This window comes from Sus scrofa, chromosome 5, assembly GCF_054392235.1.
Source record: "Sus scrofa isolate SSC_HxYL_T2T_F1_AM1 chromosome 5, Sscrofa_HxYL_maternal_Yorkshire_Landrace_v2.0, whole genome shotgun sequence".
NCBI classification, from domain to species: Eukaryota; Metazoa; Chordata; class Mammalia; order Artiodactyla; family Suidae; genus Sus; species Sus scrofa.
Genome location: NC_139387.1, coordinates 85,424,921 through 85,495,421, shown reverse-complemented (window position 1 = coordinate 85,495,421; position 70,501 = coordinate 85,424,921). Strand labels below are relative to the sequence as shown.

General features: G+C 49.2%; 1 protein-coding gene and 1 long non-coding RNA gene across 6 annotated transcripts; one reads left to right on the top strand and one right to left on the bottom strand.

Annotated features, from left to right (window-relative positions):
* Window positions 1–10,000: 10,000 nt before the first annotated feature.
* COL2A1 (collagen type II alpha 1 chain) lies at window positions 10,001–40,727 on the top strand. Of its 5 annotated transcripts, none has more exons than XM_021092611.2 (54): window positions 10,001–10,417; window positions 14,540–14,746; window positions 16,122–16,138; window positions 16,340–16,372; window positions 16,481–16,513; window positions 16,612–16,665; window positions 16,828–16,929; window positions 17,947–18,024; window positions 18,656–18,700; window positions 18,806–18,859; window positions 19,510–19,563; window positions 20,273–20,326; window positions 20,700–20,753; window positions 20,881–20,934; window positions 21,219–21,263; window positions 21,813–21,866; window positions 24,586–24,630; window positions 25,107–25,160; window positions 26,605–26,703; window positions 27,018–27,062; window positions 27,155–27,253; window positions 27,427–27,480; window positions 27,863–27,970; window positions 28,343–28,396; window positions 28,481–28,579; window positions 28,724–28,777; window positions 29,204–29,302; window positions 29,670–29,723; window positions 30,102–30,155; window positions 30,462–30,515; window positions 30,709–30,762; window positions 30,978–31,022; window positions 31,208–31,306; window positions 31,494–31,601; window positions 31,830–31,883; window positions 32,148–32,201; window positions 32,571–32,624; window positions 32,922–32,975; window positions 33,230–33,337; window positions 33,880–33,933; window positions 34,428–34,481; window positions 35,094–35,255; window positions 35,493–35,600; window positions 35,798–35,905; window positions 36,208–36,261; window positions 36,416–36,523; window positions 36,705–36,758; window positions 36,880–36,987; window positions 37,243–37,296; window positions 37,729–37,836; window positions 38,189–38,477; window positions 38,961–39,148; window positions 39,473–39,715; window positions 40,145–40,727. In XM_021092611.2, exons 1-54 carry the CDS (start codon window positions 10,333–10,335, stop codon window positions 40,289–40,291), a joined length of 4,464 nt encoding a protein of 1,487 aa, XP_020948270.2. In that variant the 5' UTR covers window positions 10,001–10,332; the 3' UTR covers window positions 40,292–40,727. The 5 variants fall into 5 exon arrangements, with proteins under 5 accessions (XP_020948270.2, XP_084881352.1, XP_084881354.1 ...); XM_085025226.1 differs by having other exon boundaries at window positions 14,540–14,749; XM_085025228.1 differs by having other exon boundaries at window positions 14,540–15,677.
* LOC110260776 (uncharacterized) lies at window positions 25,295–27,030 on the bottom strand. The gene is made up of 3 exons (XR_014845492.1): window positions 26,905–27,030; window positions 26,473–26,774; window positions 25,295–26,366 (listed from the first exon to the last, which is right to left on the bottom strand). It is a non-coding gene; the product is annotated as an uncharacterized LOC110260776 (long non-coding RNA).
* Window positions 40,728–70,501: the final 29,774 nt, after the last annotated feature.

Sequence of the window (70,501 nt, the reverse complement as noted above, 5' to 3'; positions counted from 1 at the left end):
CTAAAGGTTTGTCTCTAGTATGTAATATAAGGTAGGTGTTCTTTAAATGTTTGCTAGTAAGGATGATAATGAAATCGCTTTTTTCTTTGTCTTCTCACTCCCAGCCTCCACATCCTACTGCTGGATTCACCTTGTGCATATCGCTTCTAGGATAACTAAACTTCCCCCCTCCTCAAGCATATGTCAGTAATAAAACAGCACTTTTTTTTTTATGGCTGTACCCATGGTATATGGAAGTTTCCAAGCCAGGGATTGAATCTGAGCTGCAGCTTAGAGCCACATCACAGCTACAGCACAATGGATTTTTTAACCCAATGCACTGGGCTGGGGATCAATTGAACCCGCACCTCCACAAAGACCAAAGCCACTGCAGTCAGATTCTTAACCTACTGTGCCCCTGTGCCAGTGTGTTTAGGAGAAGGAACTCCTAAAACAGCATCTTTAGTGAGTAAAACCCTATGCATAAAGAAAGGTGAGGTGATGAGACCATTACCACAGGAAATATTTCAAAGATGGTAAAGAAATTTCAGATACGGCACCCTCTACATTTACAAGCCATGCAGCCCAGGGCACCAAAGTGGTAAAAAGTCTGCTCTTGATAAATGCATGAACTTATATCAGCCAACATTTCTCAAAATCTCTCTACCTCCTCCCAACCCCAGCCCTGATCATATTACTCACCAGTTCTCAAGTTAGAAAACTATGCCAGAGTTATCATTATTCAGTGTTATCGCCATTGAGAATCAGTGAAGACAAAGTAATAGCTATCTTTTAATGTCAAGGACAAACATATCAAAGTGGAAAGACACACATTATTTTAGGGAAAACTAACATTTCCTAAGTACAAGCATTTAATCAAAATCAGTAGGTGCAATCTCACCAAGAGTTAGCATATTAAGTAAATTCCCAAGTAGAATATAAGTATTTACAACCCATCTAGAAAAGGGAGGGGTGTGCTGTGCCATTAGCATGCATTTGCTAAATCCCTGCTCTTCAGGAGGTTGGCTTCTGTGCACTTTGCCTGCAATTGTGACCTTCTGCCACCAGGTGGCTGCTGTCCTATTGATAATCTAGAACAATAACTTTTCTATTTAGTTAGTTTCTGGGTGTGCCCATGTCATGTGGAAGTTCCTGGGCCAGGGAATGAACCTGTGCCATAGCAGCAACCCAAGCTGCTACAGTGATGCCAGATCCTTAACCTGCTGTGCCACGGGAGGACTGCAGAAGGTTTGTTTGTTTGTTTGTTCTTTTTAGGGCCGAACCTCCAGAAGTTTTCTATTAAAAACTTCTTCTTTGATGAACTAGAACCCTTTATTAACCCAATTAAATATAAAGATCACAGAGGACCAGTCATTTATAAATGAAGTTACACAACTCCAAGCAAGCTGTAAAGAGACAGAAATGCCTATAAACAACCAGGTATCTTTTTCACTCCTTCTGAACTGTTCTCCCTGGCTGGGAAATATAGTTAACCTTTGAACATCGGTGGGTCTGGACCACACAGGTCCACTTAGGCATGGATTTTTCTAACACTGTATACTACTACACAATCCGTCGCTGTAGAGGAGCTGCAGATGAAGAACTGAATGTATGGAGTTCCCATTGTGGTTCAGTGGGTTAAGAACCCAACTACTATCCATGAGGATGCGGGTTCGATCCCTGGCCTCTCTCACTGAGTTAAGGATCTGGCATTGCCATGAACTGTGGTATGAGTCGCAGATATGGCTCGGATCTGGCATAGCTGTGGCTGTGGCATAGGCCAGCAGTTGTGGCTCCAATTTGACCCCTAGCCTGGGAATTTCAATATGCTGTAGGTGTCCTAAAAAAACAAAAAACAAACAAAAAAACACCCGAAGAACTCAATGTGTGGAGAAATCGCAGATGCGAAGGATCAGCTGTAAATCATACATAATTATATTTTTAGCTGCCAGAGGGTTGGTGCTCCTGACGTCTCTCCCCTTCAGCTGGAGAGCGTTGGTGCTACTGTAACCGGAGAAGAACGAGGTTTGCTCTCATGTCCTTGAGTGAGATCCTCTGGGGCATCTCATCAAACTGGATCAAAAAGACCTGCAGGTAATTTCTCCCCAAATCTTGGTCTTCCCACAGTTATGTCAAATGTCTTTTTGTTTAAACTGATAGTTATTTGAGAAGGTTAATCACTATCCTAGTCTTCCTAGTTTTCATGATAACCTTAGACGCTCCTGTTCTCCTTCTCCGGGAGAAGCTGTGCCCAACTATTGGGTCCACGTATCCCCAAGTTTCCCTTTCAGGTAAGAGTAAAAGTTTGTGAATCTCGAGTTTGTGTTACTTCAAAACAATGAAAACACCGTCAATTCTATACTTCATCCATCAACTAAATTAAAAACAGAGAAATGAGATTATTTCTTAATGGTATGGAAGGCAGGTGGAGCACATGTCAATAAATCGGTGGAGACCACAGAAAGCAGGGCTGAAGATAATGAACGTGACCCTGAGCCTCCTCTGCAGAGCCAGCTGCCGAGGCTCCACATCTGCACTTCATTCACCCTCTCGATGAGCCCAAGAGCCAATTGCTGGTATCCCTGTTGTGTGGATGAAGTAACTCACCCAGGGGGACAGAGCTGGGAAGTGCAGTTGCCATGTCTAACCCGGGCAAGTTAGGGTTAGTAACGGCAACAGTAAGCATATGTGTGTTTGTTTCTAGGAATTTTCAGGATGAAGTTAGACAGGCACCTTGACGGGCTGGCATAGGAGGGAAGCCGGGTGCAGCAGGAGTCTTCACTCTTGTTCCCATGAGGATGGAGCTCTTGAACCACAGGCAGGGTCTCCATGTGAACAAAGCCATTGGGGGGGCCTCGCTGGCATCTTAAGCTGCCAGAGGAAGAACCTTACAATTGGGGATAGAGAGTGGGTAATAGCAGACTCTGGAGAGTCTAACGACTAGTTACACTGGGCCTAGATGTGACCAAGCCACCGTCACCAGCCAAAGCTGCGTGAAGAGCTATTCTCCGTTAAATGCCAGACAGAGTGCTTCGGTTTGTGGTGTTGCACTGCGCTGGTGCGATACGTTGTATTGCAACTTGTTCACCTCGGAGTCTGGCTCTTTCTGTGTCTCTCTCTTCCCTGAGGTGGCATCTCCTTAAGGGTAGGGTCCATGTCAAATAGATCTTTCGATGTTGGTGCTCAGCATGGGCAATGGAAGGAATGCTGGCCAAGGCAGCAGAGGGGGAGGGGCACAGAGTGAGGGGAGACAAAGAGGAGGCCCTGGCTTTGAGCCCAGGAGCCTGGGGGTAGGTGTCAGGGGCGGTGAGTGGGTGTTGGGCAGAGGGCCTGGCCTGCAGACTGGAGCCGGGAGCGGGCGTGCAGAGCGGCGTGGTGCCCTGTCTGGCCCTGGACAGGTGCCTGGCTCAGCAGGGCAGATGAGGTGCCTTCACTGGGTTTGCGGATAGGGAAGGGCGCACACATGTCCGTCTGCTCCCTCCTGAGGTTGTTTTTGGCAGAGGAACCCACTAGAAGCTTACCACATGTTCCCTGGAGCTTTTCAAGGACTTCCTGGAGGGCAGGTCCACCCCACCCACCAGGGTAGGATAAACTTGGTTTCCAGGCAGCTGACTTTCTCGAGGTGGGGCTGCGGGGTTATGTACCCTGTTAAGCCCAGGGGCATCCAGTCCAGCTCCTTACTTTCTGTGATGCTTCTCACCCAGGAAAAGTTCACAAGTCATGAGTCCCTGAGAGACGAGAGACAGGGCTGGTGAGAAAGAGTCTCCACCCCAGTTCCCCCAGCACTCTCCAAGGGGTTTGGAACTCAGGTGCTAGAGGGGGTCCATCTCTTCCTAGCCTGACCCCACTTCCCATCAGAGAAATGGAACATAAGGAAAGTGACCTCCCACCTCCTGCAGGAGGAAATGGCCTTTGAGACGTCACACACACACCCCCCAGCAGCAGATTTTCCAAAGTCCTGCATCTGTCACCTCCTTGGCAACCCTCTGTCTACCCTTCTCCTTCATCTCACTTCTCCTTTCTGCTACCTCTTAACTGGAGCCCCTTCCCTGCCATGCCTGCAGTGCATGCAGGATCCCAGCTGTCTGGAACTGCAGATAACACCTGCTCTATTAGCCAGGGCCACAAAAACTATCCTTAAACAAATATTTAGACTAGCACTTCTTCAGCCCTAATGGGCACATGAGTTATCTGGATATCTGGTAATGCTAATGCTTTTTTTTTTTTTTTTTTTTTTTTTTTTTTTTTTTTTTGCTGCTCCTGTGGCAAGTGGAAGTTCCTGGGCCAGGGATTGAACCTATGCCACAGCAGCAACCTAAGCCACTGTAATGACAATACTGGATCCTTAAACTGTTGGACCACCAGGGAAGTCCCTAACATGCCAACCCTGACTGAGTGGATTACATGGGCCACTCTCCCAGTAGCAAAAATTTAGACCGCTTACTCCATGACAGCACTCTGCTAGGTAGACTTGGGTGCTTAAGACTGGAAATGTGAAAATAGAGCCCCTGTTCTCAAGGAGGTGTGCAAATACACGCACAGAGGCTTTTTCCACATGGTTGTGGGATAGATGGACGAATGAATGATTGAGGGCATAACCCCATGGTACAGGCCATGTGTTAGTGCAAAGAGTTTAAGGGAGGGACCTATATGGGAGATAGAAGCCACTCACTTTCGTACATCTGACAGGTGGTTGACCCCTCAAAGCGTTTCCCCTGAAGCCACTTGCCTGAAGAGTGCCCAGAGCAAATGCTCCCTGGCTCTTGGGGACAGCTGTGGCTGGACAACCATGATTGCTTCACATATGACCTCTGTCGGGGGTGTTCTGATATGTGTGCGTTGAGGCACTGATGTTTTCCCCTTCACCCTAGAACCATCAAGAGCCGATGAGAGACACACATGTTCCTTAAAGCCAGAAAACCTCGTGCTTAAAGAAAATACCAAGAGTTTGCCTGAAAGGGTTTGGTTGGTTGGTTTGTTTAAAAAAAGTGAAATGGGAAGGCCATTTCTGTATAAAAGTACAGCTATTTCTTCAAAAAGTAAGCCTTTAGAAAATGCAGACATGTTTTTCTTTTGTCCCAAAGGCCTATCTAGTAGGAGATAAGTAGAAAAGGGAAAAATGAGAAGAAAGGCAAGTCTGAGTCAGACCCAGGGACAACTAATGACATTCGTGGAGTCCTCTGAGTCTGGCCTAATTCTCACCTCTAGTGCTATGTCTTATTCCCACCGGACCCATGGCTGACCCCACACTGTTTGGGGGCCCCTGCCACATCTTCTGGTTCATCTGTCCTTCTTTGCTTTCTTATAGGTGCCATCCTGTCCTCTTAGTTACCTCCACATTTCAAAGCTCTGCTCATCCTTGGAGACCTAGTTCTCCTGTGAAAACTCTGGAAGCTCTATGGCTTCCAGAATGCTGTTCTTTCTCGTTTTAATTTGTCCTGTGTTATTTCATTTTATTTTATTTTTTAGGAGGGTACCTGGCTTGCAGCATTTTTCACAGTCTTTTTTTTTTTTTTTCTTTTTTTTCTCCTTCAGAGTCAAAGACAGTCTTTTAATCCTCCCTGAATCCCCATTTCATACAGAAGTGGGCGTTCAGTATGAGTGCTCAACTGAATTCGTATGGTGCTGGGACAAGCCTGAAGAGACAGGGTTGGATTCTAAATGCTGTTCGTGTTGAGAATGCATAGTGACACGTTTGTGCTCTTGTGTTGGAACAGGCACCATAAATCTAGAAACCCTATCCTGGACAGTCCTGATCCTGTTCCTCTGCCCCAAAAACGCCAAAGGAAAACATAAACACATCTTGAAAGGATGTCTGACCTGAGCTCAACCACCAACAGAAGCTGAATGACATTGAGTGAGCTGGCCTGGCTCTCCCTCCACCTTGGCCATCTGTGTCAAGTGTGTGCATTCACCACCTGCCATATTTGGGGCAGGCTTACCTCTTTGGAATGTGACTCCTTCCTCACTTTATCACTATTTTTAAATGGGATTTGTGTAGAGGGAGAGAAAGAGATATTTTCTTTACGGTCTACCTACAAATATCTTTCCCAATAAGGCTGGGTCTACACGACATCTAAATTTACTATCCCCATAGAAAAGAGAAAAACAGTGAAATACTTACTTTGTCCATGCAACACGACTAGTTTAATCCACCTGTCTCACTGAGTTGGTCTGATTTGGGGTAGATACACTGATTGTGTCTGTTTAATTTCTTTCTTTTTCTTTTTGTTTTTTTTTGTTTGTTTGTTTGTTTGGTTTTTTTTTTTGGTCTTTCTAGGGCTGCACCCGCAGCATATGGAGGCTCCCAGGCTAGGGGTCGAATCCGAGCTACAGCCAATGGCTTACACCACAGCCACAGAAACATGGGATCCGAGCCATGTCTGCAACCTACACCACAGCTCATGGCTCATGGCAATGCCAGATTCTTTAACCCACTGAGTGAGGCCAGGGATTGAACCCCAGGCCTCACGGATGCTAGTCAGGTTTAACCGCTGAGCCACGACAAGAACTCCAGTGTCTGTTTAATTTCTAACTGTTCTACCTGCTGTGAGGCCTGCTGTGCTTAAAGGCCTGCTGTACTCCTGTAAGTGAATGAGGAAGGCCATGTGGGACCTTCATCCTTAGCCACTGGTGTCCTTCTACTAAGTGGGGGAAAACAGCAGCTCCTTGTTTCCAGGTCTAGAGAGTTCTAGACATTGCGGTTCTTCCTCATCTATTTAACACTGCTAGGATATAAGATTTTTCACATTAAATGAATGAACATTTATTTTCATTATGTTTAGTGGAGATCTTTCTAAAATGGAATACAGATTTCCCTGTCTCCCCGAAGAGACCATATTAAACTTGAGTTAGCAATTTATTGGGCATTTAAGTTCATCATTATGGACCACAGGGATGGCAGCCGATGCTATAAACCAGGATACACCCTGGCACTACTGAGGACTGTCGGGCTCTTGATCCCTATCCTATTGCCCCTGGGTTATCCTGTTTTTTTTTGTGTGTTTTTTTTTTTTTTTACTTTTCTGTCTCCTCTCTTATTGTCCTTTCCTGCTGTTCCTACTGTGTTTCATCAACTGCTCTCCTATCTGACCTCAATGTTTCTGCATCTAATTGGTGAGATCAGATGACTACCTGTTAATACAAGCTCTAAACTACGAATTGATAGACACAGGGTAAGAAGGACACTCCTACACATGAAAATACATAAGCTTCAGTACATAACGCAAATTCTGGCTGCTCAGAATTCCGAGTGTTGCTTCTCCCTCAGCTCACAGGTTTATTTCTCCTTCTTCCATTTCTTGGCTATGTGCTGGCTCATAAGATTGCCGGGTAAGCAAGCCCCAAATCAGTGATTTTTTTTTTAAAATTATTGAACCCACATATAGTTTCAAACCCAGTCTGAGTCACAGATTAGAGGTTTTGAAATTGTAGTTTTTGGATTCATGGGTGGCTAAAATACTAATATTGGTGTTTAGTTGACTCTAGAATTTAAATAATTTCTATCATTTATTTTGGCTTTGCCAATTTCAACTTTAAATTTTATTTTGCTTTTGTCAGTTCTTATCTCTGATGAAAAAACTTTTTTCCATGGGGAGTGGAGAACTAAATTTTGTATTCACAAACAAACCATGATTATTGGAAAGACTCTAGAGCTCTTACATGTAGATGTAGTTCACTGAAAAGATGAATCACAGAGTTTGAGGATGAAATCAAGAGCAACTTAGCAACAGATGTATCATTTTGTTGCCCACTGGAGTAGATCACTTTGAAACAGGATTCAGTTTTTTTCACATATTTTAGTGTTTTCATCAAAGCTCTTTTTTTGGTTGAATTTTTAGGGCCACTTCATTTTTCTTTTTTCTTTTTTTTTTCTTCCACACCCATGGCACGCAGAAGTTCCCTGGCTGGGTATCAAACCTGCAAAACAGCAGTGACAATGCCAGGTCCTTAACCCGCTAAGCCACCAGACAATTTCATGGCCACTTGTATTTGAGGTCATTTGTATAAATGTCTAGCTTTATAGCTGCATATATATTGCTTGTATCATAAAATAAATTTTATTTTGCATCTAAATGCATTAGTCCACAGGGGTTTACCTAAATCCTCCTTTGTGCTAAAATTGTGCCAGGCATTGTTCTTGTCCCCAAGGAGATTCTAGGCTCATTGGTAAGATAAGACAAATGAATATGGGGTAGAGGGGAATCAAAACAGCACACACAAATATATGGCTTAGAGTATAGTTGTGGATACAGTCTATAAATGCCAGGGGGATTCAGAAAGGCAGGGAGACACTGTATCCTAGAAATATTAGAGAAAGCTCTCAGAGTAGCTTTAATGCATGGGTCTTAAGCAACGTGTGAGATTTGGTCAATCCACCTTCCAGGTGGGGAAAACAGAACCTGTGGCTTCAATGAGGGCATAGGACACTGTGTGAGTGAGGCTTGTTTTCTCCTGGCAGAGACCAGGGCTGGGGAAAAGTTCAGAGCTTAATGCAAAGCCTTGAGCAGGAGGATGGGGAAAGAGTGAAGGAAGGAATCGTAGGTAGAAGAGAATTTGGAACCAGTGCTTAAATCCTTCACCAGCCTCCATCCAGACCAGACAAAGCATAGAGGGATTTCTTTTTAAAAAATGAATGTTCCTTCACTTTCCAGGCAGCACACTTGCACAGTAGTTAAATTTTGCACACTTGGAATTTGGGGATCTACTCTGAGAAGCTTCGACTCAGGGGCGGGTGGAGAGAGGGAGGAGAAGCCTAGAGCCCCCAGTGAAGCTTGGGTGGAAGCAGCAGCTTCTTAGTGCTTTCAGCTTCAAGGAGCAAAGCTCTGCAGGAGCCCTACTGCTGGAGAGGGGAGTTCTGGTTAAGTCAAACTCCGAAGTCTGAGTTTCATGAAAGTTTGCGTTTTGCCAAAATTCTTTGGGGGGAATGTTACAATCCTCAGGGACAGAGAAGCATTTACTCAAGAGGAAGAGGTTCTCTTCAGGGGCTTTTCCTTCCTGGCATTAACGGAGACACCTGGAGCCAAGAGAGGAGGACAGCTGGGCCAAGGTACCAGAAGGCGCTTGCTGGGGAAGGTGAGATGAGGTGGGAAGGGATGCCTGGGGGCCAACTAGGAAATTCTGGCTTCTTCTCTGGCTCACAGAACTTGGTCCTGCTGGAGTGGCCTCCTCCCTCCCTATGGTCCCTGGCCAGAGCTGCTGGAGCCCAGAAGGCAGCACCCATTCCCCCCACCCCACCCCGAGTCCCCATCGACCGGGGCCACGAAGAGCAGACACGGTGTCTGAGCCTGGAACTAGACCGTCCCCCACATCTGTAGCGCGCATGGTTTCGTCTGGCCTCTCTCCGTCCTCAGTGTCTCCTGAAGCCTCTTCCCCCGGGTCTGCCCCCGCCCCCCACACCTTCGCACAGGTCTCCCTCTGTGGTGGGACACTCAGGCCCCTTTCCTGGCTCGGCTCCTGCTGAGGTTCCAGAGGAGGCTCATTCATTGCATAGCTGGATGGGGGAGGAGGCGGGGGTGGGGTGGGGGCTGTCGTTCTGAGCATCCAGGTGGGCGCCCTGGGGCCAGGTGCTCCGAGAAGGGGCTCGAAGACAGGTCAGGACGACTCCACCCCCTCAAGCTTGGCCCAGCTGGCCAGCCTCCAAGATTTAGAGCTCTAGGTACTTCGTGGGCTCCCCCGGCTCTTTTCCTCGCCCCCCTCGCCCCCGCCCAAGGTCCCAAGGTGCTGCCCCTCTCTCCCTCCCCCGCTGCTCCTTTCTACCGCTTCCCCTCCTCCTTCCCAAGTCTTTTCCGTCCACCGTCTAGGGCTCGCGGCCTGCGCCTCTGCAAACACCCCCCGCCCCTCCAATCCGGGCAGAACTCCGAGGGGAGGGGCCGGAGGCCCCCCTTCCCGCCTGCGGTCGGAGAGGGCAGCGCCGCAGTCCTGAGTTCGGGTTGTGGGGGGAGCATAGGGGCCGCCTCTGCGCCCCGCCCGATCAGGCCACTCGGCACACTAGGGGTAGGGGGCGGGCGGCAGGGCTAGCGGAGAAGGGGGGTCCAGCCCGGGCAGGTGCGGGCTCTGGCTGGGCCCCGGCGGGCTCCAGGGGCGGGGTCTCAGGTTACAACCCCGCGGGGGGCCTGGGGCGGCCCGCGGTTTGGGCGAGTTCGCCAGCCTCGAGAGGGGCCGGGCGCATATAACGGCGCCGCGGCGGAGAGAAGACGCAGAGCGCTGCTGGGCTGCCGGGTCTCCTGCCTCCTCCTCCTGCTCCACGGGCTTCCTGCATGAGGGCGCGGTAGAGACCCGGACCCACGCCGTGCTCCTGCCGCCTCGCTGCGCTCCGCCCGGGCCCGGCTCCGCCAGGCCCCGCGGTGAGCCATGATCCGCCTCGGGGCTCCCCAGACGCTGGTGCTGCTGACGCTGCTCGTCGCCGCTGTCCTTCGGTGTCACGGCCAGGATGTCCGTAAGTCGCCCACCGCCCCTGCCTGCCACCCTTCTGTGCCTTCCCTCCGCATCCTCTTCCCAGGCCCTCTCCCCCTCTGGAGCCCGCAAGTCAGTGTTAGAGAGGTTTCCTGGGCCGAGGCGCGCCGAGACGGGCGCAGGATGCCCAAGGGCTCGCCGCGCGGATTTCTGCAAGTCAGGGGCTCTGTTCCAGCGTCCTCCGCTCCAGTCGCGGTTGGAGGCATTTGCAGGTCCCTACGTTGCGCAGGAATATTAAGCAAGCAAAGTATTGGGTCCGAGTTTTGCGCACAGATTTAAGCGAGCTTTTTTCCCATCAGCTTTGATAACTAAGCGCACACGCACCCAGCTTGCGTCTTCGAAGCACTCAGAGTTCAGCAAAACTTGTTGTGGCCCATCAATCAGGAGAAGTAGAGCGAAAGGCACGAGCGAAGGAGCCAGCAAGGGCCAAAGGGTTGCCTTGGCAGTCGTGTCCAGGAGTTACTGTCTGGGGGTTCAAAGGGGAGTTAGACAAAGGAGATGCTCTGAAACTAGTGGCTTGAAATTCGAGGCCACAAAGAAAGGCTTCAGAAAGACGCTCTGAGACCTCAGCGCCTCTCGCGGGTTCCCTCCCCCTCACGGCTGGCCCAGGAGCCAGGTGCAGCCCTGTTCATCTCGGCTTTCCCCTTGCCTCTAAAGGGTACAGAAACTTACTGTAGGAGAGGCCATCTGAAAGGCGATAACATTCCAACCAGACTGTGCTTTTCAAATGCCCCGGAAAATAGCGCCCCCTCCCAGCAGTCTTCCCCCAACCCCAACCCCCACCCCGGGCCAGGTACTACAATGAGTTACTTTTCTAAAAGTTTCTGGAACTAACAGAGGCTCTGCAAGAGGGGTGTGTGTGTGTGTGTGTGTGTGTGTGTGTAGCAGAGGAGGGGGACATGGTCGGTGGATTACTTTAACAGTTTCAACCGAATATCGTTAGAGATGGCAGTTTTACAGTCCAGGCCAAAGGCTATTCGAACCGTACCTTTCCATCCCTTTCCATCGCCTCCTTTGGTAAAGTCCCACTGTCTGGGATTATATTTAGGACAAATGAAGCCTGGAAAGTGTATTAGGTAGAGAAGATTTTTTTTTTTTCCATGTGTTTGGGCACGTTTCCGACGGCTGGGATTCCAGCCCTGTCTTTGTATGTTACAGATTGTAAATCAATCGCAGGGGAAGCTTTTTTTGAGGGGGTCAGTGTATGGGAATTTCAGTCCCTCTGCCGCTGGAGGCTCCATGCAGTCTCGCTTGCCACCAGGCTATCTCCAGAGACAGTTTAGAAGGCTGCGGGCCCAGAAGACTTTCCGTTCATTAGAGTGGCTGACTGGGGCAGGGGCAGGACTGGAGCGGGTGGCACAGCGCAAAGAGCCGGAACAAGGGCGGGGGCCGGTGGCCCGGAGTGTCGGATGGTGCGCTAAGCTGGAGGCGCGCTCCCGGGCACTTGTTGGACTACGGTGTGTCTGTAAGCGGCTCCAGCTCGGACTGACTGTATATTTGTCCTAAATTTGCATGTACACACTTCCAAATCTGTCTTCTTTGCTGACCACTGCCTTAGTGCCCAATGGAATTAGCTAGGTGACTCTAAAATAACTTCCAAATTCTCCATCTGGTATTAGAGGTGCTCACTTAAGTGGCAGAGCGTTCTCCGTGCCGCAGCTTTCCTGGGAGGGAATGAATTCCGCAGTTTCTTGGGCCCAAATCTTACAGTCACTCCTCCTTCCCCCAAGGGGAGAGTCTTGGAGCGGCTGACTTTGCCCCCTGGCGCATCCCAGCTCTGTAACCCTCTCCCCTGGGTCAGCGGACCCAAAGACGTGACGTGGGGGAAACGCAGCCTGCGTGGACGTCAGGAATGTCAGAAACCTAGGGCTAGGGCGCGCCCCTCCTCCACATCTTTCCACGAGTTTGAGAAACATTGGCGGCGGAATCTTTGACCCACATCTGCATTTCACAGTCCTCGCCTCCGAAAGTGCCCCTCAGCTCGGAGGAGAGACCTCAATCCTCCTTTGTGAGGCTTGTTTGCGTTGGGAGATTGGCAGCGATGGCTTCCAGATGGGGCTGAAACGCTGCCCGTATTTATTTAAACTGGTTCCTTACGGAGACCTGTGAATCGGGCTCTGTGTGCGCTCGAGAAAAGCCCCATTCATGAGAGGCGAGGTCCGGTGGGTTCCCCTGGACTCCCCGACCCCCTCTCCCACAATGCCCCCCTGTGCCTGCCCGCCGCCACCTCCCGGGCTCCAACCCTGAGCAAGGAGGCTGAGAAGCAAAACAGTTCCCCGAAAGAGGTAACTTTTTAATTGGCCTGCTACAAAGAATCACTTATACTGCGCTGCGGTAATGAAGGGAACCCGATCAGGCGCGCGGGGATGCTATCGGCAGCCGTTTTTCCAACAGCAATTATGGTGGCGCTGGGCTCTTCCATCCACACCTAGGAGATCCGGTTACCGGGCTGGCTCCTTTCTGGGGCAGTCATTTAATCCCACTTTTCACCCTCCCGGTGTCTGTGGGCAAGCCGTGGCCAGAATCAAAGCCACAAAGAGTCACCAAACGGCTCTCACACCCAGCACTGCCGGGCCGGCCCATACGCCCCGCCTGCGCATCCAGGGGCGGCCCTTCGGAGGGAAATCCGATCCACATTCGGGGCGTACCCCCTTCTCCCAGCACTTTGCTCTCCTCCCCCTCGCCCCTTCCTCTAGAGTGAGGGTGGATTCTTAGTCGGGACTGGTGACCAATAACCTCTCCTCCCTCCCCATCGCTTGCTTTCTACAGCTCCACCCATTTTAACGGTGGGTGTGTCCCAGCAACATCTGTATAGACCCTCGGACCCCCCTACCCTCCCGTGATTATCTCGCCTAAAGGCTGAGTGGGATTTTTCTAGTGGAAAAGGAAAAGAGAAAGGTTTAGCTTTCAGCGCCTCTTTAAAGAGCAGGGGACAGGCGGCTTTCTTTCTCCGCCCACCTGGTTTGTGGCCCTTTCCTATTCTTCATCCCCTGCCGCCGCCAGTGCTTTGGGGATTTTGATGAGAAAAACAGCACTGGGCGCTCCCTAGCACGTGGTGCGGGCTCTGCAGTGCTTGGCGCTCTCCTGAGCGCTCTTGTCAGCACAGGCTTCGTTTGCAGGGTGAATTCCAGACGGCAGGGCACTCGTGGAGAGGGACTCGTCCATGCCATTCTTGGTCTGCGTTCTTGGAGGAGGCCAGGCACGGACTGGCTAATTTTAGCCGGCACCAGACAGTCAAAGCCCTCTTCTGTCCCCTGGACACGACCCCGCCCCCCCAAATTGGGCTTTGGTTTTTAGGTGGAAGCGAGGTCTCTCCTTTCAGAAAGGGCTACAGCTGGAGGTCAAGGCAGGCAGACGGGAGGGGTTCTTTGGCCCTCCTTGCCTCCTAGGGCATTTTATTAGCATCCTTGGGTCCAAAGCGGTGTTATTTGAATGGGCCTCTCCCCCTTCCCCAACTGGTTCTAATCTGCTGATTTAAAGCATGGGACAAGATCCTGATTCTAATAGCTCCTCCTTCCACCCCCACTCCCACCCCCATATGTGCATATCCTCTTTTGGAGCCTGGCTGTTTGATTTATAGAGTCTAATTTTTGTGAGGAGAATTTTCCACATGCCTTCTGAATTTTAGCTGTCAGTTGTACGTAGCAAATCCCTTAATTCCTAGAGGATGGCAGAAAAAAGCCGGCCCCTGTTCCTGTGCTGGGGGAGAAGGGGTGTCTCCCCCTTTCCCCCCCTTCCTCTATCTTGACAGTCCCCGAGTTCGCATTCAGAGGCTCATCTCAACCCAATCTAACTTGCCCCCGACCCCCACATCCTGGGGCACAGTCGGCCTGCTCACCTTCCCTGCTGGGTCAGGACGTTCGCTGGTGAATAGACAGCAGAGGGCAAGGCGCACAGCACATAGCCGTTGACTACACGGAAGCATGGGTGATGTCTCAAGGGGAACAGCGCTGGAGTTCTCTCTATTCCAGCGGCCCCAGTCCCCATTCTTCAGCCTTTGAATGATGTCAAGTTGACGTGCATCCTCTTTCTCTTTTTCTCTTCTGGCTCCTCACCCCCGCCTTCCCTTGGCTCTCTGCTTCCCCCGCCCCCACCCCTGGTGCAGAGAAGGCTGGCAGCTGCGTGCAGGATGGGCAGAGGTATAATGATAAGGATGTGTGGAAGCCCGAGCCCTGCCGGATCTGTGTCTGTGACACTGGGACTGTCCTCTGCGACGACATAATCTGTGAAGACCTGAAAGACTGCCTCAGCCCCGAGACCCCCTTCGGAGAGTGCTGCCCCATCTGCTCCACCGACCTCGCCACTGCCAGTGGTTGTAATTTATTTATTTCCTATTCCACATAAATAAATTACTTGCCAGGGCAGCAAATGCCCTGCCATGGATGCCGGTCACCTCCGTGAAGCCGAGGCCCTGGTTATCCATGGCACCCCAGCAGCTGAGGCTGAAAGGAAAGGCCGCTTCTCGCTTGCAGGTTGAGACTAAGGGAGCCTGATGCGCTTAGAGGGGTCCCTCCTCCCCTAAGACCTCCAAAAAATAGGCTTCCAAGAGCTGGAGCATCCTGTCTGGAACCACCTCTGCAAATGACCAGAGCCACCGTGTCATTCTGGCCAAACCAGCTCTATTCTCCTCTGTTACCCACACCCGTAGGGGGCCTCCAGGTCCAGGGCCTTCAGAGCGGAGAAGCCTCTGCTGGTTTGAAACCTTTGAAATACAGAACATGGGGCGGCGGCGGTGGCGGCGGAGGTGGGGGGGCAAGTTTCCTTTTGTTTTGGCCTCTGTTGGAGGCAAGTTACTAGGAGGAGGAGGCATGGAGGAAAAGGGTGGAGATGGGGCCACCTCCGCTCTGCTGGGTTGTTGTTAACTCCCAGCTGGCATAGGGGCTGGCAGCACTCCAGCATGGACCCTGTCCCCCTGTAGTGTGGGTGGTGACACATGTCTAAGCCTCTTGGGGACCCTCACTGTTCCCTTCCTGCTCAAAGAGAGAAGACAGTTGAAAGGGAAGCGAGCAGTGGCCTTTCCTTCAGCCCCCCGCTCCCCCCACTACAAAGCTGCTTGGGGAAGCTGCCTTTATGGGCCAGATTCCCCAGCTGGTTTCTGGGGGGGCCGAGTTGACAGCCTTTACTCCTCCGCTGCTACAAAGGGGGAGGGGGTTCTGACGGGGGTGGCACTGGCCCCCACACTCTCTGTAACTCCTGTGCTCTGCTGTTTTTCTGTGCTTGCTTCTCGGAGACCCAGCTTGAATGTAAGACCTTCCTAACTACCTACCTCTTTTTCTGGGGTGGAGAAGGGGAGGAGGTGGGGAGCTTGGGCTCTGGGAAGGGCTTCTTCCCCTGTGGGGAAGAGGAGAGACTGACTCTCTCAGGTTCAAGTGCTTTCTTTCTTGGTGGCTGATTAGATCTTGAGTTCTTCATTTTCTCTTTGTAGCCCCGCCCCCCATTATTTTGCATGCTGACAGCTTTTTGAATAACAAAGTCTGGGTCATCTCTGTTCCTCACGGGACCTCAGCGACTCCAGGACCCTAACACCCTCAACAGAGGGGTTCAGCGGAGTAACAGGAAGCTGCCTCCTTCCCCGGTTGTGTCCCTTTCTTTGTTTGAGCCCTTGAAGTGTGCTTGAGTGACAAGAAGTTGTACTCACCCATCTCACAAATCTTACCTTCTCCTTCTCTGTTTTTTCCCATTTGCAGGGCAACTGGGACCAAAGGTGAGGATTCTTGTTGTTGTTTGCTTTTTCTTTTGCCTTTATATTTCCTTCTTCAGAAGCAATACTATGCTCATCTAGTCTGTGGTTTTCGACATCAACGCAGATCAAGGCCACCTCGATGCAGGGGCTGCTGAGCAGGGTTTTGTGCTTGGGGCTTGGTGGGCTTACTTGGTTCAGTCCTGACAGTGTTTCATATTTCAGGGACAGAAAGGAGAACCTGGAGACATCAAAGATGTAAGTCCGAATTATATACCCGTGGAGCATCTGTTACTCTCCCTGGGTCTTTTCCTTGTGGTCCCCTCTAACTTGCCACCCTGGGGGGGGGGTGTGTCTCTTTTACAGATTGTAGGACCCAAAGGACCTCCTGGGCCTCAGGTAAGAGCAGGAGACGTTTCTTCCACCATGCCTTCCTTGAGTTACTGATCTGCAGGCCCATGGTCTTGCTGTCATCTCAACATTTTCTTCATGTTCAGGGACCTGCAGGTGAACAAGGACCCAGAGGTGATCGTGGTGACAAAGGTGAAAAAGTAAGTAGAGAATGTAAGAATGCTCCCTGACCCTGGTGGACACCCAGGCTCTCCAAGCCCCCTCCCCCAGATGCCCAACCACCTCCTCAAGGGCAGCCTATGGACAGATGGGTCTTGCCCAAACACTGCTTCACATTGGGGCCTCTTTCTCTTTCTTCCAAGGGTGCTCCTGGACCTCGTGGCAGAGATGGAGAGCCTGGGACCCCTGGAAATCCTGGGCCCCCTGGTCCTCCTGGTCCCCCTGGTCCCCCTGGCCTTGGTGGAGTAAGTATCCTTGTGTCCCCCCTTCCTTCAGGCTGTCCCCCCCAGAAGCGTGGCTTCTAAATTACTACTCACACTTACCTGGCTGGCTCCCAGGGCCGCCAGCCGTGTGAGCACAGCCTGTCCTTGGGCTTCTCCCCCAGGCCTATAATTTGGTAGAAACACAAGTAGGCATGAGACTGGGGCGCTAAGGGACTTTTTTCACTCACTGGGGTTCTGCAAAGAAAGTCTTCAGTTACCTGGCTTCCTGGCATCTCTACTGTGTGGCTGATTCTTGGGAGTGGGTGTGGGGTTAGGGGAAGGATGACTAGGCACTTAGAGTTCCCTGGAAGAAGAGTGACCACTGTCCTTGGAAAACACTGAGTTTTCATCTTTGCCAAGTACATTCCAAGCCACTCTTTATTCTCATGAAAGAGCCCCTGTGAGTGGAGGTGTGTGGCTAAAGTCATTTTTGGAATCAAACCAAACAACAAATTATATTATTGCCCAGTTTTTGCAGGTTTGCCATCTTGATGTTTGCTATGATGTAAATTTTTAAACTCAAATGGCCCCAGATGCCTTATTTCATCCCCTGCTAAAATACTTCAGGACTGTTGATTTTAGTCTTTTTGCAGGGCAGTAAAGTCTTAGAAAAGAAAAAAAAAAAACAACCTTTAAAAGTGATATTTTTTAGTTAGGTTTCTCAATTTATATTAAATAATGTACCTCGTATTTTAGAATTTAGGAAAAACCTTACAGAGTTAAATGCAAGCAGTGGGTACTCTTCCCAATAACACTTCATCTCCCAGGGAAGTGATTATGCCACTGTCATCTAATAACCCATTTCCCAAACTATTTTTCAGGAATCATTAGTAATTTTGCTCAATGCTAGGTTAGTTTCCAACAATTAGAGTTTATCTAAATAGAGTTGGGGGTTTTTTTTTGTTTGTTTGTTTGTTTCTATCCAGATATGGCTTACCTAGTCGAGTAGGAGAAACATAGGGCCTCTCAAGCTTTTCATGTGGTTGGGTTTATTTGCAGAACTTCGCTGCCCAGATGGCTGGAGGATTCGATGAGAAGGCTGGTGGCGCCCAGATGGGAGTCATGCAGGGACCAATGGTAAGAAGAGACGCCAGTTCTTTGCAGCCAAAATGGCAGGAGGTGGCCCTGAGCAGAGCCAGAGACTCTGACAATCTCACTTGATAGATAATTGCTGAGAGCAGCTCGTCCCCATCAGTTACATAACCTCCCATTTAGCTAGCCCAAAGCATTTGGTTTTTAATGGTGACGGATGCCAGTTTTAATGATGCGCTGGAGTGACTAAGAAGAATGAGGGTGGAGAGAAGCATATAGGCTGATCTGTTAGAAGGCCAGTTGCTATTGCTCTTGGAATGAGAACTGAAGAATGCAGACAGCAGCCACTGTTCTCCAGCATCCACAAGACTTCCAGCAGGAAATCTCAGCCCTGCAGCTCCCACTTGGCACATGCTAAATGAAACTCAGACTTTAGTAAACATGGCTGCTGTCCAGGAGAAAGCCAGGCCAGCTTCTCCATCCAAATGGTACCTATCAATAAAAATAGATTGTTGCGCGGGGAGCGGGAAATGAGAGGGAGCAGCGGTGGCAGGCCCCCTGCCCAGAGAGTCACTCCTTGTCCATTGTCTGGGCTGTGAGCTGGGAGGAGGTGGCACCCTGGAGGCGGAGGGGGAGGCATTTCCAGTAAATGCCCTCATTTTCTGTCCCAATGCAGGGCCCCATGGGACCTCGGGGACCTCCAGGCCCTGCTGGTGCTCCCGTAAGTACTGGGTCTTTGCTCTCGGGAGCTGGAGACAACAGATGCTTTCAAGCGCCCTGATATAGCTTGTGGGGGTCAACTGGGTGTCCTCACTTCACTTTTTAGGGACCTCAAGGATTTCAAGGCAACCCTGGAGAGCCTGGAGAGCCTGGCGTGTCGGTGAGTACCAGCCGGGGCCCTGCCCTCCTCCACGGGGGCTTCCCGCATGTACCGCTCAGACGCCAGTCCTTTCACCTCCCTGGCTCTGCCTGGCTCTTTCCCACAGTGGAGGGCCCAGAGGAAACCCAGACGTCCCCTCTTAGCTCTGGGAGAGCTCTGACAGAGACCCAAATGTGACAAGGACCACCCGGAACTCTATCACCTCCGTCCTCTTTCTGGGTCACCCCTGGCCCGTGCTGTCCGCGGCCTCCCTCTGTGATCCGCTCTGTACCTCTGCTCTCTCTCGGCACAAAGTGGGTTCTTTCATCTTTTATTCCTTAGAAGATAACTCGCTTCCAAAAGCAACAGTCCCAAAGTTTTGTCCATTGATTGATGTTTTCCCTCTCCAACACTCTCTTTTTAAAAAAGTTTTTTTAAATTAAAATATAATTGATTTATAATGTTGCCCCAATTCTTTTTCTTCTTCTTCTTCTCTTTTTTTTTTTTTTTTTTTTTTTTTTTGGCCATGCCTGTGGCATGTGGAAGTTCCCAGGCTAGGGATCGAACCATTGCCACAGCAGTGACCTGAGCCACAGCAGTGACAGTGCCAGATCCTTAACCGCTTGGCCACTAGGAAACTCCTTGCTTAAACTCTCTTCTTTTGTTTGTAGGGTCCCATGGGTCCCCGAGGTCCTCCTGGCCCCCCTGGAAAACCTGGTGATGATGTGAGTACACCTGAGAAGTCCAACACGTGGCCGCCGCACTTGAAGGGCCCTGGAGAGGGGGTGCTGGGCAGTGATGCAGAGGCACCCTTGGGGCGGCCCGGGGTGCAGGCATCCTAGGGGTGCAGACTCGGACTCTGCCTACTGTCCACATTGCCACCAGCAACTTAGCTTGCAAGTGCCCTGGGGAGGGCTTTGGACCCACTGGGAAGGGACCTCATTAAAACATCATTAGCTCCAGGAAGGGAAAGTGAGACATGAGAGAAGGGAGAGGGAAACACAAGGGGAAAGATGTAGAGAAGGAAAAACAAACCCTCAGGCGGCCCAACGTTATCTTAATTGTAAATGCGTTAGGAAAAGCTCAGCCCAAAGTCAGGATGTCTGCAAGGGATGCAAACGAAGGGAAGCGACAAGAGTTGGCACTTGAGCTATTGTGAGTCATGAGACAGTGGACGTGTCTCCAGGTTAGGGAGCAGAAGGCGGGTCAGCAGCGCCTCCGAGAGGAGGGAGGGAGCCCACCAGCAAAGGCTGGAGGCCATGGGGACGGAGGCAGCTGACCCAGGAAAGGCACTGGGGGGGTCAGGGATCTGAGGGAGGTGGGGCAGCTGAGGAAGCAGGCGTGAAAAGGCATGGCAGGTGGAAGAGGAGAGACGCCCCTCTGCTGTGCTAACGTGTCTTCTGGGGAAGCTGAGGTATGTCTCTCTCCCTGCAGGGTGAAGCTGGAAAGCCTGGAAAATCTGGCGAGAGAGGCCCTCCTGGCCCTCAGGTAAAGCTCCGCCTTTCCCAGCCTCAGACTCCTTCCCAGGGGCTCCCTCTTTGTAGCCACAGCTGTGGTCTCCTACCAGCTCTCCCTTCGCTCCCTCCTCAAATTCCAACAGTCCCCACTCCCTCCTGCCTTCATGCTGATGACCAGGTCTCCTAGTGCAGGCCCTGGGAGGCTGGCAGCTGTTTATAGAGCTACTTTGCTCAAGATGGGGCGAGGCACAGGGAGGGCGATTCTGGGATGAACTGATGGTCCCAGTGCAGGGCTTCCACTGCTCCCGGGCAGCCTAGGGACCTGGCTCCCAAAGCTCTCCAGCAGCCCAGGGTAGCTTTGACTCGGGTCTGCTCGGTGCCCTGAACATCTCTTTGGATTGCAGGGTGCTCGCGGCTTCCCAGGAACCCCAGGCCTTCCTGGTGTCAAAGGTCACAGAGTAAGTATCCCGGGCGAGGGTGTTGGAAGGAGGGGAATGACCAAGGGGGAGAAAGGCTTTTGGGGACCTGAATCTTCCTCTTCGGCATCCCCGGAAGTGTGACTGGATGTCTTCTCTTGTCCCGTAGGGTTACCCAGGTCTAGATGGTGCTAAGGGAGAAGCTGGTGCTCCAGGCGTGAAGGTAAGGGCCAGAAAGCCTATGGGGATGGGGGACGAATGACGAGGAAATGCCCTTGAACTGGTGGCGTGAGGACGTCCAAAGAGTTTGGGTTAGGAATGACCAGCGCTGCATCCTAATGGATAAACAGCCAGTCTGGAAGGCTCTGGAAATTGTCCCTCACAGAACTATAGCCTGGGGGCATCAGTGCTAGCTGAAATAACCAGAGCTTTCAGCTTCTTCCACGGGAGTTGTCTGGGGCTTGGCCGCGGGGCCCTAGTCACTGACCCTCGGCATCTCTTTTCCAGGGTGAGAGTGGTTCCCCAGGAGAGAATGGTTCTCCAGGCCCAATGGTGAGTATGAGCATCCCCCCAGGGGGTGGTGGTGGGGCTCCAGACATTCTTCAGGCACCTTCTAAAACCTGGCAGATGGTGCCACTGTAAATGCCACTGCTCCCTTTGTGCAAAGTAGATATTCAATTTTGTAGGTTGATCTGATGATGAGCAAAAAGCCAAATGTGTCAACTAGATGATTTGCTCAAGGTTCCCCAACACTTCCTCGAAAGAGTCCTGTTAACACTCTTAAGGCGATGCTTCAATGTATACAACTATTTTCAACATTTAGGGGGGTTCATCTATCACAAGAAGCAAGATGGGCCTATACAAGGCTCCTGATAGGTAACAACAGGAGCATGTGTTGTGCCCTGGGGCAGAAAGACCTTTGGGGTGATGCAAGGCCTCCTGATGAGTGAGGAAGGTGGGATCAGGGGCATCCACACCTTTGCCTCCTGGGCATGCATGCCCCCTCCCCTCCGGTGTCTGGGAAGGGCCCGCAGGTTAAGTGATGGCTGCAGAGTGTTGTTGAACCAGCTCATGCCTGTGTCGTTCTGGGGTGTGTTCCAGGGTCCCCGCGGCCTGCCTGGTGAGAGAGGACGGACTGGCCCTGCTGGCGCTGCGGTGAGTAATTGACAAGACCCAGAGCCAGGACTTTTGAGTTTACAAGGCACTTGTATTTGGCTTATTTCGCCCGACCCTCAAAACAACCCTGAGAGGCGAAGACTGTGTCATCTTTCCACGAGGATTCGCTCTCGGCACGCTGGCCACAAATTCCCGGGCTGGGTCTGCTCTAGTCCGAGGACTGGGAGCGGGCTGTGGGAGGGCTGGCTGGTGAGGGCCGGAGTCTCCTTAACCAGTCTGATGATTCAGATAACCCCCTCGGCAGCTCCACCCACATCCCAGTCAATCCCATTTGAACTGATGCTCTTTTTTATTCTTTCTGGCTGCTCAGATGCTGCTCTAGAAAAGTAGAAGAGTTAGCGTCCACTTTGTGTCCTTGACATTGCTGCTTCGCTGGTGACTCTGACACACCAGTGGCTGCCGCTTTAAGGGCACGTCCTCTGTTTAATAACTAAGGTGCTTTGTCTCATCTAATCTTCCCTCACATCCTCTGAGATTCTCTGGTTCTCCCCATCTGAGAGAAGAAGCTGAGGCACGGAAAGGTTGAGTAGCTTAAGAAACAATGCGTTGTAGCCTCGGACTCTGGTGGCTGCTTGTTAATGGGGGAAGTCAAGAGTGGGATTTGCAGGGATGGGGATGCAGGCGTTTAGCTCTCATCCCTTAGCAAGAAAGAGCCCTTGGGGGGGGTGGCGCCTGGCCAGGCGAGTGATATGATGAAAGCTGCGTTGAAGAAAGATTAACTCGCTGTTGATTTTGTGCCCCACCCACCCACCCAGGCTCTGAGGCCCCTCCTCACGGGTCCTTGAGGGCCAGCCAAAGTAAATCAATGTCACTCCGTGGCACTGCTTTCCAGATAATGTATCTGTTTTGGCAGAAATTTCCCTCAAAAGCAGATCAGTGGAATAACAAGCAGCCTCGACCCCCGTTTGTCAGCCAGAGCTGCTGAAGTGTCCCAGGGTCCCTTTGTGTGAGGGGATTAGGGGGCTCTGGGCCTGCCAAGAAACACTGTGATTTCTGCAGATCCTCAAGACCTGGCTTGTGGCTTTTGGGCCAGGCTTGGAGCCATGGTGGCCACACCCCGTGAGGGGTACAGATGGGCTGCACCTCTGTTCCCCTACTTTCCTGGGCACAGGAGACCTTGCTTCTTGCTTCTCCTTGCTGGTTCTATCCCCACGGTAGTCAGGCTGGCAGGGCGGGCACAGGATTGGCAGGAGCACACTGAAAATGTCACGTAGTTCCAAGTGCAGGCCTGGTGTCAAGGCTGGACCTGGGATGGGGGCTGGGTGGGCCTCTGCCTGCAGTGGTCATGTGCCACCCCCCTTCTTGGGCCAGATGGTGCCCACTCCCCAGCCTTGCTGCCAGGGGAGCCCTGGATGCCAGCCAGCCCGCATAGCCAGCCTGGGCCTCTCCTCTGGCCAACCCCTGGAGGGAGGGTACTTCTCGAAGTGGCCAGGCTGGTCTAGAAGGGGCTCTGGCCAATGCTTTATGTTCCCTCTGACATTTTGTTCTGTTAAGTCTTCTCCTGCTTCCCTGTTTAACGCCAACCTGGAGAGTCTCAGTCAGGGGAAACGGACCACTGCCAGGAGGAAGATCTGACTCTTATTTAAAACAGGAGCTCCCCCTAAAGCATCCTTCTTCAGCCTCCGAGGAGAGGCAGAGGCAGGCAGGCGGGGCTCAGCTCAGGAAGAGTCACCCCCTGGCCTGCTCCGTCCCCTCCAAAGACCTGGTACCTTGGTGCCTTGGTGCCAGGCCCAGCTTTACCTAGCTGAACGGTGCCCTGGGCCCTGGGGGGCCTTGAGAGAGAGACTGGAGGTGCTCACCACAAACCCCGGATGGGGTGGGGGGAGCCCTCAAAGAGCAAATCCTACATAGGAAGAGCCGGCAGCCTTGGTGTCCTGGGGGCCCAAGCTCAGATGTGGTCCTGGGGCTAATCCCGGTGCCCTGTCCCCATCACACAGCTTCTTTCCGGGATGGGGGCAGACATCCTGCTGCTTCTCTGTTTTCCTTTGGAGCAGGTTGTCTTGTGGGTTGAGAGTGGGATTCGGGGTGCAGATGCTGGAGTTAACCAAGCCTTAACCAAGGAGGTTAATGAGCCCTGAAAGTGCTTTCCTCTGTGACAGGCAGGAAGAACCAAGTCGGGATTGCTGGTTGGCTACTTCATTTCCCTCTGGCCCATTTCACTGAGTCCTTAAATGCTAATTTGGCCTTGAAGTTGGAGATATTTGGGGTCTAAATGGGAGTTTAAGAAACAATGGAACCGGAGTTCCTACTGTGGCGCCATGGATTAAGAATCCTACTGCAGTGGTTCGGGTCACTGCAGAAGCTCAGGTTCCATCCCTGGCCTGGCTCAGTGGGTTAAAGGACCTAGTGTTGCCGCAGCTGTGGCATAGGTAGCAGCTATGCTCAGATTCAATCCCTGGCCTGGGAAATTCCATATACCACGGGGGCGACGGTAAAAATTTTAAAAAAAAGAAAAAAGAAAAAGGAAGAAAGAAACAATGCACTGGATGGGAAACGACCCAAGCTGTGTTACGGGGAGAACAGGCCCATTGCTTGCTTGGTTCTCAAAGCCCCCACGGAGGGTCCTGGGGCTGCTTCCTCCCGCAGCTCACACCTCTCCAGCCTCCTGCTCAGCCCAGGGCCCCGTGTGGATAGGCCGGGCAGGGAGGGACTGGACCGGAGGACACGTCTCACCAGGCTGCTTCCTTCTCGCTCACAGGGTGCCCGGGGCAACGACGGTCAACCAGGCCCTGCAGGGCCTCCGGTAAGTTCACTTTGTCGTGGGGCGTTTTACCTGAGTCCCCGTCAGCAGCCCCGTGAAGCTGCAGCATTTGCTCAGTACCCACGCGGTGCTCTGGCTCCTCCTGGGAAGGGGAAGGAATAATTTGTCGCTACTCTGAGAACATGCTGATGTCGAGCCTCGAAGCAATGCTTCCTTTTTCTTGGCCACCCTCTCGGCAGATTTTTTTTTTTTTTTTTTTTTTTTTTGAGGAGAGATGTAGAGGGAGGTGAAAGAGTCACCCGCTTCTCACTGTGGACATAGTCAGAAACATGCTTTGCCTTATGAAGCCAGGCTTGGAGACACGGGCAGTGGGGATAGTTTTCATCCAGGGATGTTCAGTTACAATGGAGGTAGCACAAGATCCAGCACAAAGGTGGGAAGGCATGTGTGGTGTGGGGGTGGCTCACTTTAGAGGCTGGAGAGAGGCATTCACCTCTCCACCCGCATCTTTCTTCCAGGGTCCCGTGGGTCCTGCTGGCGGTCCTGGCTTCCCTGGTGCTCCCGGTGCCAAGGTGCGTGTCCTGCCCTCTCCCTATAACCCTGGCTGCTGGCCCCTACCCCACGATGCCCCTCCCCTTCCGAGGTGTGCCCCGCTCCCCCTGCTGCTGCTCTTCACGGAGGCAAAGAACAAGCTAGGCATTTCATGGAGTCACCAGCTAGAAGGGAAAGGAAGGTGGAATGATAAAAAAAAGCTGGAGGTGCACTTACAGCTTCAGAGTGGGGAACAGCCAAAGATGGGGAGACAGCCAAGCCCTGAGAGGGAGCAGAAGACCAGGAGCTGAAGGACAGAAGGCAAAAGCTCAGCTGACTTTAGACCCGGCAGGGAGTTGGAGGGAAGCAGGCTTGGAGATGGTTCCAGGCTTCCTCTCACCCCTGCTTCATTTGGGAGGCCTGGCTCTTCCATGCCGTGTTAATAGAGTTCTTCCGAGGATTAAGAGAGGCCAGCGGGAGGTCAGCCAGTTCAGGGAAAGGCCCCTGTGCCTGTGGCCCAGGAGGGATTCCAACGCGGTGTGTCCCTGGGAATTCTCTCCCGGTGCCGCCAGGACATGAATAAGGAGCCTCCATGTGGTCACTGGCATCAGGTTGCTTTTCCCCTCCGGGGAGGGGGGGTGGGTTCCCATGGCAACCAGACAGTGTCTGAGGCCCCAGGAGCCGGGTGAAGGAGACCCATTGTGAAGAGGGATGGCGGAAGGTGAGGGGGCCTGACCCCTAGAAAATAATAATTACAAAAGTGAAGCAAGAATGTTCTGAAAAGAAACCTGAGGAGCCTCTGCCCTCCCTCCAGGTCAGCAGTCCTCCCCGGGGACTTCACCGTCCAGAGAGCCCACATCGCAGCCAGTTGTAACTTTCAGGAAAAAATGAAAGGAAAAGCAGAGGCCATTTTGGGAAAAGCAGAGGCGGGGCGCTGGTCCCGGCTTGCTTTTGCCTGGCTTTCTGGCGTCCTTCAGGCAGGCTTGGGCCAGAGCCTGGTTCACACATCAGCCAGATAAAAGCCAAGTGGTGCCCTGAGCTGAGATGTTTGAGGGCCTCAGTGAAAGAGGAAATAGGTGGGGAAGGGGAGGTAGAGATGCCTGCCCATCTCAGCCAGCCATTCTTTATCCCGTGATGTTGGGCTGGCAGGATCACCCAGCTCCAGCTTTTCTGATGGGTGTCGATGGGCCCAGCATGACGCCCGGGCTGTGGCAGGAAACCGTGTATTCACTGGTCATGGTCACAGTCTGGCGGGAAGATGGAGAGTAGAGTGGGTGAGGCAGGAAGTCACCAGAGCTGCAGGCTCAGCCAGGCGGCCCACGTGGGAACACGGGTGGGACCCCGAGTGCTCACATGCCAGGGGCACAGGTGCAGGACCAGGCTTTGTGGTGCATGCGTATAGCTTGTCCTGAACTGTTGCTGGCCCTTGAGAGATCTCTGTCACCGTGACCTGTCCTCACTCCATTCCTCCCTGTCTCTTCTCAGGGTGAAGCTGGCCCCACTGGTGCTCGAGGTCCTGAAGGCGCCCAAGGTCCTCGAGGTGAACCTGGAAATCCTGGGTCCCCTGGGCCAGCTGGTGCCTCTGTAAGTGTAGTTTTTCTTTGGCCTGAAGGGTCTGGGGTCTGAGGCCTTGGCACACTTGACCCTGTGCCTAGCTAGGAGGAAAACAGCGCCCCAATCATCAAACCTTCTTTCCAGCTCAATGCCTGCCACCCCCACCCCTGTCTCTAGAGACATCGCCCTCCATCACCCGGCCTCCCCTTGAAATGTCCAGCGGGGCCATACCTGGAATGGGCTGCTGCTGGCCTACCCCTGAACCTGCGGCCTGGGACGGCTGGAAGGTGGCTGGTGTTTATTCTTTGCTGCTTGTTTTATAATGACACTGTCTCCTTTTTCAGGGTAACCCTGGAACTGATGGAATTCCTGGAGCTAAAGGATCTGCTGTGAGTTCTGCCCTCGGACTTGGCTCCTCCCGGTGGGGTCAGTCCCTCCTCAACCTCTTTCCTGATGCCCCTCTTTCTGCTCATGCCGACAGGGTGCTCCTGGCATTGCTGGTGCTCCTGGCTTCCCCGGGCCCCGTGGTCCACCCGGCCCTCAAGGTGCAACTGGTCCTCTGGGCCCGAAAGGTCAAACGGTAAGACCCAGAGGGAACCCCAAGGCCTACCAACGGCCCTGGAATCATACCTGCATCTCCCCTTCCTGAGCGCACACCGTGTCCTTCAGTGGATGCCTTCAAGGGTCTTGGGAGGTGGGGGCAGGGCCACGGAAAGAAGAGAATGTGAGAACCTGCCTTTCTCCTTTGTCAAGGGTGAGCCTGGAATTGCTGGCTTCAAAGGCGAACAAGGCCCCAAGGGAGAACCGGTGCGTATCTGCCCACCAGCTCTTGTCTTTCCAAGTCACTGCTCTGTGGCCGCCCCTGGCCCACTGCCCACCTCTGCAGTAGCCCCCATCCCCTCATCTGGGCCCTCACAGGCTGTGCCTGGAGCAGAGCTACAACCAGGTTGAGAAGCTGATGCAGCTTCAGCTCCCATCTTTGGCTTGACCAGCTTGACTGATTTCAAACTTTGTAATCTCTTCCCACTGGGCCATGTCTGCCCTTCCCCATCTGATTCTTCATGACCCCTTTTCCCCAGGTCCCCCCCACCCTGAAACTGTAGCCACAGCCACTTCCTCTGCAGGCCAGGCCTGTGCTTGCTGCAGGGCCAGGCGAAGACTCATCCTGTTTCTCTGTGCTGGTTTACAGGGCCCTGCTGGTCCCCAAGGAGCCCCTGGTCCTGCTGGTGAAGAAGGCAAAAGAGGTGCCCGTGGAGAGCCTGGTGGTGCTGGGCCTGCCGGTCCCCCTGGAGAAAGAGTAAGTGAGCCAGGAGCCCCATGCTCAGGGGCGTGACCCAAGGATGGGAGCTGAATCCCTGTGGCTCTGGGGCTCTGCCAAGTCTGTGGCCTTCTGGACACCATACTTCTCTTTTCTCCACCCACTGCCCATCTGATGGGGATAGGGCACCTTCTTATTTGTATCCCTCACCCCCAGGATGACATGAAACAGGGGATCTCCTTCCCAGAAAGTTAATCTCTCACAAGCTTGCAGGCTGTAGCTACTGCTCCAAGAAATTATGGGTGCAGGGTTGGTGGGCTGGACCCTCTGGCATCTGGCTAGGCTCTTTGCAGCCAGGGTTGGGCCAGGGGCCACTCTAACCCCCTGCCTCTCCTCTCCACTTCTTCCTAGGGTGCTCCTGGCAACCGTGGTTTCCCTGGTCAAGATGGTCTAGCAGGTCCCAAGGTAAGTGGGGGAACAGGGCCTGGGGTCAGTCCCTGCATCACTGGTCAGATGGCTTCTGCTGACCCTCTGCCTCCTTTTGTGTAGGGAGCCCCTGGAGAGCGAGGGCCCAGTGGCCTTGCTGGTCCCAAGGGAGCCAACGGTGACCCTGGCCGTCCCGGAGAGCCTGGCCTTCCTGGAGCCCGGGTAGGTGGCTGATCTGCCTTTGTCCTTGAACAGACTGCATCTGACTCCCAGCAGACTCTGCATGCCCCTCCAATCCCATGCTGCCAGCACTGGGAGGATCTGGGGCTGCCCTGACACATATCCTCTTCTCTCTCCTGAACAAAGGGTCTCACGGGTCGCCCTGGTGATGCTGGTCCTCAAGGCAAAGTTGGTCCTTCCGTAAGTCCATCATCCGGGGTCGCTGGGAGGGGTTGAGAGATGTGCTTGTGGAGGCAGGTGCGAGGAGACAGGAGTGACGCAGGGGAAGCCCAGGAATTTTGAGACTTGGGGAGGGGGACGATGGTCAGTAAGAGAGCCAGGTGTGGCCTGTGTGGTGGCAGTGAGTTCTGAAGATGCCGCCCTCTTGTGCACTGGGGCCTTCCCCTTGGGAACGTCCGATGTGCACTTTCGGGGATAAAACTTCTACGCTAAGCAGTGCCTTGTCGCTGACAGGTGGGTGATGTGGGCTGCTGGTTGCAGCCTTGGTTGATCCCATAGGCTGTGTGTCTGGCCAGTGCCTGGCCCTGTGCCCTCTCCACAGTAGGCACTTAGCAGGTACTGGATGGAGGAATGTCCATGGCCTGAGAACCGTGTCCTCTCTTTCAGGGAGCTCCTGGTGAAGATGGTCGCCCTGGACCTCCAGGTCCCCAAGGGGCTCGTGGGCAGCCTGGTGTCATGGGTTTCCCTGGCCCCAAAGGTGCCAATGTAAGTAACCGCCTGCCCTTCCATTTCCTTCCACATGGTGCCACTACCTCCCTGCCCCTGGGGAAAGGGCTGGCCCCTCAGCAGACTGGGATCTACTGGCTACAATGAGCAGGATCCACAGTGCCCTGGGCAGCCTGGCCCTCCACACCCTGCAAGAGTGCATGTGATCAGGGGAAACCCAGCGCTCTTTAGAGCCTTGGCACATCTCAACCCCAACAGTCTTCCATGGGGCAGAGCTGCTGGGGATACTCGGCTTTAGCCTTTGTTGTCCATCAGGCCGTGGCCCCAAGCCCCAATCTCCCCAGCCTGCTGCATCTCCAATTCCCCTCAAAGCCTTCAGCTCATGGCCCTTCTCTCTTTCTTCCAGGGTGAGCCTGGCAAAGCTGGTGAGAAGGGACTGCCTGGTGCTCCTGGCCTGAGAGTAAGTACCCTCCCCACTGCCTGTGCCTTGGTGTTTGCTGGACACCTATGAGGAGAGCAGCCCTCCAGGCATGCTCCTGGGTCCCCTAGTTGGCAGTGGATTCCTGGGTTTGGGCCCGTGCTGCTGTGGCCCTGGGGGAGTCCATTCGGGAGGACTTCTGGTTGCTGATAGCTGCCCAGGGCGATGGAGAAAGCGCCCATGCAGAGAAGCACTGAGGGGAAGGAAGAGGCCAGGCAAGGATGGGAAGGGAAGGAGTGTTTGAAATGGAGTTCAGGTGGGGGATTGTCTAGTAGCTCTGGCCACATAGTGTTCCCACCCTGGGGTCTGTAGAACTGAAGAAAATTATATCATGACATCACCCCTTTTTTTCCCCTCTAGGGTCTTCCTGGCAAAGATGGCGAGACAGGTGCTGCAGGCCCTCCTGGACCCGCCGTAAGTACCTGCCCAGTCTGTCCAGGTGGCCAACGGGCCGGGGCTCGGTGGGCACCGGTGGGGAGCAACGGAGCTGACACATGTGGATCTGTGTTGATCTGGGATGCCTGAGCGGAGGCAGGGTATCCCAGGCAGCAGTGTGAACCCCACCCTAATTTTCAGGAGTGTGGGTCACCAGTGGGAGGACAGCGAGGCACGCACTTCTTACTTGGGCAGTGTGGGAAGTCCCCAGGCCCTTCTAGTCCTAGATGAGGCTCCCGGGTTCTCTGGGGTGCTGGCTCAGCTCACCTTTGCCTTCTGCTGCAGGGACCTGCTGGTGAACGAGGCGAGCAGGGTGCTCCTGGGCCATCTGGCTTCCAGGTAGGTGGCGAGACTCCTGTCCTTACCCAGGGCCCTGGGGCAGCAGCAGGTGCTGTGGGGGAAGGCCCACCCCTCGAGGGGGACCAGGGGATGAATTTTCCCTGTACCCCCGGCTCTTGCCTTGTGTCAGCCTCCCTGGAGAGTGGGGCAGCAAACTCAGCTCTTTGCCTAATGAAGTCACTTTGGCTTCTAGGGACTTCCTGGCCCTCCCGGTGCCCCAGGTGAAGGTGGGAAACCAGGTGATCAGGTGAGTAGGGGGCTCTTTGAACCTGCAAACTGTTTTGAGTGGGAAGGTCTATTCTGAGGCTCAGGAGGGGACAGGAGGGCACTAGGAGCCCCGGGAGTAACTGGGACCTGCCGCCCAGCTCAAAGGCGACAGTCTGAACTCAGCCCCCAGCGGGAGGCCAAGGCTGTGGGACAGAAAAGCCTCTGCTCGCCTGCTCATCCTGCTTTCTTCTTCAGGGCGTTCCTGGTGAAGCTGGAGCTCCTGGCCTCGTGGGTCCCAGGGTGAGTGTCCTGTCACCCTTTTCTGGGTGGCCTCCATGGGCCTGCTCTCTCCCTGCGCAGTTCTGCAGGCCTGTCCCCGCAGCACGGGGCCTGGGTCCTGCTCTGCCCCTACCTCCCTGCTTCTCCCTCTCCTTGGGCCTCGGCCCCATCGCTCGCCTGACTGCTCCTTGGTGTCTCTGGCGCAGGGTGAACGAGGTTTCCCAGGGGAGCGTGGCTCTCCCGGATCCCAGGGTCTCCAGGGGCCCCGCGGCCTCCCCGGAACTCCTGGCACGGATGGTCCCAAAGTAAGTGAGGCGGGTCCTGCTGGCAGAGGACCTCTGGGCTGGCCTCGGAGGCCCTGCTGAGGGAGGAAGAGGAAGGAAGACGGAAGGAGGGAGGGGTGGAGGATGAGACAGAAAGGGGTCTGGGCAGAGGAAGAAGGGAAGGGGTCTTGGGGCTGGGCTGCCCACCACAGACTCCTTCCCCCCACAGGGCGCATCTGGCCCAGCTGGCCCCCCTGGGGCTCAGGGCCCTCCAGGTCTGCAGGGGATGCCCGGTGAGAGGGGAGCTGCTGGTATTGCTGGGCCCAAGGGAGACCGGGTGAGTACCGGGCGGAACGTGCTTCCCCATACGCCCCCCGCTCCCCACCTGGAGACCGCCCTCCAAGGCCCTCCGTTTGACCTTTAGTGATGTCCTCTCCTGAATCTACCCCTCCGTCTTACTCACCCTGAGACCACAGCAAGTCCCTCTTGGCCAGGCTCTGAGCTCCACCAGGAGCCCTCTTCAGGAGGGCACTCACTGAGCTGGCCCATTTCCTTCATCCCGCAGGGCGATGTTGGTGAGAAAGGCCCCGAGGGAGCCCCCGGGAAAGACGGCGGAAGAGTAAGTGACGCTGGTTGCAGGGAACTGTCATGGATCTCCAGCCCTGCACTCAGGGGACAGAGGGTCCCTGGTCCTGTCTCAGCTGTGGGGGCTGGGTAACTGCAGGGATCCCCCCTGTCAAAACTGGGGGCCCCAAAGTAAGAGGGTTCTGGGGGCCATGGGAGGATGTGCCAAGGTCCATGGGTGGGGGCCCCAAGGCTCCCTGCTGGGCTCTCCACACCCCTGGCAGCCTCTCTGCCCCTCACCTCCACCTTCTCTCCCCAGGGTCTGACTGGCCCCATCGGCCCCCCTGGCCCAGCGGGTGCTAACGGTGAGAAGGTGAGTCATGGGTCCCCTTCCTCACCTCCCCATCAGGCCTCCTCCTCCCCTTGCTCTGTAACTGTCACCCTCCTGCCCTTGAGCCAGGGCGGCGGGTGAGGGTCTTCTTAGAAACAAAGTCATGGCTGTGCTGGGTGCATGGGTGAACTGTCAAGGGGAGCAGTTGGACATGGGGATACAGGTGTCTTCAGCAAAGCCCCCAGGAGGGTGTATGCGTGGCTGGAGCAACAAGGAGAAAACAAGCTGTGGGTTGGTGGGGAGACCAGGGCCCCGTCCGCTGTCAGGGCTCTGGATGCACTTTGTGCTTGAAGGGCCCATTCTGACCCCTCTCCCCTCATCCTTGGCACTTGTCCCTGCTCCTCACTTTAGGGAGAAGTTGGACCTCCCGGTCCTGCAGGAACTGCTGGTGCTCGTGGCGCCCCGGTGAGTATCTGGCCCTGGCCAGGCCCTGCAGGCCCCCCTCGCTGGCTCCCTCCTGCCCTCTGGGTCTGGGAAAGGAAGAGAGAAGGCACGTCACCCCCATGCCGCGATCGGGTGGGAGGGCCTTCGGGTCCCCAGATCCTCTGACCAGGAGTGGCTTTCTGACCTGGGCCCCTGACCCGCTTCTCTCTGGGGGTGGCTGTGCAGTAGGCGAGGCCAGGCCAGAGCCTCTGTGCTCCTGGGAGGGAACAGAGCAGCCAGAGGACTGAGCCTCACCCTTCCTGTCCTCTCCTCTCAAAGGGTGAACGTGGAGAGACTGGACCCCCCGGACCTGCTGGATTCGCTGGTCCTCCCGTGAGTACCTCCATCCACCCTCCCTCCAACAGCTGTGCAGCCTTCCCAAGGGCACCGTCCGTCCTGCAGGGGGCGGAGAGGGACAGGATTTCAAGAGAGAAACGGTTCCTCTCCCCCTACCCCTCCACACTGGTGTAGCAATCCTTCCTCATTCCCAACGTTCAGGCCCACGTGGATACACACAAGTCCCCGACCCTTTTGGAAGAATCTCCAGTGTTGGCCCCCACTCACTGGCTTCCCCCTTCCCATGACAGGGTGCTGACGGCCAGCCCGGTGCCAAAGGCGAGCAAGGAGAGGCCGGCCAGAAAGGTGACGCTGGTGCCCCAGGTCCTCAGGGGCCCTCTGGAGCTCCTGGGCCTCAGGTGGGTTACACTCAGCTCCCCAGGAACTGATCCCCCAGAGCAGAGGGATGGGCCTGGGGGACGCTTGCCTGGGTTTAGGGCCCTCCGCCCAGCAGACTCTGCAGCCTGCTGCTGCCGCAGCCACCAGAGGGGAAGGCTGCAGGGAGGAGGATCTGTACCCAGGGATGAGGCTCAAGTAGCTAAGTTGGCTTCACTGTCATGGGGGTAGGTGTGTTGTGGGTGTGCTGGGGGATGGACACAGGGTACCAGCTGTGTCTCTCTGAGGACACACAGCCTGGGACAGAGCAGCTGGTCTCCTGGGAGACCTCGGACCAGCTCTGAGGACACCCAGTAGGCTTCTCCTCCCCCAAGTCTCCTAAAACACGAGCCTCCTGTGGCTCAAGGTGGCAGGCCTGCCTGTGACTGTTTCTCCAGGCTAGGATTTTTGTGCCATGAAAGCTGCATGTTTGAGAGCCTAGCTCTCAGGAGTCTGCTGTCAGGGCCGATGCCCTCAGCCCTCCCCTGGGGCGACCAGGCCTCACTGTCTCTCTCCTTCCTCCCAGGGTCCCACTGGTGTGACTGGTCCTAAAGGAGCCCGAGGTGCTCAAGGCCCCCCGGTGAGTGAAGCCCCCACTCTGCCACCACTGGGTCAGGTGGAGGGCACTGTGGGGGTGGCAGCTCCTCTCCCGCCCATCCCCGGCCTCAAGAAGAAGGCCTGGCCCTGAGGATCCACCATCCCTCCTTCCTTCTCAGCCCCACTTTTGCCCCCAGCCCGAGCCCATCCCACAGCTGGGAGTCGGTTGGGCGGCGGAAAGGCGGCGCCCCTCTTGGCTGGTGCTCAGTGATCCTGGGAGTTTCCAGACCCCAGGCTCACCGTGATCAGCTCCCTGCAGCGCCAGATGTGCCCCTGCAGGAGCTGGAGGCAGAAACGCTGTAGCTGTACTGGGCAGTGGCCAGACCCTAGGGGCCCCTTCTTCCTTTCTAGCTCCCCTTGCTGCTCTGCAGCCCCTCGCCCCTTTCCACACCAACCTCTGACACACACACGCCCCCAATTTGATTCTTGGGGCTCCGAGGGCCTGAGGTACTCAGACTCTCCCCTCTCCTCACATAGGGAGCCACCGGATTCCCCGGAGCTGCTGGCCGCGTCGGACCCCCAGGCTCCAATGTAAGTGCTGCTCCTGGCTGGTGCCTACCTTACTCCTGGCATGGAGGCACAAGGCAGAGGTCCAAGAGTCTGGCCCAGCCCCCTGCATGTCGTTATGCCCATTCCCACTCCTGGGAGGAGTAATTGATGAAGGGGACAATTGGGAGCAGGGGGTATGCCCCTCTTGTTGGCCATGGGCTTCTAGCTCAGCGGGCAGGATAGGGCTGGTACAATTGGCTTCATCATGGACACACATTTCTTGTGCGGATATTTCTCATCTGGCCGTTGGGGAGTTTGCCGTGGAGGGAGGAGAGATGGTGAAAAGTCATCCCCTCACCAGTACCGCCAAGTGCAGGGGGAGTGGGCACAGAGGGGCAAGGCTGGAGCTGTTCCTTGAGGCCTGGTGGTGGGATTGAGGCCATAGGAGGACCAGAAAAAGGAAAGTGGGCAGGGGCTGGAGCAGCCAGGCTGGCTGCCCAGAGCTCAAATGGGAGAGGTATGAATAGGTTGACTGGGGTGGAGACCAAACGGCCTTAGTGGAGAGAGCCCCCAAAGGGTCATGGTGGCTTTAGCAGCCTGGCTGGGTGGGGAAGGGTGAGCCAAGTTCTCACTTCCTATGTTTGCTCCTTCTAGGGCAACCCTGGACCCCCTGGTCCCCCTGGTCCTTCTGGAAAAGATGGTCCCAAAGGCGCTCGAGGAGACAGTGGCCCCCCTGGCCGAGCTGGTGACCCTGGCCTCCAAGGTCCTGCTGGACCCCCTGGCGAGAAGGGAGAGCCTGGAGAGGATGGTCCCTCTGTAAGTCCTGCTGCAGGCTGGGGTAGCCCAGAGTCAAGGTCACTGGGGCAGGGATGGGAAGGGCATGGGGGCTCTCAGAGCCCAGAGTCAGGGAGCAGGGCTGTGGGGCTGCTGGGGAGAAGAGCCCTGCCAGCAGGAGGGCTGAGTCCGATCCCTGCAGCAGGCAGCCGGCTGCTGCTCAGAGCCGGGACAGCTCCATGTCTCTTAAGTGCTTACCTCTCTCCTCTCCTCTCTCAGGGTCCTGATGGTCCTCCAGGTCCCCAGGGTCTGGCTGGTCAACGGGGCATCGTCGGTCTGCCTGGACAGCGTGGTGAGCGAGGATTCCCCGGCCTGCCTGGCCCATCGGTGAGTGAGGATGCCCCGTCCTCTGGGCAAGCTGGGCCCAGCCTGGCTCCCACAGAGGCTCTTCACCCAGTGTTCTTGGTGCAAGTGACCTGGCTGCCACCTGCTCCATACTCAGAACTGACCCCTGGTCAGCCTCCTCCCCAGAAAGGCTCAGCAGGGCCTCGGAGGAACACTTACCCCCTTGTTGCTGTCCCCAGGGCGAGCCTGGCAAGCAGGGAGCTCCCGGAGCATCTGGAGACCGAGGTCCCCCTGGTCCTGTCGGTCCTCCCGGCCTGACTGGTCCTTCTGGTGAACCCGGACGTGAGGTGAGCAGAGGGACCCACTGTGGCTGGCTCTTTCTAGGCAGAGGGGAGCCCTGGAGAAGGATGTGACAGAATGGGCCAAGCACAAGGGCCAGGTGCAATGGGAAAGTGGTCGTGGGAGAGAGAAGGGCACAGGCGAAACACTGGGCACACAGGAGGGAGGGAGGATGCTCAATGAGGAAGCTTTGGCTCTGAAGCTTCGGCTGGATAGACAGTGGGCACAATCCTGGGTTCCAGCTGGGGAGGGCGGGGAGCAAAGGCAGGGACAGTGGGCAGCTCTGATGGCCCCTTTTCCCTTTGCCCAGGGAAGCCCCGGTGCTGATGGCCCCCCTGGCAGAGATGGTGCAGCTGGAGTCAAGGTGAGTACAGGGGTCTCTACGTGCACTCGGGCAGAGGGACATTCCAATGGCCTGGCAGGCCAGCCTGGGTTGGTATGTTGGGGTCACAAAGTTAGGGCTCTCCTTGTCTCTTCTGGAACATTCTTCTCTGAGCCTGAGACCTCTTTTCTAACAGGGTGATCGTGGTGAGACTGGTGCTGCGGGCGCTCCTGGAGCCCCTGGGCCCCCTGGCTCTCCTGGCCCCGCCGGCCCCACTGGCAAGCAGGGAGACCGAGGAGAAGCTGTGAGTATCTGTGACTCAGTTAAAGCCATGGTGGAGGAGGCTGGCTGAGGGGACAGGGAGCTCTTCCCACCCACCCTCCCCCTCCCCAGGCCCTGGGTTCAGTACCCAGCAGGGAGACAGAGGCAGAGGAGGCCCGTCTCTGTCCTGACTTGCTCTGACGCTGCTCCCACTCTCCCCACAGGGAGCACAAGGCCCCATGGGACCTGCAGGACCAGCTGGAGCCCGAGGAATGCCAGTGAGTATCTGGGTGTCCTGTGCGAGGTCCCAGCAACAGGGACCTGGGGCTCCTTGCCAGCAGAAGGCTCTTTGCTCTGGCCTGAGCTGACCTAACCTGTGCCCGTGTGTCTTGTTCCCAGGGCCCTCAAGGCCCCCGAGGTGACAAAGGAGAAGCTGGAGAGGCTGGCGAGAGGGGACTGAAGGGACACCGTGGCTTCACTGGTCTGCAGGGTCTGCCCGGCCCCCCTGTGAGTGCTGCTGTCTGCGCTTGTCTCCCCAAGGCCTCCCACTGTGCAGAGCCCCCTTGAGTTTCCTGTGCTGCTAAGATGACTTAGGGTCATCCTAAGAAATGTCCAGGCCCTCCTCAGGGTTGGAGGGAGGAAGGGGCATGGGGATGGGACATGCATCTGCACCCCCAACACCCACTGTATATATACCCACTACACATGAATAGTCAAGAAGATGGGGCTCGGTGCTGACCTTTGCCTCTTCCTTCTGCCCAGGGTCCTTCTGGAGACCAAGGTGCTTCTGGTCCTGCTGGTCCTTCTGGCCCTAGAGTAAGTGATGGAGTGACCCCTTCCTCTGGGGTGGGTCCAGGGTGCTGGCCAGGTGTTTGGTGGGAAGGCTGATGTGGCTGCTTCTAGGAGAGCCTCGGGCCCAGGGGGCCTCACTCAGCAGCAGAGCTGGGACTGGCTTGGTGAGACAATGGCCTGAGAAGTACCTGAGATCATGGGATGAACATGAGAGCAGCTCTTAACTGTCAGACCCCCTGGGAACAGGTTTTTACAGAGGGGAGTGAAGGAGGGTAGGAGAGCCAGGAAGCCATCCTGCTGGTTCTTGGCCACACAGAGAGCAGCGTGGGGTTCTATGACAGAACCGGGAAGAATTGGGAATAGACCGGCCAGGAGGGCCACCTCCCCAGCCCCTCTCCTTCTCAACCTTCCCTTTGTTGATGGCTCTTTTCTCACCGCCTCTCTCCCGGCCTACAGGGTCCTCCTGGCCCCGTCGGTCCTTCAGGCAAAGATGGTGCTAATGGAATCCCTGGCCCCATTGGACCTCCTGGTCCCCGTGGACGTTCTGGTGAAACTGGCCCCGCTGTAAGTGTTCTGACGTCTTCCCACTGTCCCGGGTGCTCCCAGCGCTGAAGGCCTGAGCTCCCAGGTGCTAGGGGCTTCTTTCAGGGTATCATGCTGAGGCTAATGCAACGGCATCCTTTATCATGGGGCTCCTAGGAGGTTTAGAGGGTCCATGGGGAAGAGAAGAGAGGAGCAAACAAAGAAACAGGAAGTGGGCTCTGGTTTTCTTGGTCCATGGCCTGCTGCACACACGCCCCTTTGCCCAACCTCATGGTCTGGGAAGGACATACTCTAGTACATTCTAGCGGTGGGATGGACACAGGAGGGCCTCCTCCCCTTAATTCCTGGCTGATTTCTCTCTTTCCTGCTTCAGGGTCCTCCTGGAACTCCTGGCCCCCCTGGCCCCCCAGGTCCCCCGGGTCCTGGCATCGACATGTCCGCCTTTGCTGGCCTAGGCCAGAGAGAGAAGGGTCCCGACCCCCTGCAGTACATGCGGGCCGACGAGGCGGCCGGCAACCTGAGGCAGCACGATGCTGAGGTGGATGCCACGCTCAAGTCCCTCAACAACCAGATTGAGAGCATCCGCAGTCCCGAGGGCTCCCGCAAGAACCCTGCTCGCACCTGCCGGGACCTGAAACTCTGCCACCCCGAGTGGAAGAGCGGTGAGCCTGGAGGGCAGGTCCCCCCTGCCCCAGCACCCAACAGAGAGCAGGAAGTCAGCCTGCTGGGCCTGGCCCCCTTCAGAACGAGGAAGCAGATGCCTCTCAGTGCAGGGCAGAGTGGGGCCTGGAAGGTTCTGGCGTGTAGCAGCTCCCCCATTTCACAGCAGAGAAACTGCAGCCTGACCTCTGCTGCAATGGTCACATGGCAGGAATAGCAGGGCCCCCGCCCCCAGGCAGGTCCTACACCTGGCTTTGTGCTTGTTCCCCAGTTGAACACTAGATGTTCCCAGCCAGGTCTCCTTGGCCCGATCTCCTTCTGCCTTCCTTTGGCCGCATGCGGCCCCCACACCCTGCTCCTCACTGCCCCCTGCCCCTCCGTGTCCCCATAGGCTTTTGTCTCCTCCAGGCAGGCCTGGCCCTCTAGGGAGCATGTGTCTGTACCTGTCTGAGCCCCGATGGGGTGTTGCCTCCCTCCCCCCGCAGGAGACTACTGGATCGACCCCAACCAGGGATGCACTTTGGACGCCATGAAGGTTTTCTGCAACATGGAGACTGGTGAGACCTGCGTCTACCCCAGCCCAGCCAGCGTTCCCAAGAAGAACTGGTGGAGCAGCAAGAGCAAGGACAAGAAACACATCTGGTTTGGAGAAACCATCAATGGCGGCTTCCACGTGAGTACCTGCTTGCTCTAGGCCCGAGGTAACTCCTCAAAACCTTTCTCTGCTTTCTCCCTGGCAGTTTTTAGCACTTGCCCACCTTCTCACCAGTATTCTTTGGCACTTACAAAGAAGGAAAGAGGAGATTTTTTTTTTGGGGGGGGTCCCATTTAGAGGTGGAGGAAGAGGTCTATGGAGTCTTGCTCCACTCCCTGGAAGCAAAAATGTCTTTGCAGTGACCCACAGGCCCAGCCCCTTCAGCATCTCTGAACCCTGGTCAGTTGGCAGCCCCTGCAACCCCTATGCCTGGGCCTCATACCACTGCTCTCTGCCATACAGTTCAGCTATGGAGATGACAACCTGGCTCCTAACACTGCCAACGTCCAGATGACCTTCCTGCGCCTGCTGTCCACCGAGGGCTCCCAGAACATCACCTACCACTGCAAGAACAGCATTGCCTACCTGGACGAAGCTGCTGGCAACCTCAAGAAAGCCCTGCTCATCCAGGGCTCCAACGACGTGGAGATCCGGGCTGAGGGCAACAGCAGGTTCACGTATACTGTTCTGAAGGATGGCTGCACGGTGAGTCAGGCCGGCTGGGTCACCAGAGCGATGAGCTTCTCGGGGCCTGGGGCTCAGGCTGGAGCAGGTAGAGGGTTGGTCCACAGCAGGTGGCATAGTCCTAAAGGGGCGTGAGGGTGAGGGGCCACGTGGGGACGACACGCAGGGGGATGGGTGAGGGAGAGGTGCCTGCTGCCCTGTCTCCTCCACTCCCTGGGCTCCGCGTGTCCAGTGCCTGTTATAGGAACGTTCGTGTGGTGCGTGGGGGCCCTGTCCTCACAGGCCGGGTGCTCACTGTGGGGAGTGGGAGCGGAGGAGAGCAGGGGGAGGAGGCCCCGCCGCTGAGGACCAGAGTGGAGGTGGAGGTCAATCCAAAAGAGGTCTGGGGTGTGTTCTGTGATGCTGGCCGGACTGCAAGGCATCCGCTGACCCTCCTCTTTTTTCCCCTAGAAACACACCGGTAAGTGGGGCCAGACTATGATCGAGTACCGGTCACAGAAGACCTCTCGCCTCCCCATCATTGACATCGCGCCTATGGACATAGGAGGGCCCGAGCAGGAATTCGGTGTGGACATAGGGCCTGTCTGCTTCTTGTAAAAACCTGAACCCAGAAACAACACAATCCATTGCAAACCCAAAGGACCCAAGTACTTTCCAATCTCAGTCACTCTAGGACTCTGCACTGAATGGCTGACCTGACCTGATGTCCATTCATCCCACCTTCTCACAGTTTGGACTTTTCTCCCCTCTCTAAGAGACCTGAACTGGGCAGACTGCAAAATAAAATCTCGGTGTTCTATTTATTTATTGTCTTCCTGTAAGACCTTTGGGTCGAGGCAGAGGCAGGAAACTAACTGGTGTGAGTCAAACGCCCCCTGAGTGACTGCCCCCCAGCCCAAGCAAGAGGACCCCCTTCAGGTGCCGGGCGCAGGAACTGTGTGTGCCCTACACAATGGTGCTATTCTGTGTCAAACACCTCTGTATTTTTTAAAACGTCAATTGATATTAAAAACAAAAAAATTATTGGAAAGTACATACTGGCTTGTGCTTTGTTCTTTACTGTCCATTAGTCCTGGGTCTGCGAGCAGGACCCAGTGGCTGTCCGCAGGTCTTCTCTTGACTAAAGCCACCCCACACAAACACGAACTTGCCTCTTTTTGTAAACCTTGGCACTGTGTGGAACCCAGGGTGAACCGGGATGGAGGTTTGGGAAGGGAGGTGCAAAAGAGGGGGGGACCATTCCTGAGCACGAACCCAGACACAGCTCCAGGGTGGAGTCATGTGAGGGAAGACGCGTGCTCTGAGCGTGGATGGGGATGCGGGGCTGCCTCCTGATCCCTGGCAGAGATAAGAGATGCTCTGTGGGAGGAGGGTGCATGTGGGGGGAGGAGGGGAGGGCAGTGAGGACACTGTGATCAGTGCACACAATCAATCTTGGTGACCTTATCTGTGTCTTACCCCAAGACTTGACTTTGAGAAGTGCTAGTGCTCTAGGCTAACCCTCCCCCTTACTCCTGCTCCTGTCCCTCTACTGCCCATTCCTCACCTCCTGGGCTGGCATTTAAAGCTTACTGGATGTCCTTTCAACACCAGGTTTATGAATGGACAGCCTCCCACTTCTTGCTTTCCAAAGACTTGAGTATGTGAGGCAAAAATGAAGAGGCAGTCACCTTCTCCACTAGAGGGAGCTAGTGCATGACAAACAGAGTAAAATGCAAACACAATGAAGAACACATAATTCCCACAGCTATCTCATAACTTAAACAACCCTTCTGTATACCAAGAGAGCTAACAGGAGCAAGGGGGAGAGGTACAGAGGTGCTTATGAAAATCTCCTCAGACCACATGTGGAGCTAAATGGTTGAGCTTGGTTCCAACCTGTCAGCCACACTCACAGCCCACCTGCTCCCTGACTCACCTTACTGCCCACAGTGGCATCAGAGATACTTCTAAAACAGCTCAGTAGATTGTGATTGGTCAGAGGAGTTCAAATCTTGGTCAGAGGAGTTCCATCTGCACCAGGATATCAAGCTGATCCCTCGAAGTCTACCCATCTCCCAGGTATCCAGTACAACCAGCAAATAATAGCAACTGCTGCATAGGGAACTGATGAGTGAACCAGAAGGCAGAGCACAAGAGAATAGAAGCAGCAGGACAGGAAGCCCTGCATCTGTGGTCAAATCAAAACGTACCGCCTGGGGTGGCAATGCTACACTACAGTGTTACTGCCCCCTTGTCCTGACCTACTAATTCCCATGATCCCGATGGTTCAGGAAAGGCAGAAGACCCTCCAGGCAGAATAACCACTCCAACCACATTCTGACCACAGCAGGACTGAAGAGACTGACCTGGCTTACTGACTGGGCCTCAGTCAGGTTACTGTGCCTCTCTTAAGCTTTCTTATCTCTATGAAAGTGTCCGGTCTCAAAGGGCTTTAGCTTTTGGCACTGCATGGAGCCCAGGAGTCTGACTCCAGCCTGGAATTACTCAAGTCCCTGGCTCCTGGGTAGATCACAGACCAATTTCTGAAATAGTTTCCCCTTCCAAACAAGAAACACAGTATGAATCTCAAGATGATGAAGAACCTTACTTATAATGGCAAAGAATAAGGATTGTTTTGCCCAGAGAAATACTTGGGACCCCTCAGTTTCATGTAGAGCTTTTTTTATGAATAGGCTGATTCCTTTAGTAATTTGTTTCACGTTTGGGGCTAGAATTCCTAGGACAGTTGGCCCACTGCTCTCAGGGATCCTGGTTTGGAGTAACTGGTGTTGAGGAACAGGTGGTGGAGGTAAATTGTGGCCTATGTAGGGCCTGGTGAGTATCAAAGTCTTGTGAATGGCGTTTGAAACTTCTAGTGATAACTCTGGACAAAAACACATAGAAAATGTAATCCTTAGCATATAGCAGGTGCTCAATAAATACTTTTTTGGAATGAATAAATGAACAAATGAAGATTTCAATGAGGTCACATGGTGTAAGTACTTCGAGAGTAAGAAAGAAGTCATAGTAGGGGCCAACTCAGAGGCTACAGAGAAGAGAGATCTCTGGCAAAGCTTCGCTTCCAAGAAACACATTCCTTCCAAATTGCGATCCCCTAGAAATATAATAGTAATGGCAATGACACCTGAGCCACACTTCCCCTTTCTATTTTGGTGCTGCTGAGAGCAAATTCTTTGCATTCATTCAAGAATTGGTATGCATCAATTAGCATGATACAACTACACAGAGTATCCCAAAGTGCAACAGGGATGCTGAGGCTATAAACAGGTATGAGAGATCGCGGCATCATGAGATCACATCTACTGCTATATGTTTAAAAAATTTAACTGCTCAGGAGGGGACAAGATGACAGAGTCAAAGGATCTTAGCTTACCACCTCTCACAAGCATACCAAAATCACAACTAACTGCTGAACAACCATTGATTTAAAAAAAAAGGACAGCAACCTACCAAAAAGACAGCCTATATTCAAAGACATAAAGAAGAAACCCAACAAGATGGTAAGAGGCGCACTCATGACATAATTGACTCCCATACCCTGCCCAGGTGACCCACAAAATGGGAAGTAATTATTTTTTTTCTCCTATAGGAGTGAAAGTTCTCCTAAAGGGGTTAGAGTTCTGAGCCCCACATCAGACTCCCCACCCTGGGAGTCTGGAATTGGGAGAAGCCCCAGAGCATTTGGCTTCGAAGGCCAGCAAGGCTTGATTCCAGGAGTTCCACTGGACTGCAGAAAACAGAGGCTCTGCTCTTGGAGAGCACACACACACAGTCTCATGCATACTGAGACCCAGGGTAAAGACAGGGACTTCACAGGAGCCTGGACCAGACCTACCTGCTGATCTTGAAGAGTCTTCTGGGAAGGCATGGGTTGAGGGGTGGCTGTGGCAAAGACACTGGTGGCCACCATTTTGGCACTGAGATCTGGATCCACCCAACAGCCAGTGCTGGGATGTTTCAGGCCAAACAATCAACAGGGCAGGAACCAAGTCCCACTCATCAGCATAGAGGTTGCCTAAAGACTTCCTGAACCCACAGCCACCTCTAGACATGCCCTTTGACATGGCCCTCCCCACCAGAGGGCTAAGACTCAGCTCCACCCACCAGTGGACAAGCACCAGTTCCTCCTACCAGGAAGCCTGCATAGGCCTCTAGATGGGATTCATCCACCAGAAGCAAGAATTCTATAATCCAGGAGTTCCCGTCATGGCACAGCGGAAATGAATTCGACTAGGAATCAAGAGGTTTTGGGTTCAATCCCTGGCCTTGCTCAGTGGGTTAAGGATCCGGCATTGCCATGAGTTGTGACGTAGGCCGGCAGCTGAAACTCCAATTGGACCCCTAGCCTGGGAACTTCCATATGCCGCAGGTGTGGCCCTAAAAAGACAAAAAAATAAAAATAAATAAAAATAAATACTACTACAGTCCAGCAGCCTGTGAGAACAAAGATCAGAATGTACCCTGATTCCAGTTGGTTCCCGGCCCTTCTGTGATGAGAGGGGAGTATACTTTTGGGACACAAATGACATCCACCATAGAGGGTCACTTCTCTTTAAGGGCTGCACCTGTGGCATATAGAAGTTCCCAGGATAGGGGGTGAATCAAAGCTGCAGCTCCCAGGCCACACCATGGCCACAGCAATGCCAGATATGAGCCATGCCTGCAACTTACACCACAGCTCATGTCAATGGCTGGATTTCTTAACGCACTAAGGCCAGGGATCAAACTCATATCCTCATGGATACTAGTCAGGTTCTTAACCCACTGGGCCACAACAGGACTCCTAGAGGTTAAGAAACATAAATCCAAGGTTAAGAAACATAACTGGCTATTTGCATACCAAAAAAATTCAAATAGAGATCTAGACAAAATGACATGGCAGAGGATATGTTTTAGATGCAGGAACAAGATAAAACCCCAGAGGGGAGACGGGATTAAGATGGCAGAATAGAAGGACTGGAGCTCAACTTCTCTCCTAAAAACAACAAAATTCATAACTAAAGGCTGAGCAATCTTCACTTGAATGGACCGGAAACCTTAAAAATGATACCCTACTCCAGAAGAAAAAGAGGAGGCCACATCAAGAGGTGGGGGAGGGGCGATTTCACAATATAAACAACCCCATACCTCCTGGGTGGGAAGCTCCACAGACTGGAAACTAAATGGTTCACAGAGACTCACCTACAGGAGTGAGAGTTCTGAGCCCCACATCAAACTCTCACGTGTGGGCATCTGGCACAGGAAGAAAGCCCCGGAGCATCTGGCATTGAAGGCCAGTGGGGCTTGTGTGCAGGAGCTCCACAGGACTGGGGGAAACAGAAATCCCTTTCTTGAAAGGTGCACACAGACTTTCACGTGCACGAGTCCCAGGGCAAAGCAAAGTCTCCATGGGAATCTGGGTCAAACCTGACTGCAGTTCTTGGAGGACATCCTGGGAAAACAGGGGTGAATGTGGCTTGCTGTGAGGGAAGGACATTGGAAGCAAAACTCTCGGGAATATTCCTCAGCATGCCTTTCTCTGGAGGTGGCCATTTTGGGAAAACCTAACCCCACCCATCAGTCAGCACTGAGAAGCCCCAGGGAAAACAACAATCCAGGTGGGATCACAGCCCCACCCCTCAGTAAACAGGCTACCTAAGGACCCCTCAGGCGCACAGATACCTCTAATCCCAGCCAGAGACTAAGCTCCACCCACCAGAGGGATTAGAATCGGCTCCTCCTACCAGGGGGCAGGCATCAACCCCTCCCATCAGGAAGCCTACACCAAGCCCCCATACGAATTCAGCCACAAGGGGGGCAGACACCAGAAGTAAGAGAGGCGGAGTTCCCGTCGTGGCGCAGTGGTTAACAAATCCGACTAGGAACCATGAGGTTGCGGGTTCGGTCCCTGCCCTTGCTCAGTGGGTTAATGATCCGGTGTTGCCGTGAGCTGTGGTGTAGGTCGCAGACGCGGCTCGGATCCCGTCTTGCTGTGGCTCTGGTGTAGGCCGGAGACTACAGCTCCGATTGGACCCCTAGCCTGGGAACCTCCATATGCCGTGGGAGCGGCACAAGAAATAGCAAAAAAAAAGACAAAAAAAAAAAAAAAAAGGAGAAGAAGTAAGAGATGCTACAACTCTACTATCTGTAAAAAGGTCACCACACCAAAAACCTATAAAAATGAAAAGACAGAGGACTATAACTCATATGAGGGAGAAAAGAAAAACCCCAGAAAAACAGCTAAGCCATGAGGAGATTCTCAGCCTCCAGGAAAGAGGCTTTAGATTGTTGATGCAAGACATTGGAAATAAACTGGAGACAAAGATGGATAACTTACAGGAAACACTGACCAAAGAGATACAAGATATCAAACTTAAACAAGAAGAGAAGCAACATACAATAACTGAAATAAAAAAATTCACTAGAAACAGCTAACAGCAGAATACAGGAGGCAGAAGAATGAATAAGCGAGGTGGAGGACAGATTAGTGGAAATTACGGATGCAGAACAGAAAAGAGAAAAAAGAGTGAAAACAAATGAAGAGTCTCAGAGAACTCTGGGACAACATTAAATGCACCAATATCCGTATTATAGGGGTGCCAAAAGGAGGAGAGAGAGAGAAGGGGGACAGAAAAAATATTCCAAGAGATAATAGCCGAAAACTTGCCAACCATGGGAAAGGAATCACTCAAATCCAGGAAGCACAACGAGTACCATATAAAATAAACCCAAGGAGGAACACCCCAAGACACATACTAATCAAACTGACCAAAATTAAAGACAAAGAGAAAATCTTGAAAGCAGCTAGGGAAAAGAAACAAACAACATACAAGGGAACCCCGATAAGGTTAACGGCAGATTTTTCAACAGAAACTCTGCAGGCCAGAAGGGAAGGGAGTGGCATGGCATACTTAACATGATAAAAGGGAAAAACCTCCAACCAAGATTACTCTACCCAGCAAGGCTCTCATTCAGATTTGAAGGAGAAATCAAAACCTTCGCAGATAAGCAAAAGCTGAGAGAATTCAGCAACACTAAACCAGCCTTACCACAAATACTAAAGGAACTTCTCTAGGCAGAAAAGACAAGACAGCAACAGGAAACCAAAATTCCACAAATGAGAAGGCTCACCAGTAAAGGTATATATACAGTAAAGATACAAAATATTCCATGCACAATTCTACCACCAAAATCAGAAATCATGAGAAGAGGTGGGTACAAATGCAGGACACTGCAGATGAACCTGCAATTAAGAGAACAACAGCTTAAAACAATCTCATATACATATAGACTCCTATATCAAAACTTCAGAATAACTGCAAACCAAAAATCTACAATTGATACACAAAGAAAAATCAGCTCAAATACAACACTGAAGATAGTCATCAAACCAGAAGAGAACAAGAGAAGAAGAAAAAAGACCAACAAAAACAAATCCAAAGCAATTAATAAAATGGCAATAAGAACATACACATCAATAATTGCCTTAAATGTTAATGGACTAAACGCCCCAACCAAAAGACATAGACTGGCTGATGGATACAAAAACAAGACCCAGATATATGCTGTCTTCAACAGACCCACTTCACTTCTAGGGACACATACAAATTGAAAATGAAAGGATGGAAGAAAATATTTCATGCAAACAGGCATCAAAAGAAAGCTGGAGTAGCAATACTCATATCAGACAAAATAGACTTTAAAATGAAGAATATTTTACGGGACAAAGAAGGTCATTACATAATGATCAAAGGATCAATCCAAGAAGAAGATACAATAATTTTAAATATCTACACACCCAACCTAGGTTCACAACAATATATAAGACAACTGCTAACAACCTTAAAGGACAAATCAACAATAACACAATAATGGGGGGGAATTTAACACCCCACTTACAGCAATGGACAGATCAACCAGACAGAAAATCAATAAGGAAACACAGGCCCTGAAGGATGCATTAAACCAGATGGACTTAATAGATATTTATAGGACATTCCATCCAAAAGCAACAGAATACACATTCTTCAACAGAATACACATTCTTCTCAAGTGCACATGGAAGATTCTCTAAGATTGATCATATCCTGGGCTACAAATCCAACCTCGGTAACTTTAAGAAAACTGAAATCATATCGAGCATCTTTTCAAACCACAATGCTATAGGACTGGAAATCAACAACAAGAAAAAATCTGCAAAAAAACATGAACATGTGGAGACTAAACAACATGCTACTAAACAACCAATGGGTCACTGAAGAAATCAAAGAGGAAATTAAAAAATACCTAGAAGCAAATGACAACAAAGATATGACACTCCAAAACCTATGGGATGCAGCAAAATCTGTTCTAAGAGGAAAGTTTAAAGCAATACAAGCCCACCTCAGGAAACAAGAAAAAGCCCAAATAAACAAGCTAATTTACATCTAAAGCAGCTCAAGGGAGAAGAACAGACAAGACCTAAAGTTAGTAGAAGGAAAGAAATCATAAAGATCAGAACAGAAATCAATGAAATAGAAACAAAGAAAACCATAGAAAAGAGCAGTGAAACGAAAAGCTGATACTTTGAAAGATCAACAAAATTGATAAACCCTTACCCAGACTCACCAAGAAAAAAACAGAGAACTCAAATCAATAAAATTAGAAATGAAAAAGGAGAAGTAACAACAACATCACAGAAACACAAAGGATCGTAAGAGACTACTATATGCAACTATACACCAATAAATTGGAAAACCTAGAAGAAATGGATAAATTCTTAGAAAAGTACAATCTTCCAAGACTAAACCAAGATGAAATACAACAGATGAATGGACCAATCACAAGAACTGAAATTGAAACTGTGATTAAAAAAAATTCCAAAAAAACAAAAGTCCAGGACCAGATGGCTTCACGGGGAATCCTATCAAACATTTAGAGAAGAGCTAACACCTATCCTTCTGAAATTATTTCAAAAAATTGCAGAGGAAAGGCTATTCCCAAACTCACTCTATGAGGCCACCATCACCCTGATACCAAAACCAAACAAATTCCACAAAAAAAAAAATACAGGATATTTCACTGATGAACATCAATGCAAAAATTCTCAACAAAACACTAGCATACTGCATCCAACAATATATTAAAAGGATTCTACATCCTGATCAAGTGGGATTCATCCCAGGGATGCAAGCTTTCTTCAATATCCACAAATCCATCAGTGTGATACACCACATTAACAAACTGAAGAATAAAAGCCATATGATCCTCTCAATAGACGCGGAAAAAGCCGTTGACAAACTCCAACACCCATTTCTGATTAAAAAAAAAACCATTATAAAGTGGGCATAGAGGGAACCTACCTCAACATAATAAAGGCCATATATGACAAACCCAGAGCTAACATCATTCTCCATGGTGAAAGGCTGAAACAATTCCCACTGAGGTCAGGAACTAGACAAGGATGTCTGCTCTCACCACTACCATTCAACATAGTTTTGGGAGTCCCAGCCATGGCAATCAGAGAAGAAAAAGAAATAAAAGGAATCCAAATTGGAAAGGAAGAAGTCAAACTATCACTATTTGCAGATGACATGATACTGCACCTAGAGAATCCTAGACTCTACCAGAAATCTGTTAGAGCTCATCCACGAATCTGGCAGAGTCGCAGGATACAAAATCAATGCACAGAAATTGAGTGAATTACTATATACTAACAATGAAAGATCAGAAAGAGAAATTGGGAAAGCAACCCTGTTTACCATCACATCCAAAAGAATACTTAGGAATAAACCTACTAAAGAGACCAAAAACCTGTACTCTGAAGACTACAAGCCACTGATGAAAGAAATCAAAGATGACACAAATAGATGGACAGGCATACCATTCTCCTGGACTGGAAGAGTCAATATTATCAAAATGACTATACTACCTAAGGCAATATACGGATTCAATGCAATCCCCATCAAATTACCAAGGACAGTTTTCACAAAACGTCAACAAAATGTTTTAAAGTTTGTCTGGAAGCACAAAAGACCCAGAATAGCCAAAGACATCCTGAAAAGGAGAAATGGAGCTGGACGAATCAGGCTCCCAGGCTTCAGACTACACTACAAAGCAACAGTCGTCAAAACCGTATGGTACTGCACAAAGACAGAAACATAGATCAGTGGAACAGGATAGAAAGCCCAGAATTAAACCCACGCACCTACAGCCAACTCATCTATACAAAGGAGGCAAGGATATACAATGGAGAAAGGACGGCTGGTTCAATAAGTGCTGCTGGGAAAACTGGACAGCCACGTGGAAAAGAATGAAAGTACAACACTCCCTAACACCATACACAAAAATAAATTCCAAATGGATGAAAGACCCAGATACAAGACCAGACACCATCAAACTCCTAGAGGAAAACATAGGCCAAACACTCTCTGACATAAACGACAGCAACACCTTCTCAGATCCACCTATCAGAGTATTGACAATAAAAACAGAAATAAACAAATGGGACCTAATCAAACTTCAAAGATTCTGCACAGCAAAGGAAACCCTAAACAACACAAAAAGACCACCCACAGAATGGGAGAAAACCTTTGCAAGTGAATCGACTGACAAGGGATTAATCTCCAAAATTTATAAACACCTTCTGCAGCTCCATACCAAAAAAGCAAACAAGCCTATCAAGAAATGGGCAGAAGACCTAAACAGACAATTCTCCAGAGAAGACATACAGATGGCCAAGAAACACATGAAAAGATGTTCAGCGTCACTCAGTATTAGAGAGATGCAAATCAAAAGCACTCTGAGGTACCACCTTACACCAGCCAGAATGGCCATCGTCCAGAAGTCTACAAACAATAATTGCTGGAGAGGGTGTGGAGAAAAAGGAACCCTCTCACACTATTGGTGGGATTGTAAATTGGTGCAACCACTGTGGAAAGCAGTATGGAGATGCCTCAGAAAACTAAAAATAGAACTACCATTTGACCCAGCAATCCCACTTCTGGGCATCTTTCCAGAGACAACCACGACTCGCAAAGACACATGTACTCCAATGTTCATTGCGGCACTATCTGCAATAGCCAAGACATGGAAACAACCTAAATGTCCATCGACAGAGGAGTGGGTCAAGAAGATGTGGTACGTGATGTACACGATGGAATATTACTCAGTCATTAGAAGGAATGAAATACCGGCATTTTCAGCAACACGGATGGACCTAGAGACTATCATGCTAAGTGAAGTCAGCCGTACAATGAGACACCAACATCAAATGCTTTCACTGACACGTGGAATCTGAAAAAAGGACAGATTGAACTTCTTTGCAGAACAGATGCTGACTCACAGGCATTGAAAAACTTATGGTCTCCAGAGGAGACAGTTTGGGGGGTGGGGGGATGTGCCTGAGCTGTGGGATGGACATCCTGTGAAATCAGAGTGTTATGATCATTATACAACTGCAGATGTGATAAATTCATTTGAGTAATAACAAAAAAATGGAAAAAAAAAAAAAGATCAAACCCCAGGGGAACTAAGTGACATGGAGACAGGGAATCGTCACACCGGAGAAAGAATTCAGAGTGATGACTGTAAAGGTGATCCAAGAACTTGGGAAAAGAATGGACGCACAAAGTAAGAAGCTACAAGCCGTCTTTAACAAAGAGTTAAAAAATATAAAGAACAACCAAACAGAATTGAAGAATAGCTGAAATGAAAAATACACTAGAAGGAATCAGTAGCATAATACATGAGACAGAAGAACAGATACATGAGCTGGAAAAAAGAGCGGTGGAAATCATTGCCATGGAACAGGATAAAGCAAAAAGAATGAAAAGAAATGAGGACAGTTTAAGAGACAACATAAAATGGGCTACATTATAAGGGTCCCAGAAGAAGCAAGAAAGGGCCTGAAAAATATCTGAAGTGATAAGAGCTGAAAATTTCCCCAACATGGGTTCCTCAAGTCTAGGAAGCAGAGAGGCCCATACAGGATTAACCCAAGGAGGAACGTGCTGAGACAAACAGTAATCAAAATGACAAAAATTAAAGATGAGGCTTATTATCATTATTTTTTTTTTTTTAGGCCACACGTATGGCACATGGAAGTTCCGTGGCAAAGGGGTGAACTGGAGCTACAGCTGCCAGTCTATGCCACAGTCTGAGCAATGCCAGATCTGAGCTGCATCTGTGACCTTGCACCACAGCTCACAGCAACACCGGATCCTTTAACCCACTGAGCGAGGCCAGGGATTGACCCTGCACCCTCATGGATACTAGTCTGGCTCATTACTACTGAGCCACAATGGGAACTTCTGATAACAATAAAATATTAAAAGCAACAAGGGGAAAGCAACAAAAAATACACAAGGGAATCTTCATAAAGTTATCAGTTTATTTTTCAGCAGAAACTCTGCAGGCCAGAAGGGAAAGGCACAACACCTAAAGCAATGAGAGAAAGAAGAAGAACCCAACAAAACCCAAAAGTTAGTAGAAGGAAAGAACTCAAAGGTCAGAGCAGAAATGAATGAAATAGAGACTAAGAAAACAATAGAAAAGATCAATGCTTAATCTTCAGAAAGAGAGAGAAAACTGACAAACTTTAGCTAGGCTCATCAAGAAAAAAAAAAAAAAAGGAGGCGGCCAAAATCAGTATGATGAGAAACCAAAAAGGAGAAGGTACAAGCAACACCACAGAAATACAAAGGACCACAAGAGACCACTACGAGCAACTATATAGCAATAAAATGGACAACCTAAAAGAATTTTAAAAATTCTTAGAAAGATATAATTTCCCAAGACTAAACCAGCAATAGAAAATAGGAACAGACTAATCACAAGGACTAAAATTGAATCTCTGATTCAAAAACTTCCAACAAATAAAAGTCCAGGATCAGATGATTTCACAGGCAAATTCCATCAAACACTTAGAGAAGAGTTAACACCTATCCTTCCGAATCTATTCTAAAAAAACGGCAGAGAAATGGAAACTTCCAAACTCATTCTATGAGGCCACCATCAGCCTGATACCAAAATCAGAAAAATATGCTGCACGAGTGGGATTTACCCCAGGGATGCAAGGATTCTTCAGTATCCACAAATCCATCAGTGTGATACACCACATTAACAAACTGAAGAATAAAAGCCATATGATCCTCTCAATCGATGCAGAGAACGCCTTTGACAAAATCCAACACCCATTTCTGAAAAAACACCCTTCATAAAGTGGGCATAGAGGGAACCTACCTCAACATAATAAAGGCCATATATGACAAACCCAGAGCTAACATCATTCTCCATGGTGAAAGGCTGAAACAATTCCCACTGAGGTCAGGAACTAGACAAGGATGTCTGCTCTCACCACTACCATTCAACATAGTTTTGGGAGTCCCAGCCATGGCAATCAGAGAAGAAAAAGAAATAAAAGGAATCCAAATTGGAAAGGAAGAAGTCAAACTATCACTATTTGCAGATGACATGATACTGCACCTAGAGAATCCTAGACTCTACCAGAAATCTGTTAGAGCTCATCCACGAATCTGGCAGAGTCGCAGGATACAAAATCAATGCACAGAAATTGAGTGAATTACTATATACTAACAATGAAAGATCAGAAAGAGAAATTGGGAAAGCAACCCAGTTTACCATCACATCCAAAAGAATACTTAGGAATAAACCTACTAAAGAGACCAAAAACCTGTACTCTGAAGACTACAAGCCACTGATGAAAGAAATCAAAGATGACACAAATAGATGGACAGGCATACCATTCTCCTGGACTGGAAGAGTCAATATTATCAAAATGACTATACTACCTAAGGCAATATACGGATTCAATGCAATCCCCATCAAATTACCAAGGACAGTTTTCACAAAACGTCAACAAAATGTTTTAAAGTTTGTCTGGAAGCACAAAAGACCCAGAATAGCCAAAGACATCCTGAAAAGGAGAAATGGAGCTGGACGAATCAGGCTCCCAGGCTTCAGACTACACTACAAAGCAACAGTCGTCAAAACCGTATGGTACTGCACAAAGACAGAAACATAGATCAGTGGAACAGGATAGAAAGCCCAGAATTAAACCCACGCACCTACAGCCAACTCATCTATACAAAGGAGGCAAGGATATACAATGGAGAAAGGACGGCTGGTTCAATAAGTGCTGCTGGGAAAACTGGACAGCCACATGGAAAAGAATGAAAGTACAACACTCCCTAACACCATACACAAAAATAAATTCCAAATGGATGAAAGACCCAGATACAAGACCAGACACCATCAAACTCCTAGAGGAAAACATAGGCCAAACACTCTCTGACATAAACGACAGCAACACCTTCTCAGATCCACCTATCAGAGTATTGACAATAAAAACAGAAATAAACAAATGGGACCTAATCAAACTTCAAAGATTCTGCACAGCAAAGGAAACCCTAAACAACACAAAAAGACCACCCACAGAATGGGAGAAAACCTTTGCAAGTGAATCGACTGACAAGGGATTAATCTCCAAAATTTATAAACACCTTCTGCAGCTCCATACCAAAAAAGCAAACAAGCCTATCAAGAAATGGGCAGGAGACCTAAACAGACAATTCTCCAGAGAAGACATACAGATGGCCAAGAAACACATGAAAAGATGTTCAGCGTCACTCAGTATTAGAGAGATGCAAATCAAAAGCACTCTGAGGTACCACCTTACACCAGCCAGAATGGCCATCGTCCAGAAGTCTACAAACAATAATTGCTGGAGAGGGTGTGGAGAAAAAGGAACCCTCTCACACTATTGGTGGGATTGTAAATTGGTGCAACCACTGTGGAAAGCAGTATGGAGATGCCTCAGAAAACTAAAAATAGAACTACCATTTGACCCAGCAATCCCACTTCTGGGCATCTTTCCAGAGACAACCACGACTCGCAAAGACACATGTACTCCAATGTTCATTGCGGCACTATCTGCAATAGCCAAGACATGGAAACAACCTAAATGTCCATCGACAGAGGAGTGGGTCAAGAAGATGTGGTACATGATGTACACGATGGAATATTACTCAGTCATTAGAAGGAATGAAATACCGGCATTTTCAGCAACACGGATGGACCTAGAGACTATCATGCTAAGTGAAGTCAGCCGTACAATGAGACACCAACATCAAATGCTTTCACTGACATGTGGAATCTGAAAAAAGGACAGATTGAACTTCTTTGCAGAACAGATGCTGACTCACAGGCATTGAAAAACTTATGGTCTCCAGAGGAGACAGTTTGGGGGGTGGGGGGATGTGCCTGAGCTGTGGGATGGACATCCTGTGAAATCAGAGTGTTATGATCATTATACAACTGCAGATGTGATAAATTCATTTGAGTAATAACAAAAAAATGGAAAAAAAAAAAAAAGATCAAACCCCAGGGGAACTAAGTGACATGGAGACAGGGAATCGTCACACCGGAGAAAGAATTCAGAGTGATGACTGTAAAGGTGATCCAAGAACTTGGGAAAAGAATGGACGCACAAAGTAAGAAGCTACAAGCCGTCTTTAACAAAGAGTTAAAAAATATAAAGAACAACCAAACAGAATTGAAGAATAGCTGAAATGAAAAATACACTAGAAGGAATCAGTAGCATAATACATGAGACAGAAGAACAGATACATGAGCTGGAAAAAAGAGCGGTGGAAATCATTGCCATGGAACAGGATAAAGCAAAAAGAATGAAAAGAAATGAGGACAGTTTAAGAGACAACATAAAATGGGCTACATTATAAGGGTCCCAGAAGAAGCAAGAAAGGGCCTGAAAAATATCTGAAGTGATAAGAGCTGAAAATTTCCCCAACATGGGTTCCTCAAGTCTAGGAAGCAGAGAGGCCCATACAGGATTAACCCAAGGAGGAACGTGCTGAGACAAACAGTAATCAAAATGACAAAAATTAAAGATGAGGCTTATTATCATTATTTTTTTTTTTTTAGGCCACACGTATGGCACATGGAAGTTCCGTGGCAAAGGGGTGAACTGGAGCTACAGCTGCCAGTCTATGCCACAGTCTGAGCAATGCCAGATCTGAGCTGCATCTGTGACCTTGCACCACAGCTCACAGCAACACCGGATCCTTTAACCCACTGAGCGAGGCCAGGGATTGACCCTGCACCCTCATGGATACTAGTCTGGCTCATTACTACTGAGCCACAATGGGAACTTCTGATAACAATAAAATATTAAAAGCAACAAGGGGAAAGCAACAAAAAATACACAAGGGAATCTTCATAAAGTTATCAGTTTATTTTTCAGCAGAAACTCTGCAGGCCAGAAGGGAAAGGCACAACACCTAAAGCAATGAGAGAAAGAAGAAGAACCCAACAAAACCCAAAAGTTAGTAGAAGGAAAGAACTCAAAGGTCAGAGCAGAAATGAATGAAATAGAGACTAAGAAAACAATAGAAAAGATCAATGCTTAATCTTCAGAAAGAGAGAGAAAACTGACAAACTTTAGCTAGGCTCATCAAGAACAAAAAAAAAAAAGGAGGCGGCCAAAATCAGTATGATGAGAAACCAAAAAGGAGAAGGTACAAGCAACACCACAGAAATACAAAGGACCACAAGAGACCACTACGAGCAACTATATAGCAATAAAATGGACAACCTAAAAGAATTTTAAAAATTCTTAGAAAGATATAATTTCCCAAGACTAAACCAGCAATAGAAAATAGGAACAGACTAATCACAAGGACTAAAATTGAATCTCTGATTCAAAAACTTCCAACAAATAAAAGTCCAGGATCAGATGATTTCACAGGCAAATTCCATCAAACACTTAGAGAAGAGTTAACACCTATCCTTCCGAATCTATTCTAAAAAAACGGCAGAGAAATGGAAACTTCCAAACTCATTCTATGAGGCCACCATCAGCCTGATACCAAAATCAGAAAAATATGCTGCACGAGTGGGATTTACCCCAGGGATGCAAGGATTCTTCAGTATCCACAAATCCATCAGTGTGATACACCACATTAACAAACTGAAGAATAAAAGCCATATGATCCTCTCAATCGATGCAGAGAACGCCTTTGACAAAATCCAACACCCATTTCTGAAAAAACACCCTTCATAAAGTGGGCATAGAGGGAACCTACCTCAACATAATAAAGGCCATATATGACAAACCCAGAGCTCACATCATTCTCCATGGTGAAAGGCTGAAACAATTCCCACTGAGGTCAGGAACAAGACAAGGATGTCTGCTCTCACCACTACCATTCAACATAGTTTTGGGAGTCCCAGCCATGGCAATCAGAGAAGAAAAAGAAATAAAAGGAATCCAAATTGGAAAGGAAGAAGTCAAACTATCACTATTTGCAGATGACATGATACTGCACCTAGAGAATCCTAGACTCTACCAGAAATCTGTTAGAGCTCATCCACGAACTTGGCAAAGTCGCAGGATACAAAATCAATGCACAGAAATTGAGTGAATTACTATATACTAACAATGAAAGATCAGAAAGAGAAATTGGGAAAGCAACCCTGTTTACCATCACATCCAAAAGAATACTTAGGAATAAACCTACTAAAGAGACCAAAAACCTGTACTCTGAAGACTACAAGCCACTGATGAAAGAAATCAAAGATGACACAAATAGATGGACAGGCATACCATTCTCCTGGACTGGAAGAGTCAATATTATCAAAATGACTATACTACCTAAGGCAATATACGGATTCAATGCAATCCCCATCAAATTACCAAGGACAGTTTTCACAAAACGTCAACAAAATGTTTTAAAGTTTGTCTGGAAGCACAAAAGACCCAGAATAGCCAAAGACATCCTGAAAAGGAGAAATGGAGCTGGACGAATCAGGCTCCCAGGCTTCAGACTACACTACAAAGCAACAGTCGTCAAAACCGTATGGTACTGCACAAAGACAGAAACATAGATCAGTGGAACAGGATAGAAAGCCCAGAATTAAACCCACGCACCTACAGCCAACTCATCTATACAAAGGAGGCAAGGATATACAATGGAGAAAGGACGGCTGGTTCAATAAGTGCTGCTGGGAAAACTGGACAGCCACATGGAAAAGAATGAAAGTACAACACTCCCTAACACCATACACAAAAATAAATTCCAAATGGATGAAAGACCCAGATACAAGACCAGACACCATCAAACTCCTAGAGGAAAACATAGGCCAAACACTCTCTGACATAAACGACAGCAACACCTTCTCAGATCCACCTATCAGAGTATTGACAATAAAAACAGAAATAAACAAATGGGACCTAATCAAACTTCAAAGATTCTGCACAGCAAAGGAAACCCTAAACAACACAAAAAGACCACCCACAGAATGGGAGAAAACCTTTGCAAGTGAATCGACTGACAAGGGATTAATCTCCAAAATTTATAAACACCTTCTGCAGCTCCATACCAAAAAAGCAAACAAGCCTATCAAGAAATGGGCAGGAGACCTAAACAGACAATTCTCCAGAGAAGACATACAGATGGCCAAGAAACACATGAAAAGATGTTCAGCGTCACTCAGTATTAGAGAGATGCAAATCAAAAGCACTCTGAGGTACCACCTTACACCAGCCAGAATGGCCATCGTCCAGAAGTCTACAAACAATAATTGCTGGAGAGGGTGTGGAGAAAAAGGAACCCTCTCACACTATTGGTGGGATTGTAAATTGGTGCAACCACTGTGGAAAGCAGTATGGAGATGCCTCAGAAAACTAAAAATAGAACTACCATTTGACCCAGCAATCCCACTTCTGGGCATCTTTCCAGAGACAACCACGACTCGCAAAGACACATGTACTCCAATGTTCATTGCGGCACTATCTGCAATAGCCAAGACATGGAAACAACCTAAATGTCCATCGACAGAGGAGTGGGTCAAGAAGATGTGGTACGTGATGTACACGATGGAATATTACTCAGTCATTAGAAGGAATGAAATACCGGCATTTTCAGCAACACGGATGGACCTAGAGACTATCATGCTAAGTGAAGTCAGCCGTACAATGAGACACCAACATCAAATGCTTTCACTGACATGTGGAATCTGAAAAAAGGACAGATTGAACTTCTTTGCAGAACAGATGCTGACTCACAGGCATTGAAAAACTTATGGTCTCCAGAGGAGACAGTTTGGGGGGTGGGGGGATGTGCCTGAGCTGTGGGATGGACATCCTGTGAAATCAGAGTGTTATGATCATTATACAACTGCAGATGTGATAAATTCATTTGAGTAATAACAAAAAAATGGAAAAAAAAAAAAAAAGATCAAACCCCAGGGGAACTAAGTGACATGGAGACAGGGAATCGTCACACCGGAGAAAGAATTCAGAGTGATGACTGTAAAGGTGATCCAAGAACTTGGGAAAAGAATGGACGCACAAAGTAAGAAGCTACAAGCCGTCTTTAACAAAGAGTTAAAAAATATAAAGAACAACCAAACAGAATTGAAGAATAGCTGAAATGAAAAATACACTAGAAGGAATCAGTGGCATAATACATGAGACAGAAGAACAGATACATGAGCTGGAAAAAAGAGCGGTGGAAATCATTGCCATGGAACAGGATAAAGCAAAAAGAATGAAAAGAAATGAGGACAGTTTAAGAGACAACATAAAATGGGATACATTATAAGGGTCCCAGAAGAAGCAAGAAAGGGCCTGAAAAATATCTGAAGTGATAAGAGCTGAAAATTTCCCCAACATGGGTTCCTCAAGTCTAGGAAGCAGAGAGGCCCATACAGGATTAACCCAAGGAGGAACGTGCTGAGACAAACAGTAATCAAAATGACAAAAATTAAAGATGAGGCTTATTATCATTATTTTTTTTTTTTAGGCCACACGTATGGCACATGGAAGTTCCGTGGCAAAGGGGTGAACTGGAGCTACAGCTGCCAGTCTATGCCACAGTCTGAGCAATGCCAGATCTGAGCTGCATCTGTGACCTTGCACCACAGCTCACAGCAACACCGGATCCTTTAACCCACTGAGCGAGGCCAGGGATTGACCCTGCACCCTCATGGATACTAGTCTGGCTCATTACTACTGAGCCACAATGGGAACTTCTGATAACAATAAAATATTAAAAGCAACAAGGGGAAAGCAACAAAAAATACACAAGGGAATCTTCATAAAGTTATCAGTTTATTTTTCAGCAGAAACTCTGCAGGCCAGAAGGGAAAGGCACAACACCTAAAGCAATGAGAGAAAGAAGAAGAACCCAACAAAACCCAAAAGTTAGTAGAAGGAAAGAACTCAAAGGTCAGAGCAGAAATGAATGAAATAGAGACTAAGAAAACAATAGAAAAGATCAATGCTTAATCTTCAGAAAGAGAGAGAAAACTGACAAACTTTAGCTAGGCTCATCAAGAAAAAAAAAAAAAAAGGAGGCGGCCAAAATCAGTATGATGAGAAACCAAAAAGGAGAAGGTACAAGCAACACCACAGAAATACAAAGGACCACAAGAGACCACTACGAGCAACTATATAGCAATAAAATGGACAACCTAAAAGAATTTTAAAAATTCTTAGAAAGATATAATTTCCCAAGACTAAACCAGCAATAGAAAATAGGAACAGACTAATCACAAGGACTAAAATTGAATCTCTGATTCAAAAACTTCCAACAAATAAAAGTCCAGGATCAGATGATTTCACAGGCAAATTCCATCAAACACTTAGAGAAGAGTTAACACCTATCCTTCCGAATCTATTCTAAAAAAACGGCAGAGAAATGGAAACTTCCAAACTCATTCTATGAGGCCACCATCAGCCTGATACCAAAATCAGAAAAATATGCTGCACGAGTGGGATTTACCCCAGGGATGCAAGGATTCTTCAGTATCCACAAATCCATCAGTGTGATACACCACATTAACAAACTGAAGAATAAAAGCCATATGATCCTCTCAATCGATGCAGAGAACGCCTTTGACAAAATCCAACACCCATTTCTGAAAAAACACCCTTCATAAAGTGGGCATAGAGGGAACCTACCTCAACATAATAAAGGCCATATATGACAAACCCAGAGCTAACATCATTCTCCATGGTGAAAGGCTGAAACAATTCCCACTGAGGTCAGGAACTAGACAAGGATGTCTGCTCTCACCACTACCATTCAACATAGTTTTGGGAGTCCCAGCCATGGCAATCAGAGAAGAAAAAGAAATAAAAGGAATCCAAATTGGAAAGGAAGAAGTCAAACTATCACTATTTGCAGATGACATGATACTGCACCTAGAGAATCCTAGACTCTACCAGAAATCTGTTAGAGCTCATCCACGAATCTGGCAGAGTCGCAGGATACAAAATCAATGCACAGAAATTGAGTGAATTACTATATACTAACAATGAAAGATCAGAAAGAGAAATTGGGAAAGCAACCCAGTTTACCATCACATCCAAAAGAATACTTAGGAATAAACCTACTAAAGAGACCAAAAACCTGTACTCTGAAGACTACAAGCCACTGATGAAAGAAATCAAAGATGACACAAATAGATGGACAGGCATACCATTCTCCTGGACTGGAAGAGTCAATATTATCAAAATGACTATACTACCTAAGGCAATATACGGATTCAATGCAATCCCCATCAAATTACCAAGGACAGTTTTCACAAAACGTCAACAAAATGTTTTAAAGTTTGTCTGGAAGCACAAAAGACCCAGAATAGCCAAAGACATCCTGAAAAGGAGAAATGGAGCTGGACGAATCAGGCTCCCAGGCTTCAGACTACACTACAAAGCAACAGTCGTCAAAACCGTATGGTACTGCACAAAGACAGAAACATAGATCAGTGGAACAGGATAGAAAGCCCAGAATTAAACCCACGCACCTACAGCCAACTCATCTATACAAAGGAGGCAAGGATATACAATGGAGAAAGGACGGCTGGTTCAATAAGTGCTGCTGGGAAAACTGGACAGCCACATGGAAAAGAATGAAAGTACAACACTCCCTAACACCATACACAAAAATAAATTCCAAATGGATGAAAGACCCAGATACAAGACCAGACACCATCAAACTCCTAGAGGAAAACATAGGCCAAACACTCTCTGACATAAACGACAGCAACACCTTCTCAGATCCACCTATCAGAGTATTGACAATAAAAACAGAAATAAACAAATGGGACCTAATCAAACTTCAAAGATTCTGCACAGCAAAGGAAACCCTAAACAACACAAAAAGACCACCCACAGAATGGGAGAAAACCTTTGCAAGTGAATCGACTGACAAGGGATTAATCTCCAAAATTTATAAACACCTTCTGCAGCTCCATACCAAAAAAGCAAACAAGCCTATCAAGAAATGGGCAGGAGACCTAAACAGACAATTCTCCAGAGAAGACATACAGATGGCCAAGAAACACATGAAAAGATGTTCAGCGTCACTCAGTATTAGAGAGATGCAAATCAAAAGCACTCTGAGGTACCACCTTACACCAGCCAGAATGGCCATCGTCCAGAAGTCTACAAACAATAATTGCTGGAGAGGGTGTGGAGAAAAAGGAACCCTCTCACACTATTGGTGGGATTGTAAATTGGTGCAACCACTGTGGAAAGCAGTATGGAGATGCCTCAGAAAACTAAAAATAGAACTACCATTTGACCCAGCAATCCCACTTCTGGGCATCTTTCCAGAGACAACCACGACTCGCAAAGACACATGTACTCCAATGTTCATTGCAGCACTATCTGCAATAGCCAAGACATGGAAACAACCTAAATGTCCATCGACAGAGGAGTGGGTCAAGAAGATGTGGTACATGATGTACACGATGGAATATTACTCAGTCATTAGAAGGAATGAAATACCGGCATTTTCAGCAACACGGATGGACCTAGAGACTATCATGCTAAGTGAAGTCAGCCGTACAATGAGACACCAACATCAAATGCTTTCACTGACATGTGGAATCTGAAAAAAGGACAGATTGAACTTCTTTGCAGAACAGATGCTGACTCACAGGCATTGAAAAACTTATGGTCTCCAGAGGAGACAGTTTGGGGGGTGGGGGGATGTGCCTGAGCTGTGGGATGGACATCCTGTGAAATCAGAGTGTTATGATCATTATACAACTGCAGATGTGATAAATTCATTTGAGTAATAACAAAAAAATGGAAAAAAAAAAAAAAGATCAAACCCCAGGGGAACTAAGTGACATGGAGACAGGGAATCGTCACACCGGAGAAAGAATTCAGAGTGATGACTGTAAAGGTGATCCAAGAACTTGGGAAAAGAATGGACGCACAAAGTAAGAAGCTACAAGCCGTCTTTAACAAAGAGTTAAAAAATATAAAGAACAACCAAACAGAATTGAAGAATAGCTGAAATGAAAAATACACTAGAAGGAATCAGTAGCATAATACATGAGACAGAAGAACAGATACATGAGCTGGAAAAAAGAGCGGTGGAAATCATTGCCATGGAACAGGATAAAGCAAAAAGAATGAAAAGAAATGAGGACAGTTTAAGAGACAACATAAAATGGGCTACATTATAAGGGTCCCAGAAGAAGCAAGAAAGGGCCTGAAAAATATCTGAAGTGATAAGAGCTGAAAATTTCCCCAACATGGGTTCCTCAAGTCTAGGAAGCAGAGAGGCCCATACAGGATTAACCCAAGGAGGAACGTGCTGAGACAAACAGTAATCAAAATGACAAAAATTAAAGATGAGGCTTATTATCATTATTTTTTTTTTTTTAGGCCACACGTATGGCACATGGAAGTTCCGTGGCAAAGGGGTGAACTGGAGCTACAGCTGCCAGTCTATGCCACAGTCTGAGCAATGCCAGATCTGAGCTGCATCTGTGACCTTGCACCACAGCTCACAGCAACACCGGATCCTTTAACCCACTGAGCGAGGCCAGGGATTGACCCTGCACCCTCATGGATACTAGTCTGGCTCATTACTACTGAGCCACAATGGGAACTTCTGATAACAATAAAATATTAAAAGCAACAAGGGGAAAGCAACAAAAAATACACAAGGGAATCTTCATAAAGTTATCAGTTTATTTTTCAGCAGAAACTCTGCAGGCCAGAAGGGAAAGGCACAACACCTAAAGCAATGAGAGAAAGAAGAAGAACCCAACAAAACCCAAAAGTTAGTAGAAGGAAAGAACTCAAAGGTCAGAGCAGAAATGAATGAAATAGAGACTAAGAAAACAATAGAAAAGATCAATGCTTAATCTTCAGAAAGAGAGAGAAAACTGACAAACATTAGCTAGGCTCATCAGGAAAAAAAAAAAAGGAGGTGGCCAAAATCAGTATGATGAGAAACCAAAAAGGAGATGGTACAAGCAACACCACAGAAATACAAAGGACCACAAGAGACTACTACGAGCAACTATATAGCAATAAAATGGACAACCTAAAAGAATTTTAAAAATTCTTAGAAAGATATAATTTCCCAAGACTAAACCAGCAATAGAAAATAGGAACAGACTAATCACAAGGACTAAAATTGAATCTCTGATTCAAAAACTTCCAACAAATAAAAGTCCAGGATCAGATGATTTCACAGGCAAATTCCATCAAACACTTAGAGAAGAGTTAACACCTATCCTTCCGAATCTATTCTAAAAAAACGGCAGAGAAATGGAAACTTCCAAACTCATTCTATGAGGCCACCATCAGCCTGATACCAAAATCAGAAAAATATGCTGCACGAGTGGGATTTACCCCAGGGATGCAAGGATTCTTCAATATCCACAAATCCATCAGTGTGATACACCACATTAACAAACTGAAGAATAAAAGCCATATGATCCTCTCAATCGATGCAGAGAACGCCTTTGACAAAATCCAACACCCATTTCTGAAAAAACACCCTTCATAAAGTGGGCATAGAGGGAACCTACCTCAACATAATAAAGGCCATATATGACAAACCCAGAGCTAACATCATTCTCCATGGTGAAAGGCTGAAACAATTCCCACTGAGGTCAGGAACTAGACAAGGATGTCTGCTCTCACCACTACCATTCAACATAGTTTTGGGAGTCCCAGCCATGGCAATCAGAGAAGAAAAAGAAATAAAAGGAATCCAAATTGGAAAGGAAGAAGTCAAACTATCACTATTTGCAGATGACATGATACTGCACCTAGAGAATCCTAGACTCTACCAGAAATCTGTTAGAGCTCATCCACGAATCTGGCAGAGTCGCAGGATACAAAATCAATGCACAGAAATTGAGTGAATTACTATATACTAACAATGAAAGATCAGAAAGAGAAATTGGGAAAGCAACCCTGTTTACCATCACATCCAAAAGAATACTTAGGAATAAACCTACTAAAGAGACCAAAAACCTGTACTCTGAAGACTACAAGCCACTGATGAAAGAAATCAAAGATGACACAAATAGATGGACAGGCATACCATTCTCCTGGACTGGAAGAGTCAATATTATCAAAATGACTATACTACCTAAGGCAATATACGGATTCAATGCAATCCCCATCAAATTACCAAGGACAGTTTTCACAAAACGTCAACAAAATGTTTTAAAGTTTGTCTGGAAGCACAAAAGACCCAGAATAGCCAAAGACATCCTGAAAAGGAGAAATGGAGCTGGACGAATCAGGCTCCCAGGCTTCAGACTACACTACAAAGCAACAGTCGTCAAAACCGTATGGTACTGCACAAAGACAGAAACATAGATCAGTGGAACAGGATAGAAAGCCCAGAATTAAACCCACGCACCTACAGCCAACTCATCTATACAAAGGAGGCAAGGATATACAATGGAGAAAGGACGGCTGGTTCAATAAGTGCTGCTGGGAAAACTGGACAGCCACGTGGAAAAGAATGAAAGTACAACACTCCCTAACACCATACACAAAAATAAATTCCAAATGGATGAAAGACCCAGATACAAGACCAGACACCATCAAACTCCTAGAGGAAAACATAGGCCAAACACTCTCTGACATAAACGACAGCAACACCTTCTCAGATCCACCTATCAGAGTATTGACAATAAAAACAGAAATAAACAAATGGGACCTAATCAAACTTCAAAGATTCTGCACAGCAAAGGAAACCCTAAACAACACAAAAAGACCACCCACAGAATGGGAGAAAACCTTTGCAAGTGAATCGACTGACAAGGGATTAATCTCCAAAATTTATAAACACCTTCTGCAGCTCCATACCAAAAAAGCAAACAAGCCTATCAAGAAATGGGCAGGAGACCTAAACAGATAATTCTCCAGAGAAGACATACAGATGGCCAAGAAACACATGAAAAGATGTTCAGCGTCACTCAGTGTTAGAGAGATGCAAATCAAAAGCACTCTGAGGTACCACCTTACACCAGCCAGAATGGCCATCGTCCAGAAGTCTACAAACAATAATTGCTGGAGAGGGTGTGGAGAAAAAGGAACCCTCTCACACTATTGGTGGGATTGTAAATTGGTGCAACCACTGTGGAAAGCAGTATGGAGATGCCTCAGAAAACTAAAAATAGAACTACCATTTGACCCAGCAATCCCACTTCTGGACATCTTTCCAGAGACAACCACGACTCGCAAAGACACATGTACTCCAATGTTCATTGCGGCACTATCTGCAATAGCCAAGACATGGAAACAACCTAAATGTCCATCGACAGAGGAGTGGGTCAAGAAGATGTGGTACGTGATGTACACGATGGAATATTACTCAGTCATTAGAAGGAATGAAATACCGGCATTTTCAGCAACACGGATGGACCTAGAGACTATCATGCTAAGTGAAGTCAGCCGTACAATGAGACACCAACATCAAATGCTTTCACTGACATGTGGAATCTGAAAAAAGGACAGATTGAACTTCTTTGCAGAACAGATGCTGACTCACAGGCATTGAAAAACTTATGGTCTCCAGAGGAGACAGTTTGGGGGGTGGGGGGATGTGCCTGAGCTGTGGGATGGACATCCTGTGAAATCAGAGTGTTATGATCATTATACAACTGCAGATGTGATAAATTCATTTGAGTAATAACAAAAAAATGGAAAAAAAAAAAAAGATCAAACCCCAGGGGAACTAAGTGACATGGAGACAGGGAATCGTCACACCGGAGAAAGAATTCAGAGTGATGACTGTAAAGGTGATCCAAGAACTTGGGAAAAGAATGGACGCACAAAGTAAGAAGCTACAAGCCGTCTTTAACAAAGAGTTAAAAAATATAAAGAACAACCAAACAGAATTGAAGAATAGCTGAAATGAAAAATACACTAGAAGGAATCAGTAGCATAATACATGAGACAGAAGAACAGATACATGAGCTGGAAAAAAGAGCGGTGGAAATCATTGCCATGGAACAGGATAAAGCAAAAAGAATGAAAAGAAATGAGGACAGTTTAAGAGACAACATAAAATGGGCTACATTATAAGGGTCCCAGAAGAAGCAAGAAAGGGCCTGAAAAATATCTGAAGTGATAAGAGCTGAAAATTTCCCCAACATGGGTTCCTCAAGTCTAGGAAGCAGAGAGGCCCATACAGGATTAACCCAAGGAGGAACGTGCTGAGACAAACAGTAATCAAAATGACAAAAATTAAAGATGAGGCTTATTATCATTATTTTTTTTTTTTTAGGCCACACGTATGGCACATGGAAGTTCCGTGGCAAAGGGGTGAACTGGAGCTACAGCTGCCAGTCTATGCCACAGTCTGAGCAATGCCAGATCTGAGCTGCATCTGTGACCTTGCACCACAGCTCACAGCCACACCGGATCCTTTCACCCACTGAGCGAGGCCAGGGATTGACCCTGCACCCTCATGGATACTAGTCTGGCTCATTACTACTGAGCCACAATGGGAACTTCTGATAACAATAAAATATTAAAAGCAACAAGGGGAAAGCAACAAAAAATACACAAGGGAATCTTCATAAAGTTATCAGTTTATTTTTCAGCAGAAACTCTGCAGGCCAGAAGGGAAAGGCACAACACCTAAAGCAATGAGAGAAAGAAGAAGAACCCAACAAAACCCAAAAGTTAGTAGAAGGAAAGAACTCAAAGGTCAGAGCAGAAATGAATGAAATAGAGACTAAGAAAACAATAGAAAAGATCAATGCTTAATCTTCAGAAAGAGAGAGAAAACTGACAAACATTAGCTAGGCTCATCAGGAAAAAAAAAAAAGGAGGTGGCCAAAATCAGTATGATGAGAAACCAAAAAGGAGATGGTACAAGCAACACCACAGAAATACAAAGGACCACAAGAGACTACTACGAGCAACTATATAGCAATAAAATGGACAACCTAAAAGAATTTTAAAAATTCTTAGAAAGATATAATTTCCCAAGACTAAACCAGCAATAGAAAATAGGAACAGACTAATCACAAGGACTAAAATTGAATCTCTGATTCAAAAACTTCCAACAAATAAAAGTCCAGGATCAGATGATTTCACAGGCAAATTCCATCAAACACTTAGAGAAGAGTTAACACCTATCCTTCCGAATCTATTCTAAAAAAACGGCAGAGAAATGGAAACTTCCAAACTCATTCTATGAGGCCACCATCAGCCTGATACCAAAATCAGAAAAATATGCTGCACGAGTGGGATTTACCCCAGGGATGCAAGGATTCTTCAATATCCACAAATCCATCAGTGTGATACACCACATTAACAAACTGAAGAATAAAAGCCATATGATCCTCTCAATCGATGCAGAGAACGCCTTTGACAAAATCCAACACCCATTTCTGAAAAAACACCCTTCATAAAGTGGGCATAGAGGGAACCTACCTCAACATAATAAAGGCCATATATGACAAACCCAGAGCTAACATCATTCTCCATGGTGAAAGGCTGAAACAATTCCCACTGAGGTCAGGAACTAGACAAGGATGTCTGCTCTCACCACTACCATTCAACATAGTTTTGGGAGTCCCAGCCATGGCAATCAGAGAAGAAAAAGAAATAAAAGGAATCCAAATTGGAAAGGAAGAAGTCAAACTATCACTATTTGCAGATGACATGATACTGCACCTAGAGAATCCTAGACTCTACCAGAAATCTGTTAGAGCTCATCCACGAATCTGGCAGAGTCGCAGGATACAAAATCAATGCACAGAAATTGAGTGAATTACTATATACTAACAATGAAAGATCAGAAAGAGAAATTGGGAAAGCAACCCTGTTTACCATCACATCCAAAAGAATACTTAGGAATAAACCTACTAAAGAGACCAAAAACCTGTACTCTGAAGACTACAAGCCACTGATGAAAGAAATCAAAGATGACACAAATAGATGGACAGGCATACCATTCTCCTGGACTGGAAGAGTCAATATTATCAAAATGACTATACTACCTAAGGCAATATACGGATTCAATGCAATCCCCATCAAATTACCAAGGACAGTTTTCACAAAACGTCAACAAAATGTTTTAAAGTTTGTCTGGAAGCACAAAAGACCCAGAATAGCCAAAGACATCCTGAAAAGGAGAAATGGAGCTGGACGAATCAGGCTCCCAGGCTTCAGACTACACTACAAAGCAACAGTCGTCAAAACCGTATGGTACTGCACAAAGACAGAAACATAGATCAGTGGAACAGGATAGAAAGCCCAGAATTAAACCCACGCACCTACAGCCAACTCATCTATACAAAGGAGGCAAGGATATACAATGGAGAAAGGACGGCTGGTTCAATAAGTGCTGCTGGGAAAACTGGACAGCCACGTGGAAAAGAATGAAAGTACAACACTCCCTAACACCATACACAAAAATAAATTCCAAATGGATGAAAGACCCAGATACAAGACCAGACACCATCAAACTCCTAGAGGAAAACATAGGCCAAACACTCTCTGACATAAACGACAGCAACACCTTCTCAGATCCACCTATCAGAGTATTGACAATAAAAACAGAAATAAACAAATGGGACCTAATCAAACTTCAAAGATTCTGCACAGCAAAGGAAACCCTAAACAACACAAAAAGACCACCCACAGAATGGGAGAAAACCTTTGCAAGTGAATCGACTGACAAGGGATTAATCTCCAAAATTTATAAACACCTTCTACAGCTCCATACCAAAAAAGCAAACAAGCCTATCAAGAAATGGGCAGGAGACCTAAACAGATAATTCTCCAGAGAAGACATACAGATGGCCAAGAAACACATGAAAAGATGTTCAGCGTCACTCAGTGTTAGAGAGATGCAAATCAAAAGCACTCTGAGGTACCACCTTACACCAGCCAGAATGGCCATCGTCCAGAAGTCTACAAACAATAATTGCTGGAGAGGGTGTGGAGAAAAAGGAACCCTCTCACACTATTGGTGGGATTGTAAATTGGTGCAACCACTGTGGAAAGCAGTATGGAGATGCCTCAGAAAACTAAAAATAGAACTACCATTTGACCCAGCAATCCCACTTCTGGACATCTTTCCAGAGACAACCACGACTCGCAAAGACACATGTACTCCAATGTTCATTGCGGCACTATCTGCAATAGCCAAGACATGGAAACAACCTAAATGTCCATCGACAGAGGAGTGGGTCAAGAAGATGTGGTACGTGATGTACACGATGGAATATTACTCAGTCATTAGAAGGAATGAAATACCGGCATTTTCAGCAACACGGATGGACCTAGAGACTATCATGCTAAGTGAAGTCAGCCGTACAATGAGACACCAACATCAAATGCTTTCACTGACATGTGGAATCTGAAAAAAGGACAGATTGAACTTCTTTGCAGAACAGATGCTGACTCACAGGCATTGAAAAACTTATGGTCTCCAGAGGAGACAGTTTGGGGGGTGGGGGGATGTGCCTGAGCTGTGGGATGGACATCCTGTGAAATCAGAGTGTTATGATCAT

Excerpts from the sequence above, each read along its gene's own strand:
- COL2A1 (XM_085025226.1), top strand. The coding sequence starts at position 10,333 with ATGATCCGCCTCGGGGCTCCCCAGACGCTGGTGCTGCTGACGCTGCTC. Across the intron at positions 16,666-16,827 it reads GTGGTGACAAAGGTGAAAAA|GGTGCTCCTGGACCTCGTGG; the intron begins GTAAGTAGAGAA and ends CTTTCTTCCAAG. Across the intron at positions 31,023-31,207 it reads CTGGCCTCGTGGGTCCCAGG|GGTGAACGAGGTTTCCCAGG; the intron begins GTGAGTGTCCTG and ends TCTCTGGCGCAG.